At 37.4% G+C, this 72,089-nt stretch overlaps 2 protein-coding genes and 1 pseudogene across 3 annotated transcripts in view; 1 reads left to right on the plus strand and 2 right to left on the minus strand.

The window, feature by feature from the left end:
- Nucleotides 1-2,575, plus strand: part of LOC149812960 (DNA glycosylase superfamily protein) — a 5,812-nt gene extending 3,237 nt beyond the window's left edge. Inside the window, exon 3 of the mRNA XM_089991021.1 lies at nucleotides 2,261-2,575. Within this exon, the coding sequence (XP_089847147.1) occupies nucleotides 2,261-2,575 (315 nt within the window). The remainder of the gene's footprint in view (nucleotides 1-2,260) is intronic.
- A 13,565-nt stretch (nucleotides 2,576-16,140) lies between these two features.
- LOC149812961 (respiratory burst oxidase homolog protein F-like) lies at nucleotides 16,141-33,260 on the minus strand. Its single transcript, XM_089991022.1, has 13 exons — nucleotides 32,615-33,260; nucleotides 32,167-32,326; nucleotides 26,997-27,159; nucleotides 23,837-24,250; nucleotides 21,694-22,080; nucleotides 20,539-20,634; nucleotides 20,341-20,456; nucleotides 19,064-19,166; nucleotides 18,167-18,246; nucleotides 17,654-17,795; nucleotides 17,193-17,483; nucleotides 16,395-16,473; nucleotides 16,141-16,250 (listed from the first exon to the last, which is right to left on the minus strand). Exons 1-13 carry the CDS (start codon nucleotides 33,258-33,260, stop codon nucleotides 16,141-16,143), a joined length of 2,787 nt encoding a protein of 928 aa, XP_089847148.1.
- Nucleotides 33,261-58,392: 25,132 nt separating this feature from the next.
- Nucleotides 58,393-64,371, minus strand: LOC149812962 (phosphatidylinositol 4-kinase gamma 6 pseudogene; annotated as a pseudogene). Its single transcript, XR_016428331.1, has 2 exons — nucleotides 64,056-64,371; nucleotides 58,393-61,083 (listed from the first exon to the last, which is right to left on the minus strand). The product of XR_016428331.1 is annotated as a phosphatidylinositol 4-kinase gamma 6 pseudogene (transcript).
- Nucleotides 64,372-72,089: the final 7,718 nt, after the last annotated feature.

Consider the following 72,089-nt stretch of genomic DNA (forward strand, 5'->3'; position numbering starts at 1 on the left):
TGGCATATATAACTTTTTTTTCCTTTTAATGTGGTAACTAAATTTTTCCTTTTTATTTTTTTTCATTTGTTGGATAATTGGATAAATAAATTAAGACAATCTTTCATATAGTGGTATTCATGTGCTTTAGGTTTTTTTACTGACATGTATTAAATTAAACATATTGCAAGTTATATAAAAACAACATACAATTGCTTAAGTTCTTCTTAGTTGTATGTTTTAGATTAAAACATAATATGATTTGTTTCAAACACATGCACTTTTTCATTTCTTATCCATCTTATTTATCATAAAAATACTAATAAAAAAATAATTTGTTTTGGCCCGTCCATATATATGGACGGGCTGGGCTGTTAATTATGCTAGTAAGAATAACAATAGCAATATATAATAATGGTGAAATAAATTCTAATTGCGAGGTGGCAAGCATCGTCACAATTTGGCGTGGGCATCGGGATGGCCTGGCCCGCTAATGAACCAGGCCGGCCAGTTGGAAAAACCTTGGCCCACGGCCCGCCCGTTAGACCAATGGGCCTAATCGGGCCAGGCCAGGCATATTATATAATATAATATACTATATTATATAAAATATAACATATATTATTTATAATGCATTATATTATATATTATGTTATATATAAAATATATATTATGTTATATATAATGTATATATTATATATAATGTTATATATATAATAACGGGCTGGACCGGGCCGACCCGTGTCTGCCCGCTGCCCAGCCCGTGTCGGCCCGCTTCGGGCCAGGCCAGGCCAGAGGACCCGTTCGGGCTGAGCCAGGGCCAAATATACTGGCCCATGCCCGGCCCAATATACTGGCGCTTCTCGCTTTGGAAGCATGCTTCCCCCTTAAGGAGGCACTTATGTGAGCTGTAGTAAAGAATGGGTTTAGAACTTATCTAATTAAGACATGTAATTTTCAAAGATATGGGTTTTCATGCCAGAACCAAAGTAAAGACAGGTTGAATATGGATGTTCCATTCATGGCTCATATAAATATATTTAAAAAATGATATTTATAAATTTATTTTGAACATGTTCTTCTCACATGCTTATGCATAATGAAAAATATATTTTCCAAGTTCATAATATACACAAGTGAGTCGAAAATAGATTAGTTGCAACAGGTAAACAATTTGACATAGATATACCTAAACATTAATAGATTCATTTCACCTGATAATTGAAGAAAGAGGACGAGCATCAACCTTTGCTCATCCTACTCTCTTCATGCTTCCATATTTATGGATAGTCAACCTATGAAAACCTCCTTGAGAGTGGAGCCTGAATCATATCATTTAAGATAGTGCTTCTTTACTCCCTCTACCTAATTTCTGGAAAGGATTACTAATAGTGATTTAAATCTCAATCTTTTCAACCTTGGTCCATGGAGCAAGTTAGAAAGATTGAGAAATAGAACCATGAGAAGTGATCATCTTAAGATGATACGTGTTTTTCTAATGTATGCATGTATATGGTAGACCCATTCCAGTCATTATGGTTGGGATTATATGTATTTGGTTACATTAATCCTGTCGATTTAACATTAATTCAATCAATAATTTGGTCAAGTTCAAATTGGCCGGGGCCACAATCTTATTGGGTTTTGTCTAGTTGAGCCCAATCTAGTCAGATTTAAGAGAGAGAGAGAGAGAGAGAGAGAGAGAGAGAGAGAGAGAGAGAGAGAGAGAGTACATGCATATACACTCATTTGGTTCAAGTCGGATAAGTTAGGGTCCTTAGGGTACCTAGCTACTGCAAAACGAGATTAGCGAGCCTAGTTATGTTTGCATTTTGAATGATTTGGTGCTCATAGACCATATACTCGGTTTTTTTTTTTTGAAGGAATATAGATCATGTACTTATAATAACCAACCCATTTTACAATGCACCAATTTATGCTCATGCTAGACCAACCCATGGATCTTTCTAGCTCAATTAAGTTGTGGCAATGTGTTAGTTTTCAGTGTGGGGTACGTCGAGCTTAACTAACATGAGTGCACCTCTAGTTGGAACCATTTTATGATTGAAATTAAAATAATGTGTCCTTGATAAACTACACTACTATCATTCTACATAAACAATTGTGTGTTTCCTCACATTTCGTTAATGCAATATGTTTTTTAGGAAAACATAAACAATTAATATGCATTTCCTCACATTTTGTTGATTCAATATTTATTTGGAAAAACATGTGATATTAATCTTATTTTTGTTTCTATATAAATTTGAAATTGATGCAGATTGAGGAGGAGTATCGATCATTTAGTACTTATATGTGGGGCTTTGTCAATTATACGCCCATAATTAATGCTTATAGGCACCCAAAAAATGTACCACTGAGAACCCCAAAAGCTATGGCCATCAGCAAGGACCTAGTGAAAAGAGGTTTCAGATTTGTGGGACCAACAATCATATACTCATTCATGCAAGTTGTTGGGATGACACTTGACCACTTAGTAGATTGTTTTAGATATGAGGAATGTGTAAAACTTGCAGATAGCCCATGGGGTCTACTCAAAATGTACTTTAATTTTGATGGGCATTCATCGGTGTAACATGAAGAATACATGTATATGTAGCAGCACCATGCAGTTGATGTGCCACTTGGAAAACACACGATGCCATACATTTTCAAGACAGCATACATTGCAAAGTTTTTGCTGTTAGAAAGCAGTCAAGAACTGCATCGTGGAGTTGCTTGTTGAGTGATGAGACATGAGCTATATAACCTTTTGGTCCCTTGTTGCATCACTTTGTAATTGTGGGGGTTGTATTGTTCTTAGGTTCCTATACAAAATTATGTTGGTTGTGTTATGTGTGTCTTGAATCCCTGACCAACTTGGCATCCTGTCCTGATCTGACAAATTTGTCTTATCACCAATTTGGCATCCTGTTCATGGGAATTCTCAATAAAGTTTGTAGTGGTTATGGAGGGCTTGGGCTAAACCACAAACCTTTTGGTCCTCTATTGTAATTTTTCCTCGTGTATAGGCTAGGTTTTTTGTTTTTCTTAGAGTTTTTACTCGGAGAAACCGCACCAAGCTCAGAGACCTAGCTGCGACGGCTCAGCTTGCTATACTATGGTCACTGTCCATGTTGGCATAAAACTCCGAGGGCTTATCCCTTGACCCCAAGGAGTCGCCAAGCTTCAGCTTAGGTAGACAGTCTAGGCTCCATCCCACTACACCAAACCCAGGTTTTGTTTCCATTCTTTTAAGAGAGTCACATCCTTTAATGTAGTTCAGTGAGTTTAGGTGTACTGGGCTTTAGAGTTTCTTTGAGAGCTTTCTTTACAGAGTTGTATTCTTCCACTGTTCTAGTGGATTTCTTCATCCTTCACACCTAGACGTAGGCGAAAGGCTGAACCACATAAATCCAGTGTCATCTCTCTCCTCCCTCTATTTCTTGTCATATCTCTGTGGTTTGCTTCGCTTGTTTGGTTATTCTGCAACAGGTTGTAATTGATGAATTTGGGAATGTTTTAGCGATCATGACAACGTGTAGAAGTTCTTGAACTCTGTCACATTTTTATAGGGTGCTCAAACAAATTTTAGATTGCCATACCACCTTATTTTGGGACCAGTAAATAAACCAAGCCACTTGCAACTCAGCTCAATAATGAGCTTGTTCAGTTTCAAAAAGTAAGCTTTGTTTATCCAAGTATGTATCTTATGTTTAATAAGTTGAGCTAGCACAAGAGCTGCTCACTCAAACTCATCACTTGAATCAGCTCATAATTAATGAAAATATATAGGCATTTGATGTAGGATATCTATCATCCGATGGTATACACATAAATTGGTTGCCAAGCATAAGCAAGATACAAGGGGCTCGGATCTCATTTCTAAACTTTATCATTTTTTGAAATAATTTATTTAAGCAAGCTATAAAGTTCAATTCTTAAGTCCCTCCTTAATTTCCCTTTCTTCTCAATGCGCCAACTTGGGACTATGCATGAGCTTGTGATGCTTTTGCTTAGGCTTCAGTTTCAGCTCCTAACAGGGTGAGCTTGGGCTTGAACTCAATTATATACTTAGCCCAAAACAAGCCATACTAGTTAGAAGGGAAGCTTGGCTTGTGGGATTTATTTACCAGCCCCAAATTGATTCAATAAAAGCATGCCCTTTTCTTTTCATGTTTTACATATTTATCCAAAATAACTAGATATTGGACTTCATTTCCTGACATGTCTCAACCTTTTCTCTAGTTGTGCAGAATTAATAGATATTGGATTTCATTTCCTAATATATTATAAAAGAGTCAAAAGCTAAATAATTTCATTATGAATATCTATTATATGAATGCCACCTAAGTTGAAAATTACACATCCAAATTTATAAGACCTTGACAAAATGATACCTGGGAACCTAGTCACTTTTTCCCTTAGGGTGCCTTTGGTTCAATCACATGAGATTCACTTCCTAATACACTTTAGAAAGTGAATCTCATTTGAATAGTACTTCAAAAGCAACTAAACATAAAACTTTTTTTTGCACATAACCTCAAAAGCAAGCTTCATAAAAAGTGATATAGCAAAGAACTAAAAAGTGAGATTTAGAAAGTGAATCTCATTTGAACAGTACCCCAAAAGCAACCAAATATAAAATATTTTTTTGCACGGAACCTCAAAAGCAAACTTCATAAAAAGTGGGTTAGCACATAACTAAAAAGTGAGATTTAGAAGTGAATCTCATTTGTGTGAGATTCACTTTCTCATGAGACTTGAAATCTCATGAGATTTTGAAAGTCAATTTCTTTTGAATAGTATTTTCACTTTTCAAAAATACAACCAAACGTACCCTCTGATCATGTTCAACTTTGAGTCAAGATAATTTTTTAGGGCAAAATGATTTGGGGTTGCCCCAAATTATATTAAAGATAAAAAAATTTACATTTGATCACCTATAGATGATTGCCAATCTAGTGGATTGTCCTTTCAGTAAAGTGAATTACCGCTATGTAATAATAGAAAAATATGTCCCATGGCCACAAAGGGGCCCTCACAAGAAACATTAACAACACTAAATTGTAGACACCTCAATTTTAACCAGGTCATTTTAAAGTTCTTCTAACTTAAACTTTATTTTTGACATCCTCCAAACTTTTGTTCAAAATATCAATTAAAATAGAGGTTTTTAGCTTTCCAACAAGGTAAAAATCTGGTCAATACAATATCGGAATAGAAAGTTATGACCACAATAAGGTAACTTGTTTGATAAAAAAATTATTTTTTAGGTAGGGCCTATTTTGAGCACATTTTTACTACCAAAACAACCAAATTTTATTTTGAAATTAAAAGATGAATTAAAGTTGATGATGTTACCTTTTCAACACACTAAACAATGCTTAAATCTCACAGATGTATATAAAATTATAGCCAAAACAAGTTATTATGTTATAATGAATCTGAAGTATGACTTAATTTAAACATGGAGATATGAAATTCTTGTATCCAATCCATAAAAAAACACTAGAAGCCCCATCCATGTGCATCATTTAGAGAGAAACCATTCAAAAACCTATCCTTGTCTCCTAGAATTAAAAATAGAATAATTCTTAATCCTAATCCCCCATTATTTTGTCTTATCCTACCCAAACTACTATCCCAAGCAGAACTCTTCTTGGATGAGCTCTATCCCCTCTTTGGAATAAGCACAACTCTATTTGAGTTGGATTAAAATCCAGAAAACCCTTGTTTCATATCTATTCATAATTCTTATAAATAGGAGCTGGCCCCTAAAGCCTAAAACATCTAAAAATCTCTTGCCTGAGTGTTGACTTTAGAGATAACACCTACCTTAGCCTTGCCTTCACTCTGACCCTCTCTGGACTCGATCTCTAAATTGCTATACCTACGTAGAGGTATTGCCGAAGCCATTACAACAACCATTGTGACTATGTGGAAATGATGCTAGACCGAAGAGGAGCTTAAAAGATAAACAAACACTAGAATCCGAAAAAGTGATTTTTCTAGATCGATTTGGTAGCTTGTTCTTCTGTTTTAGCATTCTTTACGTTCTTTTTTATTATTCCCTACATAAATGCTTATACATATTTGATTTCAATTGTATATCTCATTTTGCAGAGAATAATAATCTTAAATCCAAGCTTTCTCGCTAGTGAACTTCAAACCACAGAGATCAAAAACATGCTTCTGCTTTACCTTCTCATGGAGAAGGATGACCAAAGATTAAAACAAGCGTCTCACATCTTTTGAAAGATTTAAAACAAGTTTTATGAAATCCAAATAAGTTCATATTCCTTTAGAGTATATTTTTTATCAACATTTTTTGGTGATCACGGTGAGACACCATGTTTTTCATCTTTCATAATTTAGAAATTATTATTTCGAAGATTTGGAGTTTTGTGGGGCCCAAAATTGTAGATAGAATAGCTTCATTTTGGGATTCAAGACTTTTCAGACCAAACAACGAACAAAATTTGTTGTTAGAGACTGAAACAGCAAAAAACTTTGTCATCAGGGGCAGAAACAATAAAACTTTTGCCTCCAGAGATCTAGATGACAAAGTCTCTTTGTCGTCAGGAACTGAAATGGCAATCCCTTTTGCCTAGTCCCTGCGACCTATTTGTTGAACAACTTGTCTTTCAAAAGTTGTATCTCAACATGTATTGAAATATCATGATTTTTTATACATTGGAAAGCTTTAGATTCTCAACTTTATTTTTATATTTTGGGTGTTGCATATTTAAACCCAAACGTACCAAGAAAGTTTCTGTTCTTGTTTTGAAATAGAAATTTTTGGAGAGCTTGCATTCTAGGAAGGGGATCTCTGCGCTTTGGTGTCAAAATCACTCAATTCTTGTTTCTTCTGAAAGATAATTCATTTTTTTACATTTTACAATTTATGAGCTTTTTCAAAAAAAAAAATTTGGGTCTAATTCACACGAAAACTTTCTATTTTTGGTTTGATAGCAGGTAAGGCTGTGGGACAGTTTATGTTCCAAGAGGCATTTTTGTAATATCTAGAAAATTTTGAGAATTTTCGAAATAAATAAAGGCAAAAGTCCTTTAAAATAAATATGATAATATCATGATTTTTGGATGAATTTGGTCCAAATTGATATTGGATCCAAACAAGACCATATGGATCCAACAATTGGATTCAGATCCTAGATGGATCCAAAAACCAATCAGAATTCAATTAGATCTCAATGAATCCAAATATTTTATAATCCAAGTTGTGATCTGAAAGCCAATTAACAGATTTCATAGATGTGTAGAAAAAAAATTGAGAAAATCAAAAAGTGAAATTGAAGCCCGTTAGCTAAAACTCGAATAAGCATTTATTTAAATTAAATTGAACAAAATGTGCAACAAAATGAAGTATAGTGTTGTGGAGAGGTTTGTTAACTCTAAAGAGTTTGACGCAAGTTCAAATCCCACCATACCCATGCATTTTTTGTAATAAAGAAATATGTTATGCTTTTTAACAAAAATGCCTAAAAGCTTACACGTGAATAAATAAAATAATAAAAACTCTATTAGCAATGAAAGAAAACAAAACATAGTGTAGTGGGGAGGTTCGTTGCTTATTTGGAGAAAGACTCAGGTTCAAATCCCCCGAGGCACATAGGTTTTTATCTCTTTTTACAAAAAATGTTGGAAATTTATTAGAAACTACACATTTTTATTTACTCTAGAGATAAGTAGTAACTTAGGAAACTACCATACGTTTTTGTTATGCACTTCAAGATAAGAAAACCAATAAAGAAGGAGAATGAGAGGTTAAAGTTGCTAATTTTTCTCCCATCTTCCACGATTTTAGGGATGGTTACATATATAGCTGAAAAGAACAAAACAATTGATTAAATTCAGCAAAAATCTCTCCCATCCTCCATGAATGTAGGAGAGGCTTCTGTGCATGATGGGTGAATGGACAAAAGTTAAAAAAAAAACCAATTAGGCATGAAGGGAGAAGGGCAAATTGGTACATTTGGATAAAGTTTATCAAGATGATAAACTAAAAATCGTGAGTTGAGGGAGGGATGGTTTCAAGACTTTAAACTTTGACTTTGGTTCAAACTCCTTAGAAGAAGGAAATTGTGATCTTGAAAATGCATCCACGATTTTTGGGAATTATCCCTCTCTCATCCCACGCATATCCCAAGTTCTCCTTTTCTCCCTCTCTCTTCCTTCTCTCTTCCTCTATTCCAGTCTACCTTCTCTTTCTTCTTTACTGTATTACAAACCAAACCGAACTCGCTAGACCAGAGGAAGGGCATGGACACAAAGCCGACCAAACCATACAAAAATATTCAGAGATTCGATTCATCGAAAGAGGTAGGGAGCCTTAGATCTATATGCTTGTGTCCAGGGTCGTGTGTTAATTCTGACCAATTTAAAAGAAAGGTCGATATCTTCTAGAATATAGATCAGAAATAAATAAATAAGTATTCCATCATCATTTATGTTTTTTGATCTTTGATTTGATATATTTGATTCTTTTTTTTGGGTTCGTATTCTTGAAGATATGTGCCTCACAATGGGGGACCAATCTCTATCCAGTCATAGGACTGTGTTGATATTTTCTTTCTGACATGTTTCAAAAAAAGGCCAATATCTTCTAATATATATATATATATATATTAAAATAAATAAATAAGTAGTCCATCATCATCTACGTTTTTTGATCTTTAATCTGATATATTTGATTATTTTTTTGGGTTCGTATTCTGGAAGATATGTCCCTTACAACGGAGGACCAATCTCTGTCTAGTTATAGGACTATGATGATACTTTCTTTCCGTCATGTTTTGGAAAAAGGACGATATCTTATAGAATACTTTTTGTACTTGAGAATGACATATTTATTTAACTTATTTGGATAAGTATTCTCAGAAATATGCCTCTCGTAACTAGGGACCAATATATGTCATGTTGCAGGACAATATTGTTTGCTTTTAACTAGACAAGTTCAGAAAAAGGGTTTGTACCTCTTAGATAACAAACCAAAAAATTAAGAAAAATGATGCTATCTGGAGCTATACATCCAAAACTTAAGTTTTTGTATTTTATTGGATTAAATTGAATATGTTGCATGGAAGATATGCTTATTGCAAACAACAAAAAATTTATGATTCGTGTGACTAGCGCAAGGTATATAATGGTTGTGTTAATTATATTATTTTAATGATTTCATGGTCATGAATTATGTGAAAGAAAAATTGAATTTATGTGGTTTCAAAGAACCCTTATAATGTCACATGAACACTCCTGAAGTGAGGTACTTGAGACGGGCCATGTGACTACATGACCGGTGGGGTATGATGCGTACACCCTTATCAAGAAATTAATGTGTGAAGTAGTTCAAGTACTTGGCTCGAATGCGAGCCAAAATTTTGAGAACTTTATTGGTGTTTATTGAGCACTAGGTTAATAATGTGCATACACTTGATCACCCCAAGTGTGGGTTAGGATTTTGAAAATCTCCAGTGGTGCAGTGAATTGCACAGAGAATTAAAAATAAAAACTTAATATATGCACTTATAATCTAATTACATGACTCTGGGTATACCTAAAAGACAATATATGTTATATTTTTTTCCATGGTTATGGGTACACATGAAAGACGATATATATTACTAAACCCATGTTCTACCTAGGAGAGGGTAGATGGTATAAACTCTGTAGGACAATTACGTTCCTGTGAGAGCGAGACGTCTCACCTGGTCCTCAGTCCTCGAAGTTAGGGGGCCAGGACTACCAATTCATCCTAGGTGGTAGATCCAAGTCTTTTGTAGAAGTTTTTCTAGGTGCATCCAATTTTTTGTTCTGCCATTGGGGAGTACTCCCTCTTTGGATATCCGTATGGCTAGTCACACAGAGTATTAATTGAAAAAGCATAACAGACCCCGTGTGGTCTCGATCTACTACGATGTCAAATGCATGTGCGTACCCACAGAGTAATTATTAACAAAAGAAACATAAAGTCAGTTCACTTTTAGACATGTTTAAGTATACTCAATGCTGAAAGTTGCAATTGTTATAGAATATATGTGAGTCATTCATGTGATGCGTAGCTTCAACAAAGTTTTCTTTATATCTCAATAGTTATAACATAATTGTAAAGCATGTATTAGATGTATAGTCTCATTAATGCTTTCACGATGAGTTGGTTATATTATATGAATTGCTAATATTTCAATATCATTATGTGAGTGTGTTGCACATATATATGCACACATGACATTGAGCACATTCATATGAATATAATGGTTCTTACTCAAATGAGGTGTAGTCTGACCCTATATGAATTATTATTTTTTAGGTAGTGATTAAAGTTATCGAGCAATTGCGGATGTTGCTGCGGACGAAGCCATGCGACTTTATTTTTGTGATCCTGCATTAATTCTATTAAACCTTTTGTTATTTTATCAATGGGATTGTAATAACTTTGGACATAGCATTTATTGTTGTTATTAAATATTATTTGAGTGCTCTATGTGTTACCCTATAACCCACCCAACTATTGGACCAGATAAGCTAACTGATATTCCGTTGTCTTAAAAAAAAAGAGAAAACAATTTATTCCAAAATTTTTCTGTTCAAATTGTTGGGGTGTTACAACTTTGATATTAGAGCAAGAAGAAAATATAAAATCATGGCTCTTCTGGCAACCTGCAATTGCTCTATAAGTATATAAACTCCTAAGTGTAGTGTAAAGTAGAAGAAATAAATCATATGATAGAATTAAGAAAGTAATAATCTAGCCTATTTTGGTTTTCTCTGTTTGTCACAACTAGATGGCTTGGGCAAATAGGTGTAACGATATTATGGACACCTTACACAACCTGGTAGAGGTTGTTGAACAACAAGCGATGGCCATGCAGTAAATGGGCAATAACCTAAAATAAGTGGCCCAGGAAAAGGCAACCAATGGCGATGGTATGTCCTACAAGAAGTTTATGGACATGGACCCACCTGCCTTATTAAGGAAGACAGATTCAGAAGCGCTCGAAAGTTGGTTAAGAGAGATTGAACGTATATTCTAGATGCTTGATGTTCCTGAGGATCGACAAGTTGATTTTGGAACTTATCATCTCAAAGAACATGCAGAAAAATGGTGGAAGACCACCTGTGAGGTTAAGTTCCAGAACGGTCCTGTGACTTGGGCAGAATTCATGGAGGCCTTCAATGCCACGTATTTTCCAAAGCACGAACAAACAAAGACGATGCATGAATTCTTGGACCTACATCAGGGAGATATGTCCTTGGCAGAGTACACCACTAAGTTCTATAGCCTGGAATGGTATTGTCCTAACATGTACACCACGAACGAGGATAGGGAAATGAAATTTGCCCGAGGATTAAAGGCGAGTCTAAGGAACTACCTATACACTCGAGGGCCAAAAGCTCTCGATGAGACCATTTAGGTAATAAAGACCTACATTCTTAAACCTTTTTAGTTAAAATAAAATAGTGTTTAAGGAGTGTGGGAAAAATCTAACCCTCAAATTTGATATCATCTGAACAGGTGGCTACCCTACTGGAGGATGATTGAAAGGAGAGACAAAGGTCCCAAAAAAACTGAACCAAGGTACAAAAACCCGAGTTCAAAAAGAGATTTGGAGGAAAGAAATTCAACTCACTGGCCAAGAAACAAAAACACAACAGGGGAAAAAGTGAAGACAAGTACAAAACCAGAGATGCCCGAGCTATAATCGTTTCTACCCTGAGCAACAATGTTCCTGTGAGACAGGTGCTTGTCTCTATTGCAGGAAGATGGGACACTACATTAGGGAGTGTCAAAAAAAGGAGGCGGATGAAGCAAGGCATGAGACAGGTGGACAACAGCAATGACAACCACCGCAAGCCACACAAAAGAAGGTAGTGGGTCGAGTCTACGCTACCTCAGCAAAATAACTGCAGAAGGGAGACTTGGTGCAAGGTACTATGCTTATATTTGGTCAAGCTGCTCTAGTACTCTTTGATTGTGGAGTTACACATTCATTCATATCTATATATTTTGCTAAACAATTTAGAGTACTAGCTGAATCCTTGAATCAAGAACTAGTAGTGTATAATCTCATAGGACTCAATGAGATATATGTGAATTACATGCTAGAAATAAAAGTCATAATGGGAGAACAAAATTTGCCTGCCAACTTAATCCTACTCGACATGACAGAATACGATATCATATTGGGTATGGATTGGCTCTTTGAACATTATGCTAGGGTCCTATATAGGGAGTAAAATATGATATTATCCCGACCCAATGTATCAGAGGTCGAATTCTGACTTTCGAGACTTGTGATAAAGAAAAGGATAATCTAGGCTCTTAAGGCTCAGAAGTATCTCAAGAGAGGAGATATGACTTTCCTGTTTAGTGTAATAGGAGGGAAAGCTAAACACATATCGATCGAAGATTTGAAAATTTTTCATGATTTTCCCAATGTATTTTCGGAAGAACTCCCTGAATTACCGTCACAACGGGAAGTGAAATATAGAATTAAATTGGTGTATGGTACAAAGCCAATTTCTAAAGCATCCTACAAGATGTCACCAATGAAACTAGAAGAGTTAAAGAAGCAGCTACAAGAATTGATGGAGCATGGCATTGTGCGACCAAGCATATCTCCTTGGGGAGCACCAATCCTATTTATGAAAAAAAAAACAGGTCTATGAGGTTATGCATAGACTATCAAATGTTAAACCAGGCGATGGTGAAGAATAAGTACCTATTGCCACACATAAAAGATTTGTTCGACCAACTAAAAAGGGTAAGGGTCTTTTCCAAAATTGACTTAAGATCTGGTTACCATCAGCTGAGAGTAAAAGATGAAGACATTCCAAAGTCAGCATTTCGAACCAGATATAGACATTATGAATTCGTGGTGATGTCATTCAGACTCATAAACGCCCCAGCTGCCTTCATAGATCTGATAAATTGAGTATTCAAGCCATATTTGGATACCTTCGTCATCATTTTTATTGATGATATATTAGTGTATTTTGAGGATGCAAAGAAACATCATGAACACTTAAAGATCGTTCTGAAAACCCTTCAAGCACATTAGTTGTACGTCAAATTCTTGAAATGCGAATTTTGGCTTAAAAAGGTCATGTTCCTGGGGCATGTGATCTCAAAGGAAGGAGTCTTGGTGGATCCAGCAAAGGTGATTATTTAACCCTATCAAAAGTTTTTTTTTAAATTGCTTATCATATTCTTTTTAGTGAAAATATATAAATTTTCAGTGTTTTTACAAGTTGAGGTAGTAATAAATTGGGCACAACCAAAGAATGTCAGTGAGATTCGAAGTTTTCTTGAACTGCTAGGGTATTATAAGCAATTCATATAAGATTTCTCACGACTCGCCATGCCTATGACAAAACTCATAAGGAAATGAGTAAAGTTTGAATGGAATGACAAATATAAAGAGAGCTTTCAGAACCTCAAGGCTAACCTCACAACAGCACCGGTACTAACCTTGCCATTGGGAAGCGGGGGATTTATGGTTTATACCGATGCTTCTAGTACTGGGTTGGTTGTGTGTTGATGCAACATGGCAAAGTCATTGCCTCTACATCTCAACAGCTGAAGACCCATGAAAGAAACTATCCAACTCATGTTTTGGACCTGCCGGCGGTAGTCTTTGCCTTAAAGGTCTGGAGATATTATCTGTATGGAGAACAATTCAAAATCTTTACAGACCATAAAAGTTTGAAGTATTTGTTCTCACAGAAAGAGCTTAACATGCGACAAAGAAGGAGGATTGAATTCATAAAGGGCTATGAGTTCACTATTTCTTATCATCTTGAAAAAGCAAATGAAGTCGATGATGCCCTCAGTTGCAAGGTTGAGGGTAATTTGGTCAATCTGATAAATATAGGATGAAAAATGGTGACTGATTTTACGGAATGAAAGCCTTTCTCTGACGATCGAAACATGATCAAGATGGCAAGTTTGACAGCACGACCAGAATTGCAAGAAAGAATAATAGTTAAACAAAAGGAAGACCTACAGTATGAGAAGATGGAGGCTCTAACACAGCAGAAGGGTACCACATTCCAACGTAAAGAGGATGGAAGCATATGGATGCGAGAGCGACTTTGGATGCCAAATGATTATGAATTAAGAGAAGAATTGTTAGAAGAGGCACACACAGGTAAATACACCATCCACCCGGGCAGTACCAAGATGTTTAAGGACCTACAACAGGAGTACTGGTGAAATAGAATGAAGCGAGATGTTGCTAGGTAAGCTAAATCTTGAACAAACTCTATAGATTTCAATTAGATTACCTACTGGTCAACTCAAATTAATGATATACAAACTTGGGTGTGCTTCTAGATTTGTCGTAAAATGCCTAACTTGTTAACAAATTAAGATTGAACATCAGAGACTAGGAGGAACAATGTAGTTGATGGAGATTTCTCAATGAAAATGGGAGCATATCATTATGAACTTTGTAATGGGTTTGTCGTGAACCCGTAAAAATCATGATGCTATTTGGGTAGTGGTCGATCGACTTACCAAATAAACACACTTTCTACCAATGAGAAAGGGGCAATCCCTAGAAAGCTTGATGGATATATATGTTAAGGAGATAGTGCGGATACATGGAGTACCTGCCTCAATTATCTTAGACAGGGATCTTCGATTCACTTCTTGATTATGAGGTCAATTACAGATGGCTTTAGGGTTTTCATCCCCAGACCGACGGTCAGTCCGAAAGAACTATATAAACACTAGAGGACATGTTACATGCTTGTATGTTGGGCTGGAAATGAGAATGAGATGCTCATGTGGTATTAGTTTAATTCGCTAACAACAATAGTTACCACGCAAGCATCGGTATGGCTCCTTTTGAGGCATTATACGGGCATCCCTACAGATCACCAGTGCATTGGGACAAAGTCGGTGAAAGAGCAGTGGAGTCATCGATAATACTCCAATATTATACCGAGCAGATCCAAAGGATACGAGATAGACTACGCACTGCTCAGAGTCTGCAAAAAAGTTATGCAGATCAGCGACGTTGGGAGCTCACTTTCAAAGTGAGGGATGCAATATTTGTCAAGGTGTCGCCGACCAAAAGTGTCTTTAGATTCAGAAAAAAGGGAAAGTTAAGTACTAGATATGTAGGACCTTTCGCAATATTGGAGCAGATTGGAGATACTGCGTACCGAATGGAGTTACCCCTTCAGTTTGCTCGGATTCATAATATATTTCATGTGTCGATGTTGAGAAAATACATACAAAATCCTTCACACGTGACTCAGTTCAAAGACATAAGTGTACAAGAGGACTTTACAGTGGATGCGAGACCGATCGAGATTGTGGATCGTAGAGAACGAGTAATGTGGAACAAGATCGTCCCACTGGTTAAAGTACGATGGCAACATCACGACCTAGAAGAATGCACGTGGGAACCCGAAGTGGCAATGAAAGACAAGTACCCTCAATTATTTAATTAACGTGTAGCGAATTTAGAGAACAAAATTCTATTTTTAGGGGAGAAGGATGTAATATCCAAAAATTTTCAAGAATTTTTCAAATAATTAAAAGGCAAAAGTCCTTTAAAATAAATATGATAATATCATGATTTTTTAATGAATTTGGTCTGAATTGATATTGGATCAGAACAAGACCATATGGATCCAGTAATTGAATTCAGATATGATAATTGGATTCAGATCTCAGATGGATTTGAAACCCAATCGAAATTCAATTGGATCTCGATGGATCCAAATATTTTATAATCCAAGTCATCATCCGAAAGCCAATTAACGGTTTCCATAGATGTGAGAGAAAAAAAAATCAAGAAAATAAAAAAGTGAAATTGAAGTCTATTAGTTAAAACTCGAATACGCATTTATTTAAATTAATATGGACAAAACATGAAACAAAATAAAGTGTAGTGTTGTGGAGAGGTTCATTGCCTCTAAGGGGTTTGGCGCAAGTTCAAATCCCACCACACTCATACTCATCTCAGGGCATAAATTTGCTTGTCCATTACCAAAAAATCAAATGCAATTTTGAGGGACCAGAAAATAAGATTATAAGGATAAATAATGCATTGTTTTATGTGGGATATACACGTAGGAATTGAATCTCTCGCTTACAACATTGGGTATCATGCTTTAAAAAGAAAATTAGAAATTCTCTTTGTGAAACTCGAACCTAGTGTTTAGCCTGTGGTTGAAATCCATGGCTAGAGCTCTCAGTTCCTTTGCAAGAATTGAAGGTCCACAGTAGAAAACACCTGAGTTTAATTACGGAAAAGAATAATTAGAATAACAAAAAAAGGGAAAAGTAGACAAAGTATCTCTGTGGCTCAGACGGTGTTATCTTTTTCATGGTGAATAGCGTGCCCTTGTGCCACGGCCTTGATGTGTGAAAAGCTCACCTATTCTTGCATCTTTGTTACTGGAAGCAACTTTAGAGAAGACCCTTTTCCAGTTTGGTCTAGCAAAATGAGTCTTCACCTGCAAGATTGTTCTTCAGTAAATCAGATTTGCTGGGATAGAAGTGATGTCATCATTTTGAAAATTTGATTTAGGGCCCTTTTGTTTCATTCCCATAAGTGGGAAGGCTCTTTCACAAGAAAGGGCATGCGGGTCCACCACACGGTATCAAAGACTAGTCATGCTATGCACACCCCCTGCCCTTAATTAGAGAGACACCTTGTTTTGGCATGAACAAAGGACATAATGCCCTTGCCCATTTTTATATGCAAGGGGTTGACATCCATGAGATTAGAACCCTGACCACCCGCCTAACAGATAAGGCCCCCTCCCACTGTACCAAATGCCTTGGAGCTGGAGAGGGCATGAGTTTCTAAAAGCTCCTGCAAGCTTAGCTTTCCATGGAGGTCATTACATATGGGGGGAGGTATGGAGGGATTTTAACATGAAAAAAAGAGGAACACTGGTGGGAAAAACTGGAGCCCATTTGTGCCATCATGCTACTTTCCTGTATGATGCTTGGATGATACCAACTCAGCAGTTTTCCATGAAAACTACATAACGAATAGGGTCCCAATATTTTTTTCATTCTTTGAGGTGTCACTCTAATTGGTTATTACTCTAGCATGTCCAAGATTCATAAACTCGAGATTTCTAGTAGGAGTAAGTAGTTCAAGAACTTGGTCAGCTTATGGTGATCCCGATCGACCTGCATCGAGGAAAGAAGAGGAAGAAAATACCCTCGTCCCAGAGACAATATCAACTCCATTTCTGGCATGGTTAAGCTCCTGTAGTGTTGTGATCAATGCCGACCTCGCATCGCCTTCCTCGTACACGCTGGTGAGATAATTGTGCATCTCAATAACCTCCTTGTGATCAATCTCTGCGATTTCATTCAACACTCCTTTGAACCAATCAAAAGATCCCTGTTCCCTCGTAATCCAGTAGAAATATGCATGTGTTTGTCCATCGAGCTCTCTCTTTTTCTTCTTCCCATGAACATTTTCTTGGTTATTCTCTAGCTCTTCCACCTATTGCAAGTTAGGATCGTTAGTTAAGCAAGTAATTCCTGATTATCAGCCAACCATTGCTGAATGCACATGGGGCCAGATTGACTAGACAAAGCTTGCACGTATGATATCTAACTAGATAGTAGGTACAGTACACAGTAGGACATATATATCCTAAGGATTAACAGTACCTTCATCTGATTGAGTATGTCTTTGAGTATGCTAATGAATGGTGTGGCTCCTATCCCAAGCCCAATCAGCAAGAGCACATCGTACTTGTGGTGGTTCTGTGCTGGTGCACCATAGGGCCCATCTATCCTTAACCCAGGCATCCTGCATATTTCAAGAAACCAACGGCTTATTATCTTTGTACAATCAGTTAACTTTGAATCAGAGCTTCCAAATTACTGTGTTCTTTAATATGGAAAAGTTTGTCTTGCCATTGATAAGTAGCTTTTTCTTGTGTTATTATTCATCCATGTAAAGCTTTCCTCGCTTTGGCGAGGGTTCCTCGTCATAAAAAAAAAAATTAATTACCTTTCACGTTTACATGGGCATGCATACTGTCGTGGACTAACAGTCTGCTGCATCTAAGCCACACATGTGCACACATGCATACACGCGCACACACACACATTTTTTAAGATTTTTATTTTTTATTTTTGAGAGAGCACACACACTTGATGCAAGCGGGGGATACTGACATTGATTTTGCAGTGTCACTGGAGCAACAGTTATCAACACGTAGTAGCCCACTTTTACCAGCTGGTGGAGGCTGCATTTTCTGACAACCAACAAAATTTACATGTTATTATGGATTATTTTTCACAAAAATATTATAAAGTAAAAGTTACATAGCAGAAAAATAGCAAAAGATTGTATGGAACCGAGCTATGTCGATCACATGGTGAACCACATGAAGATGGAACTGTTGGTCTTTCATGAAGGAAAATTTGGTGAGGAACATGTGGTTCCACTTTATGTGGAAGCTAAGCCAGTTTTCATGTGAAAAGCTAGTCATAAAGAAAGAGTTTTATTCGACTTTGGGGGTGAGAAACACTTGCCATCAAATTTTCTAATGACATAAACAAGAGTTGTGATAGACATTGTGCAGTCACATTGGCATTGAGAAAATTAAAAACCCATCACGTAGACCGTAGCAGTAAATTTGATATGGATGATGATGATGTTAAAAGCAATCTTGAGATTGTCCTTGTTGCTGTTTGATTTCATGGAAAAGTGTTTGAAATGGAGAAAAATTACGCAAAATGCATGGGTCTCACACTTCTTACCCAAACAAAAAAGAGCGCTGGAGACTTTGAGGAAACTTTCCCCAGAGATCCACCAAAAGGCCGCATAGGTCCTCAAGAGACTAACAAAGTTGGCAGTCCATATTTCACTAAGAAAAACTGTTTAAAGGAGGTACCTTCCAAAGGTGAAATCTTGGGTTAGATTCTTCTTCAATGCTTTATCTATTTGATTTTGGATTCAAGCATGGATCCAATATTGTCTATTGATAAGACTAAATTGTGTTGTTTTTATAACTTAAAAAGTATAGTTCTGCAATGACCATCTCATTCCAAAGTGATCATGAGTCTTACCTCTGAGAAAATTCTTCTCATTTCCCTAGTCCAGTCACCATTGGTTCTCATATGGATGCTAATGTGCTCGTCGTCCGGCCCTGATGTGATTGAAAATGGATGCCTGAAATAACGTGTGCTTTATTTAATTTTCTATGATCATCAAAGTTTTTCCATTCAAATGAACAGGAAATCTTTCAAAATGAGGAAGGAACTGCATGATATCTTGGGTATTTGAACTAAGAAGCAAAGAAAGATAACATAAAAGAACTTTTAACAGGAAGCATTCTTTTGGTCTATTTTTTTTCTGTTTGTTCATTTTGTTGTATGAAATTGGGTTCGAAAGAAGAATCATCCCATTAAACTATGTTTATCACTGAATTTTACTCATGGTTCGATGTGAGCACCAACATTTTGCTGCAACAGTGTATGCCATAAGATAAAAGAAAGAAAAATATCACCAATTGCCACTACAAGAAAAACTCTAATTAGCGACAGAAATTTGCGACGGATTAGCTAGAGAAAACGGACGTCAGAATCGAATAAAATGGCATGCCACATCAAATTGACTTTTCCTAGCAACAAACTGGTACCTTCCACCCCAAGCCTTAGTTGTTGATAACAATGACGTCAGAATCGGATCTAGTCTGTTCACTGATTTCCTAGAAAATTGACTGGATTTGGTTATAATTTTATTTTTTTTAGGTTTCATGATAATTAGAATATTTATTGGCTGTTTGATTGTTGAATACATATTTTAGAATTTGATTGGACCCTACAATTCATCATTTGCTTTATCTTTGTATTTTCATAAATTTTTCTATTTTTTTATTTTTAAATTCAAAAGTGTGATTCTGAATGATTGGATCCAATTCTGAATCGGCTGATTCTCTGAATCGTTGCTAAAAATGATTGGGTTCAAAAATCCATTCTGACAACATTGGTTGAGAAGATTTACTTTGGCATGCTGCTAATGTGATGAGAGTTTGGCTGCACTACTCTATGCGTCCATCTTGGCATCACAATGATCATATTACAGCATTTTTTTATTCTAGAATAATCAGCATCTTTTTATAAGGATGATGTAGAGAAATGGCACTCCAGTTCTTTCCCTTCACTGCAAACCATCTAAACATCCAAAATTCCAGATAAACATCTTCTTTTTACCAATACTTTGAGTCTAAATCGGAGAGACCTCACTTCAAACCTTAATTTCGTTGTCTTTTCCATTTTTTTAAATAATTTTAGGATAAATGGAAAGCAAAGAACTAGAAATTGGAACCAAACCTTAAAATTACCATTCGAAAGGAGAAATTTGTGGGCATTGCAGGAAAAGATACATCCCACTCTTGTATTTGAATCCCAAAGGCTTTGTCATGTACAATGCAAGAACGTTCCCTGGATAAATTGCTGCCTGTTTACACAAGGACACATTGGTTTTGGTTATAAAATGCAAGAACCATAAGCATTTTTTGTTATATTCAAAATCCATGTACCTTGACTATTTTGACAGTGTATCTCCCAGCTCTAAGTGCTCTAAGAATACGCTCACCACAGTATAGTGTGGCAGGGAAGGCAATGTACATCCATGTCTGAGAAGTGAAGACAGGGCAGGACATCAGAGTTTGCTACTTTTTTTCTTTTTTCCTTTTAATGAAATGTATCATTGTCAAACTTTTTATGATGAGCCCAGTCAAGCCAAATATTGGGTCAGTATACCACAGTAATAGAAGTTTCAAACGGCAAAATAACACCAACCAAATTCTCGATCGTTTTTGTTTTTATAAAACATAAAATAATCTATCTTTTCAAGATATACAATAAATTTGTGATATTTTTGTCAAAATGATGACAACATGAAAATATCGGATGTTTTGCCATTTAAAATGGCAACCAAAATATCATTTTTTAACAATATTTATGATCATGTTTGCGACTATGGTCAGTAGAACTGGTTGACCGGTGTTAACATTAAATTAAGAGGACAACAGCACGCCTTTTAGGGTGCATGTTATGGGCGACATGATTCGAATATGATTCTAATATTTTAAATATTTATAACAATATTTTAATAAAAAATTTATATTAAAATATAAAAACCATTTTTTGTTGATTAGAAAATTATAAAAATCCATACTCATGTCCAATTTTGCAAGAAACAATCAAACAAACTTGTGTTAAGAAAAATTGGAAAGATCACTCCAAGATTGGTCCCCATTGAGGTTAATTGTTAAAATGTACACAAAATTTACAGTGAAATGATACTGGTAGGGATCTGCCTAACCCAGCTTGCCTTTCAAAAAAAAAAACTTGTGGGGCTGTACTCGTGTCTTTGTGACAGTCAATGAGATGCCATACTTTTTTATTTTTGGATAATCCAAGGGAAATCCCAGCCTTTCAGTTGGTAAAACCCTTGAGGTCTCCCTGCTCACCGGGAAGTACACCCAGCTTCGACCTTGTGGCAAAAGAGGCCATCCGTGGGTTTCAGACTTGTGACCTCTCGTCTAACTTGGTAGCATTCACAAGTCGCTCCTATCAGATGAGCAGAGCCCTTCTGGGCAATGTCATACCATGTTTATCGACATAACTAATGGCAAAAATATGCCTAATAAACAGTGACGTATCATTGTGCTGCAGAAAATGACACTTACAGACTTCTGCTTCCAATCAGTGTTGATGAAGAGGAACCATGAATGGACGATCAGGAGGGAGTACACGACAAAGAAGGAATGGTGGGAATACCAGAAGGCATTAAACCCTGTGATTCTGTGGAAGGGCCATGGGAGCCTCACCAAGTTCCTTCTGAACCATGATGCTGCAAGGAAGAAGGCAACTGCCATCAACACCACCATTGCAATGCCTGTCATGCCTACGATGGTCTGAAGGAGGTAAGGATAAGTTGGTCTCTTGGGTCCAAAGTACCCTTGCAGGTATTCCTTGTAGTCCCTTTCACTAGCATACACTAGCCTAGGGAGGTCACATGTCAAGTGATTGCCCACATGAAGGAATGTTCCCACGGCGACTGCACCAGCAACTGTCTGCAATTAATCACGATGGTGATGATCATACATGGTACTATTTATTGGTCACTCACCAGAAATGAGAAGTAAATTGCATATTATTTTTAGATATGGGAAGGAAATTTTTGTCAATTCAAGGCTTAAGCCAAGTCTGTCTGTGTGTGTGTCAGTTACAATTCTCATTCTCGAGAAAACATTGGCAAGGAAAAATCTGGTAATATTTTGAAAAGCCCAGTTTTTTCTCATAAAAATATTAGCGAACACACACACACACACACACACATATATATATATATATATATATATATGAAAAGTGGTAGCTGTCTACCACTTTTTTGGCCTACTGCCATCCTACCATGAGCAAACGGGTGTCTGTGGATTGTTTTTGGCAATCTGACCCTAAAAATGTGTTTGGCATAGTCCATTTGATAGAAAATGATGTTTGGATAAAAACATGAAATTTTAAGCCTTGAATATTTATGAAAACCTTAAACTATCGACTTATAAACTTTATAAAAACCTACCTGTGTTGGAATCCTATAGTTCAAGAGTCAATTCTTATAAAATCAAACATGTAAAATGTTTATGTCTGTCATATTTAAGAAAAATATGAAAAAAACTATTCAAAAGCCCGATAGACCAAAAATGTGGCAGGCAGCTACCACCTACTATAGGCACTAGAATATGTTAACTAGAAATATATGAACTAGAGTATGAACCGAGATTTTTATAGGTTTTTTAATTTTTTTCTTAAATTTCAACGTACATATGTGATCTAGATGCATGATTTTATAGAAACCGACTCTTAGAACATCCAATTATGATGCATAAGATAAATCTTTTAAGGCTTGAAAATCAATGGCTTAGAATTTTTGTAAATATTCAAGCATACAAAAATAGTAATTTTCATACCAATCAATTCCCAGTAAATGGACCATGTTGAATACATATAAAGGGTTGGATTTGCAAAAAAAGTGCTAGAAATGCCTAGTTCACACTCCAGTTCGCATATATTCTAAGATCATTGCAAAGTTTCCCCATGTAATAAAATGGAAAAAATTAAAAAGAACTGCACAAAAAGTGTTTTGCTCCAATATTTACTGTACATAATTAAAACACCTTATTAGTATGCAATATTTTCAAAATATTATGCTTTCAGTATAATGTTGTAAAAACCACCCCTGATTTTCTTTACATGATACTAGGATAATGGTTAAACCAAGGTTGCTTGGATAGGAAGTGGAAGCTAGAAACAATACGGAAGGTAAAGGCGAGAAGTGAAGCATTTTAAAATTTGTAGGAAGCGAGAAGCAAGGAATAAAAAAGAAAGCAATATGACAATTGAATGGGAATCAAAATGAAACATCAATAAAAACTAAAATAAAAATGACTATCCCTAAATTTCATGATTTTTTAGAATAAGAATTAAATGTTTTGCCAAAATCTAAATGTGATGACTACCAATTTAGAGAAAATACATGGGAAGTAAGTGAGAAGCTTGAGAAAACACATAAAAAACATGAAAAGAATGACAAGAATACATATAAGAAATATGGATGAAAAGTGTGGAAAACATAGGAGAAGCCCGGGTGAATCAAGATTCATATCAAGTTTGCGAGAAGTATCGTGCTTTCGAAGTGAGTTTCTGGAAAGCATACTTCCCACTTATCTAAAAAGCTTTCGATCACTCTCTGGGTTAAACTTCTGCCAAACCTTAATTCACAAACAAATCATGTCTAAAACAGATCATCTTATGGAAAACGAATCACTTTACCTTATGAAAATTGATGCTATCATCAAATGGAATAAGGGACGCAAGCCATGTTGATCGAAGCCAAGTGATAGTATTTCTACACACAGGAAGCAGGATAATGGCCATGTTGAGCTTGAGAGTCTCTGCACTTCCTTTTGCAATGCACAGACAGTACCCCATCACCATGAAAGCCTTCCTCTGCTTATACTGAAAGAATTTCCAAGAGAAAAGGCCGGCCATCACTGTGGCCCACACCACTATCACCCAAGCCCTCTTCCAATGCTCGTCTAAAAAGTACTTGGCCTCCTGACATAGTCTTCGGACTGGGTTCATCTTCCTTGAGGCTATGCCAAGACTCTGACTGATACTCAGGCTATAGTTTGTGTACCCCTCCTTATTAGCAGGTGCCAACAGCAAATACTTGAGGTCCACCAACTGCAGGTTTATTGTGTCAATCAGCAGGCATGATAGTCAGGTGATCGGAGTGTGTTGAGGGGGAGGCGTGGGCCTTCTCTTTTTTCTTTTTTTTTGAAAGGCAAGTTGAGGTTAGGCAGACCCCACCAGTCACTATTTATCATACCACTGGGTTTTGAACCTGCAAAGTCCCATCACAGAGACATACTCTGACAGCACCTACCAAACACGCAGAGCCCCCTCTTTCTAACAGGCAGTATCTGAATTGAATAACGATGCATGAAGATATGCACACTTGAGCTCGATGTAGAGCTTATGTAGCACTGACGCGACCGCCAGTGGTCCTCGTTCACTGAATCTGTTTGCCTCAATCAGGGGCCCTTTGATACGGGGGACAAAAGCTACTCAGAGGTGAAACGGTCCCAGCTGGAGGGTTGTACTGCGTTTGCAAAACAAAATGTGAAGGAACAAAACTGCCCCTGGTGGGGCTGTTTTGTCCCAAAATCTTAGGAGACAAGTCAAGATGCGAGCGTGCCGACGGCCTGTGTCCCACCACTCAAACACTTCGTTATTGTCTCCAAGGAGTAGTTTAACTTTAGCCTTCTACCATGAGACCAAGACATACCAGGCAAGGGCCAGCGTGTGTGCGTTTGAGTGTCAGGTAGGGATGTAAACGGTTCTGACATAGGCACTATCAAGTCTGACTTAATTGGGTTTGGCATAGTTTATAGTTGAATTCGAATTGGGATTCAGACGTGAATGAAAATTGATAAAACCAAACCCGGGTCCAACTAGCTTAAAACCCAATATTTATACATAATGGGTTCAGATTTGAATGCAAAACTTAATACCAAACCCAAATCCGATTATTAATTGGATCCAGATTTGGCTACTAAACCAGCTTGATGAACTCGGATTTGAGTTAGGTATCGAGTTGCACCCAAACGTTTACAGGACTGGGGAGGCATGAAACCTCTTTCTGATGCGGGGGAGGTTATATGTCCCCCCCCCCCCCCTGTAGCTACAGTGCATGTTCGGGGTCCCAACTGAGAGCCGTGTGGCGCTCAGTCGGGTGTACGGGACCCCTCCTACACCCGCAGGTGAGTGTACCATGGTGTACGGGTCCCGTACTCCCAACTGAGTGTCACATGTCACTCAGTCGGGACTCCGAACACGCACTGTAGCTACAGTGCATGTTCAGGGGAGAAGACGCAACACCCTCTCTTTCTGAAGGGGGGCAAGCGTTAGACCAATTACTTTTTCAAAGTACTTGGTAGATCACTGAATCTGCTCTCGATGAAGTTCGTTATATACATAGAGTGTGCAGATCAAATAGAACATGCTGAACAAGATTTTTTCAGAAAAAAATGTAAGGATTTTATGAGACCATGTGCCATGGCTAGAATCCATAATCTTTCGATAAGAGCAGTTGACAGTGAAATCCAATTTTTTTCATTATTTTTGTATCCGTCATTGAGAGGAGATCTAGGCTCTATTTTATCATGGAATGTATCTACCAAATGCATAAACTCTCATCCCTGCTGCCTGCTGCCAGTTTCCAAACACAGCCCTATTTATCAGAGTGCATCTGGAAAGGTACTCCCAGGCGCTGTCCAATTGCTGGATGCCACACATCCAGTCATTGGGATGAGGGAGGGAGAGATTGGATATGTTGTATCCAGCCATTGGGTCGAGTACCGCACAATGTCTGGATCTGCTCTCGTTACAATTATGTAAATATATATGCTGCTACTATTAAATTTACCAGTTTCCAACTCTTGTGAATCATGGAATGGTTCAGTGCCACAATGCACATGCAGATCCAGGTTTGGACCCAGCTGAGATTAACAATGTGTTGGATATGAATCCTGGTCCTATTTAACCATACATTGGCTGCATGCATGTGTGAATCAGGATAATGATCCAACTTGTAATGCTTTTTCATGTAAATACTGACCCTTTTCTGCGCTTGATATGGATTCAGTTGTACCATACGTGACATGAGCAGGGTCCATGTCAGTGGGTTGGCCACCAGCAACCTTCCATGTCTAAAATGAATGGCATGAGCACAATTGGATGATGTGATTATATCCAACCCATTTTAATTGATCTTCTACATTACATATTACACAAATTACTTGTCAACTAAATATCCAAAAACTTCATTGTGCTTTCAGGCAAGGGGTCTCAGTTCCACTCATATGGGGGATTTATTCTTTACCTTAGCCGACAAGGATTCCCCTCAGTTGGTGGGAGTGACTTGTGAACATTACCAGGATGTCACAAGTTCAAAACCCACAGACGATGTCTCTTGCTGCTAGGCCCAAGTTGATGATATACTCGCCAGTGGGTGTGGGAAACTCAAGAGTTTTACCAACCAAGGACCTGTCTAATATATATGGTCGGTGAAAGGGGTTTTTTCTCGAGTCGAGATCAAAGGATCGGCTAAGTGCCATGGCTATGTGACACTAGTCAATCACACCTGTCTAATATATATGGTCGATGAAAGGGTTTTTTTCTTGAGTCGAGATCAAAGGATCGGCTAAGTGCCATGGCTATGTGACACTAGTCAATCATACGACAGCGCTGCATGTGGCCCACATCTACATAATGCAGGCCCCACATGAAATGCTGTCATGTGATTGGCTGTGTCAAATAGCCATGGCACTTAGCCACTCTCCTGATCCCTGTTCTTTTTTCTTGGCCTAACAAAATAAGAAAAAACGTGTCTATCTAAAAAGGACAAAAAAAACTTGTCCCTAAATACCTCAATGTAGCCCAGGTCATCAGGGTCTAACTGGTCCATGATTAGCGCTGCATAGTCCTGAGCTCTCTCCTCCATTTTGGACAGGCCATTGACCGATGCAGTCAACATAATGATCTCCTTGACCTCTTCCTCAGTTATCCTCCCATCCGAATTCTTGTCACACCTACATTCCACCCACCAAAATCATAGAATATCATCATTTATCTTGATATTTTACAGTGGCCATTTAATAGGTTATATAAACTGCATTTGGATTAGGAGAAGAACACATCTTACTCCATAATTCCACTCTTTGGAAAGGTCACTGGACTGCCCCTGTGGGCTTTCTTATTATATTAAGTGTAAATGATGAGAACTTGCCCCCCAAAGGGGTTTGGAAGCAGATCAGGTCATGCTGAACATGAGCGTTTTTGCTCATGCCCACATCGTGGCCATCTGTTTTATGCTAAAAAGCCAACAAAACAGTTGGATGTTACGTGGCATTCATCTAAAATGCAAACAGACGGCCACGATGTCGGCATAAGCAAAAACGCTCGTGTTCAGCATGACCTGATCTGGGGTTTGGCGTAGTGAGATAGGGGCCTATGCAGCTAGGCAGGTGGTCTAGGTTCAAATATTATAGGCATCACCTCTTATTGAAGCGTGGCCACTCCCTGTAAGGCAAGGGGCAAGCAAAAAGAAAAAACATAATATAAAAAAATAATGAGAACTTAGGAAGTCAAATCCATACTATTATAATCCAGAAGCACTTCCTTATCAAATAAAGACGATATATAAACTAGATATTTTCCTTTATATATATATATATATATATATAGATTAATAGAGAGAGAGAGAGTTGAATACTCTGATATATGCCTACGGGCTTTTGAAGTTTTTTTTTTTATGTTTTTTCTCAAAGCTGACCATACAGACGTGTTCTATATACTTGATTTTATAAGAATGGACTCTTGGGTCATCCTCTTCCGAGACGCGGGTAGGTACTTATAAGGTTTGAAAATCAACAGTCTACAATTTTAATAAATATTCAAGCAAAAAAAATGTGTTTATCAAAAAACATGATCCAAATATTGTTTTCTAGCAAATAGACTATTTCAAACACATCTGCAGGGTCAGATTTGTGAAAAACACCTCAAAAACTATTATTCGCTCATGTTACATTCATAAAATTGTTTAGCACCTCTCTCTCTCTCTCTCTCTCTCTCTCTCTATATATATATATATATATATATATATATATATATATATATACACGCTCTGTGGTTCTTCATGAAACTTACCCTAAAGATGTGATGTACATGTTTATGTTAATAAGATCATTTCTTAAACCAGTCGATTACAACTCGTAAACATGTTTTTATAAAGCTTCAAAATCAATAGCATACAATATGCGACACTTTCTCAAGCCATAAAATCATATTTTTCATCGAAAAATATAACTAAAAAACTGATCTCTATTCTTTTGAACATGTTGAATCCTTATATAAAGTCTGATTGGATCAAAATAACATAAGTCATGGTAATCCAGAGGTGTTTGTACATACAAACATTTGCAGCAAACATTTTCTTTTATTCACTAGAATATGAGAACTGGAAATATGAGAAATTTCAACACTTTTTTTGCAAATCCAACCGTGTGGTTATGCTTGGCATAGTGAATTTGCTAGGAATCAACCATTGGATCATGTATTTTCGATAAAAAATATGATTTTTGAATGCTTGATTATTTATGAAGATTATGAGTCATTGATTTTAAAGCCTTAAAAAAATCTCGTGTACAATTAGATTTGAGAGAAAATAACAAAAAATCTATGAAAATAGTGGTTCACACATTAGTTCTCATATTTCCAGTGATTATATATATATAGGAAAAGTAGTAGCTGCCTACCACTTTTTTGGCCTATTGCTAGAGCACTGTTGTTTTCAGGTTGTTTTTCACAATTCTGGCCTTGCAAATGTGTTCGACATAGTCGATTTGTTAGGAAACAATACTTAGATCATGTTTGTTTGATAAAAAAGATAATTTTTTAAGCCTTGAATATTTATAAAAATTGTATACTACTGATTTTTAAACCTTGTAAATCCTACCTGCATGTCAAAATCAGATGATCCAAGAGTCAATTCCTGTAAAACCAAGCATGTAAAATACATTCATACGGTCAAATTTAAGAAAAATATGAAAAATCCCTTCAAAAGCCTGGTAAGTTGGAGGTAGGCTAGAAAAGTGGTAGGCCGCTACCACACACACACACACACATATATATATATATACATATATATATATGCCATAGGGCCTTTATTTGATATAGTTGTTGTTACCTACAAACACCTCTTTTTCATTTTAAATTTGTTTTTTTGTTGTTTTTCATGAAACCAACCTTACAGATGTGATCTTTGTGTTTTGTTTAGTGAGAATCAACTTAACTTTTGAATTAAAGGTCAGTTTTTGCATTTGGTGATTGATCCCCGTAGATCAAGTTTCTATTCCCGTAAGTTACAGTTATATGCATATTGTATATACTTAGATTTATGTGGCTACCATAATATTAAGAATAATGCATTTATTAGCATGTGCATACTTCGATTTTTTTTCGTATTTTCATGTGTCAATTTTTCTACCCTCATAAAATGTATTTTTACATTAAAAAATATGATATAAGAGTTGATTTCTACTATTTTGACCCTGTTGAATACATTTATGGGTTAGATTTGATCAAAACAACATCTTATTGTGAGTTTTAAATTAGGAGGTTCCTTACACACGACAACACTGACTACTTTATATATATATATATATATATATATATATATATATATATATATATATATATATATATATATATAGTTAAGCTTACCATGGTTATCATAAACTGAAAATACTTTAATAAAAAAGCTTTGATCATATGAGATTCCCATATATTTAGATACTGTTTTTTGCAGTTTTATTATTTGTCACCACCAGAATGTATCCAAGAACAATTTGGAACTGTTGAAAATCTCTTAGAATATAATTCTATAAATAAATAATGAGTGATGAGTGCAGTAACCAAGGCTCTGTTGGAGAACCAAAGTGCCCATGAAAATTGAACCCCCGACTGCCTGTATGACAGCCGGGGCCCGCTCCCACTACGCTATCCAGTTTAGGGTTATGTAATACCATTAGTAAGAAACAAAGGTTCTAGAAATTGAAATATAGTTTGAGGGAAAGCTGTTGATTTGGAAAGGTAATCTTGCAGAATTTGCAGGTCATCACCTTAATTAAAGTGCAATTTTAACAGTTTATATATATATATATGAGTAATGTGCTTGTTCTGCCCCATTAAGCCCCTTCAAAAATTATAGTTTTCGGTATTTTTTCTCACATCTAACACCATAGATGTGATCTATAGGTTTTGTTTAGTGAGAACTTGCAGAATCTAACCTGTATACAGGTTTTTCTGATGATCCAAAATTGGCTACGAGAGCATCAATTTTTTCCGGCTCATAAAAATGCATTTTTTCATTGAAAAAACATGAATAAAGAGTTGATTCTCACTAAATCGAGCATGTTAAACACATCTAACGGTTCAGATCTATAATAAAATACTTCAAACTATAGGGCTTAATGGGGCAGAATGAGAAAAGAGGGCCTAATATGTTCAGTTCTCTCTCTCTATATCTATCTATCTATCTATCTCTCTCTATATATATATTTATATATATATGAGTTAATATTTGGTGTTATTGAAGGTACGAAACTATCGAGTATAAATCACCTTCTTTTCATATATTGATGTTTTTTGTAAACCTGACCTCCTGAATGTGATCATACAAGGTTTTTTTAGGAGAAAATAAGTTTTAAATCATGTAATTGTGGCATATAAGCAAGTTTTTAATAGCACAAAAAGTCAATGGCCCATTATGGGCTAAAATTTCACAACTCAACAACTCATATATTCAAATTAAAATTCCATGATTCATGGTTTGATCCTTACCCAACAAACCATGCTGAACACATCTATATAGTCAGATTGAGTCAATAAAGGTTGAACATATATATAATTTGCAGTTCAACAGTTCTATGTCTTCAATAGCACCAAATGTATATATATATATATATATATATATATATATATGTGTGTGTGTGTGTGTGTGTTTTGAACGACATTCAAATGTGCAACCGCACATCATGCATCATTTTTTAAGTCTTTAGCGGTCGTTGGCCACTGCTAAAGCTTGTTTGCTCGAAAAAAAAATTACGCCGCTGATCACACATAAGATCAACTCAAATTGGTCATCTAAGGTGTTCGTCAATACACCCTACTCGTATATTTACAATGTCAGTATAATTCAATAATCGATCTTCAATATACAATAAGATTTTGCTTTTAAAATAACGAAAAATCTATTACTGAATTTATGCAGATGAGATGGCTTCTTTGAGCATCATATTAAAGTCAACTTCAAGACATGCAAATAGAAAATAAAACATGCCAAAAATGATCCAAGGGTTAGTGTTTATTTTTTAAAAAATAGATAATGTAAATCAAGATTTATATATATATATATATATATATATATATATATATATATATATATATAAAACATGCTCAAGTATGTGTTATTCAAAAAATGATCCATCTTAGTTTCCATCTATTCTTTTACATTTTTAAATTTTTTATTAAAATAACATGAATACAATAAAACAAATGAAAAATATTATGAATATACAATGACTTGCGCAACCAGCTCGACTTGGTCCCAATTAGGCCCATGGGCCTAATGTCAGGCTGTGGGTTTGTATTATACCCGGGCTCACCCGAACTGAGCCTAAGCCCAACCCGGTTGGTCAACAGGTCGGGCTTGACCAGGCCTACCTGGGATTGTTACACCATTCATCTCGAGTGAGGTGGTCAAATACAAATGCGTGTTTGTGTGTGTGTGTAGAGAGAGAGAGAGAGAGAGAGAGAGAGAGAGAGAGAGAGAGAGAGGAATCGGTCCCAGGATTTCCCATGAAAACATGCTCGAGAGAGATCGAGAGAGAGGGGAATCGGTCCCAGGATTTCCCATGAAAACATGCTGGAGAGAGAGAGAGAGAGAGAGAGAGGGGGGGGAATCGGTCCCAGGATTTCCCATGAAAGCATACTGGAGAGAGAGAGAGAGAGAGAGAGAGAGAGAGAGAGAGAGTTACATGTCGAAGAAAATCCTAAGGCGAGAATCGAAGCTTTGATCGGAGATCTGAAGGCAAAACTCTCGAAGTTGATCCCTGTCCATGGCATTTGGGTAAGCGCTTTTCCTCCTCACCAACGCATCGAATATCTCCACTGCAAACTCATTCGATTCCTTCATACCTGACCCCCAACCACAATCATCATTCAAACGCTCGATTCCATGGAATTGAAAGAACTGGTATTTCCCAAATTGATACAAACAGCAGAAAACTCTTATGAAAAAATTTCCTAGCAATATGAACTACGCTGAAATTGTTATGAAAAATTGAACTCGACCATGTTTCAAACATTTTACAAAAACTTCAACCAACACCCACATAACATTTACGTATTTCATAATTTTGCATCTTTCTAGAAATTAAAGAAAGAAAGAAAGCAATGCCATTGTGCCTATGAGCAGATCTTTACCTATGCACTGTGCAAAATCAGAGCGCGAAACCAAGCCGTCCTCCGACTTGAGCCGATCGAATCGAGCTTCAACCAGCTTCCACAACTCCGAGAAGTCAGATGCCTCAGCGGTCCTGTTTACGAACCGAAGCCGGTCCAGCGCAACTTCCGAGCCAGACTTCTGATGCAGGAGCCTTCGCAGGCTGACGACCTTTGAGCCAACTGAGCTTGCAGTCTGCCGGAGCCGCTTGATCCCGGCTTGCAGCTCCTGGGAGTAATTACCCAGCTCCTGAGATATCTGGTTCCTGATCGGCCTGGCTGTACCCAGACAGCCTTCTATGGGCTGTGACTCAGGGGCTTCGGCTTGGAGCTCAGCCACACCACATTGTATGTCAACATTCAGCTCAATGCATCGCGAGGAGCAGTCTTGCTCACAAGCCAGGAGGTCCCGCAGCCGTGTCGGCTTCGCTGCACTATCTTCTGCATCAGCATAGCTGCCGGCTCGGTGAAGCTGTTGTTGTGACCAGCTCCGCTTGAATCCATAGTCTCCATCAGCTTGTTCACCAGCCCTTCGAAGTATGTCATGTAGCCGTACCGGCCTCAAGTCGCAGTTCTGGTTCCTGCCGATGTCCAAAGCCAGCGGCTTCAGTTCCTGCTCTTTAGCCATTGGAGCCAAAGCCACCGGCTCGAGCCAATCTGGCCCTGACCTAAAGAAAGGATTGCCTCTAAGCAGAGGAGGCCTCTGCCTTATATTGGATAACCGGCAAGTATAAGTTGGTGGAGAGAGAGAGAGAGAGAGAGAGAGAGATGTTGGGGAATATGTGGTATATGTCCACCAAAGATAGAGGTATGTTTCACCAACTTTTATATTAAATCTTATGTGTCTAACGTTATGAAATCATGAAATAACAGTGAACCTCAGATATTCAAGGTAGTTCAACAAATTTACGAGAAACCTTTTTTTTTGTGGGGTTAATCATTTTAAGACTAAGATAATGTCGTTTCACTAAAATCAAAACCTAGGTCACACTGACATGCCACTTAGAGTGCATGTCATAGGTGATATATACGAGTCGGATATGTTATGATTCACTGATACAACTTTGACATGTAAGGAAATTATTTTAATATTTTTAATAATTTCTAATATTTTTACTAATTTTTCAATAAAAATATACTTACATGTGAAAATATCAAAAAATTTGTTTTTTATTGATTAAAGATTAAAATAATTCTGTGCACTAGTGTCCTTTTTCCAAAAGTAGTTTCAAATTTGTGCGTAAATCATGCACATTTGTCTCAGCCATAGGGATTATACCTCTCTCTTTTCATATATATATATATATATATATATATATATATATATATATATATATAGAGAGAGAGAGAGAGAGAGAGAGAGAGAGAGAGAGAGAGAGAGATGAGTAGCTTGTAATCAGTTTATATCATAAATCATAAATCAGGGCTTTCAAAAATTATAGTTGCACATATTTTTTCCTTAGTCCTAACATATATTTTCAGTATTGCTCTATTCACTAAAAAGTATGCTCTCACTCTCTCTATGTATATAGACAGAGTAGGGATGGCAGTGGACCGGGAAAAAACCGGGCTCCGCCCCGTCTCGCCCCATTTGGACCCGGGGTGAAGACAAGGATGAAGGTTGAAATCAAAACCCATGTGGGGATGGAGGCAGGGATGGACTTACGCTTTTCCCGCACCGTTCCATCCCCGTTAATAAAATGACTAAAATACCTTTAGGGATGGCAGTGGAGCGAGGAGAAACGGAGCTCCATCCCTCCTCGCCCCATTTAGATCGAGGATGGAGGACATGAAACAAGGATGAAAGTGGTAATGGAAGTAAAAATCAAAACCCAGGGATGAAGGCGGGGATGGAGGGCAAAATTTTGAGATGGGGCGGGATTGGAGACCTTATCCCCCACCTTCCCCCGGGTCCACTGCCATCCCTAAGAGAGAGAGTACCCTTGGTCTATTGTGGTGCATGTGTTCACGAGCTTGACTTTGGGATCTTTAGTTTTAGCTATATGAGTTAGAATATGTATATTTGTTGGAATTGGGCAATGAAATCGGGGCAATTATAATAGGGAAGTGCAGAGGGTGGAAAATTATAAGAGTAAAATGGCGGAAGAAGAGGATGAAATGGAGGTATGCCATGTGATTTGGTGGGAGAGAGGATCATGAGTAGGTCAAGTGGGGTTCACCCCCACATGCATGTGCATGCGTGTGCGTGCATTCATGCGTGGAATGTGACTTTTTTAATTTTTGTACGTGTGCGTTAGATGTAAACTTTTAAAGATATATAAAAGTCGCATACTTTATATATATCCACTATCAAATTGGGATTTTAAAGGGGTTTTTTTTCTTGTTTTCCTTAGATCTGACCATACAAATGTCTTCTACATGCTTCATTTTATGGAGATCGATTCTTGTCGATTTCCGATTTTTATGCCGTTTAAAATTTTGATGTTGTAAGATTTTTATAAATATTCAAAACTTAAAAATTCATATTTTTTTAATAAAAAATGATCCAAGTGTTGTTTCCTAATAAATTGTTGATGTTGAATGCATCTGTATGATCAGATTTAAAAAAAAAAAACCAAAGTTAGCTTATGAAAAAATATCGGCTACACTCAACAGCACCATATAGCTGCGAGCTTTATTTGATAAATCTAACTCCATAGATAAATTCAACATGGTTCATTTATTAAGAAATATTTCATTCGATCAAATGGTTTTAACATAAAAACATAATTTTGTTAAGAAATATTTCATTCGATCATGTGGTATACTCTTGAATTTTTCAGTCTTCAGAATTCAGCTTACAAAAAGTGACCAGATGACCTAAAATATGTTTTTGACTAAATAAACCATATGGATAATATCCATAGGGCCTAATAAATAAATAAATAAATGAAGGGACGTACTCTTTCTACTCGAGTGTATGGTACACTAGAGGGTAACTAATATATATATATACATACACGGAAAATTATTTGCTACTAATGAAGGTAAGGAACTAATGAGCTGAAAATCAAAAGTGCATGTCTGATGTTTTACCCATCCACTATTATGGGTTTATATATATATATATATATATATATATATATATATATATATATATATATATATATATATATATATATATATATATATATATATAGAGAGAGAGAGAGAGAGAGAGAGAGAGAGATGGTCCTACCCCTTTTTTCATTAGGTCTGGTTAGGTCCTTCTAAAACTTATACTTTTAAGTATTTTTTGCTCGATCTCAACCATTAGATATGTTTATCGTTGCTTTTTTTTTACTAAGAAACAAGTTTTCTTTCAAATTGATTTGATATAAAAATATAAATATTTTATCATCAAATTCTAGTATAATATCAACCATTGATTTTTTTTAAAATATACATGTGAGCATAAATTTTTTAATCAATTACATGTTCTCTAGTGAGAAACAATGATAAACATATCTAACGTTTCAGATCAAGCAAAAAATACTTGAAAATATGACTTTTGGAGTATTCTAATGGGTCATAAGGAAAAAATGGTACGACCATCCCGCTTCTCTCTCTCTCTCTCTCTCTCTCTCTCTCTCTCTCTCTCTCTCTCTCTATATATATATATATATATATATATATATATATATATATATATATATATATATATATATATATATATATATATATATATATATATATATATATATATATATATATATATATATATATATATATATATATATATATATATATATATATATAGGTTCCTCTATTGTCCGTCTAGTGGGGACAATGCTGTTTTTCAATGTTTTAATTCAATGTTTTGCAAATCAGACCTCATAGTTGTATTCAACATGTTTTATTTGTTAGGAATTAACTATTGGGTCAATTTTTTTTAGAAAAATAATTTCATAAGTTTTGAAATTTAAGAAAAATTAAGGTCATTGATTTCTGAAACCTTATAACTACTAAGATCACAAAAAAACAACCAACAAAAGAAATAATTGAGAAATCAAAACCACGAGGAACCAATCACTCTGTAAAAATGACTTAGCAAACTTCAATTTTTTTATTGTTTTTGTGGAACTAACCCATGGATTTGATTACATCATTTTTTAATAGGAACTGACTTTTGAATCACTGGAATTTGATCTGTATATAAAAATTTCTAGCAATAAAAAATTCGAAAGGTATAAGGGCATCAATTTTTTCCTACTCATAAAAACATGTTTTTTTTATCTAAGAAGAAAACATGACCCAAGATCCGATTGCCACTAAATCGACTTGAACATACCTACAAGATTAGATTGAGTCAAAATTACCTGTATCTTAAGATACCAACTACATTGTACCTAAAATCAATTATATATAATACAATGATTGTACCTACAATCTAGCTGGAATCTCATACCTACAAGGTTAGATTGAGTCAAAATTACCTGTATCTTAAGATTCCATTTAGATTTTACCTAAAATCAATTATATATAATACATTCGATTGTACCTACAAATAAAATAAAAGTTTCTAAGTCATTTGTCCATACAAACGAACTATTGTAGCAATTATTAACCTTATATATATATATATATATATATATATATATATATATATATATATATATATATATATATATATATATGTGTGTGTGTGTGTGTGTGTGTGTGTGTGTGAAGACCGTACAACCAAAGGAAAGTCCACAATCTACAATCAATGACGATCAAACAACATTTTTTCTCTAACCATTGAATTTTTCATTTATCAGAATCTACATAGATTTTTTATCATTTATTTACTAAGCAACATATTTTAAATTGTGATTTTTCGATATTGAGACATAATTTGTAAAGTGCTAAAATTCAACAAAGCACAATACTTTACATTGTGAGACATTGATTTTTCACGTTTTCTAAAACATGTTTAGATCTAAAATCTTCACGTATAGCATATTTCTTATTAAATAAATTGTAGAATACAAATGAGATTCAATTAATTTTTTTAAGGAAATGAGATTCAATTAATGAAACACTATGCTAAATGGCTTCAAGGACAAAGTTTACAATCTCACATATGTATTCTCTATAACTTAATTATATATTTAGTAGAAAATATGTATTATTATTATCGAAAAATGTATTAATTAGATATTTTCATGTTTAAATGCATATGTAGATCAATAAAAAAGCAACGACTCATATTGCACCAAAACTTGGTGAAATAAAAATCGAGCTTTCTCTTGGAATTGATTTGATCCATAACATGTGGTTTTTAGTCAATAAGCGATAATGAATGCATCTACAGGTTACAATTAAGCAAAAAAAGTGAAAAAATAGGACTCATATTACACTGTTTTTTGGAAATGTTTATGATAATTTAGGACATAAACTATTTAGGACCATGCAACGTCCACGCTGCCAATTTTCTGTGAAACATAGGGTGTGTTTGACTTCCTGTTCAGTTTAGGACAGAAACATGTTTCCCAGTACAGATTTGAATTTATAACTCAAGAAATCGCACCCGGCACGAACGTGCTGATTCAGCCTGCCATACCTACAGTCATCATGCCGGCAGCGTAAACGCCGAAGCTACGACCCCTGCCCCCAGGCCTATATGCGCTACGGATTGGCTTGTGCAGAGGGGCGACGCCCATGAGAACCGAACCTTGACTGCCAGTCTAGCAGCCAAGGGCCCACCCCACTACGCCAACCCCTTGGGGCAAATTATGGCTTGCTTGTTTAAGGTTTTCTTGAAAGTTTAGGGTTGATTGAACTGCCATAATAATATATCAAAGCTTTAAATGATACTTATGATCAGTAGTCAAAGTATCCCATCTTCCTAAGTACGCTTGCAAGTTCCTTGATTTAACAATGACATCAAAGGTTTAAATGATAATTATGATCAATGGTAAAAACATCTTGTCTCTCTATAATTTTCAAGGTTTCAAGTTCCTTGTTATAGAAACCTGAGAATTCCATTTAGGTCCCCACCTTTTGCCCTTAGTTTCAAAAATGGACCTCTCTGATATGGTTCTCTGCTAAACAAAGGCCCAGCCTTAACATTATCTATCAACTCAAGTTAAATATCAGTTAAATTCAATCAATTGATAAGAGTATCATTTCTTTCCTATGAGGGTAAATAAGCACCTTTGTAAACTCCAAAGGACAGTATGAAATAGGGATGGCAGTGGACCCGCCCCGCCTCGCCCCATTTGGACTGGGGATGAAGGGCATGAAACAGGGACGGAGGCGTGGATGAAGGTTAAAATCTATCCCCATGCAAGGATGGAGGCAGGGATGGACTCATGCTTTCCCCCGCCCCGCCCCATCTCTGTCTCAATCCACGCCTTGCCCCGCCCCACCCCATCCCCAATCCTTCAAGGGATGACTATAGATCAAGAGGAAACGGGGCCCCGCCCCGCCTCGCTCCCATTTGGACCAGGGATAGAGGATATGAAACGGGGATGGAGGTTAAAATTCATACTGGTGCAGGGATGGATGTTCGGATTTTGAAACGGGGTGGGGGTGGAGACCTTATCCCTCGTGCCCGCCCCCACCCCCGCCCCCGCCCCCGGTCCACTAAGAATCAAGTTTCTCAAGATTATGGTCTTTATTTGGGAGTTTTGAGGAGACCTGCAGCCTATATAAGGAAATTCAGGAACATAAGGCTCATATTCTAAAATAGAGGCAAAAGGTTAGCCTTTAAATTGAATTTTTTTATTTTGTTTGCTTGTGGACAAGTTGGCTTCCTTGGGCCTCCCATCATTTTCTAACACTCGCAATTAAATAGGTTGGAGGGGGCTCAAAGGGCTCGAATCCCACTTCTCATTGGTCAAATCGAGGGTTGAAGCCCACTAACAGAGTTAACAAACACCAAGGATCGTGATATATGTCATGTTTTTGCTAAGGGGTCCCGTTAGACCTAGAGAAGACTATAGAGGTTTAGACCTGCATAGCACATCTGACTCTGAATTTCATAAGCAGACTTAAACAAGCCAAAGCATCACTGTCATCCCTCCAATATTTCATAAGCAGGAACATGAGGTTTTAAAGTGCATCGAGGACACCTTGGCTTTGATGACCAGGCAGGGGTGGAGTTAGGAATTTAAGTTAGGGTGGCTATAAATGCATACTAAAAAAATAATTTCTACGACAATAAACTATATAACTAAATGCAAAAAAAAAAATTAAGAAACTACAGAGTGTCATATTCATAATTAAGAACCTTGCTTGAAACCATGGTTGCAAAACCGAGTGACTCAGGGATCGGCTCCCACTAGTGACTCATGATTCAAGTGAGTTATCTTAGTGACTCATCCAGGTTTTGTTAACTTTTCATTTTATATAAAAATAATGTATTATTAGTCAACTAAATATAAAAAAAATAAAAAATAACATAGTTTTTTTTTAAATCACTAAATAAAATGAATAACATCACATCAAGTTACAACAAGTTATATCTAGTCATTTACTAATAAGAAATCGAAGTACCGAATAATTAAACTAGTGTCTATAAATATAGATTATATAACATAGTTCATGTAATTGGTTTAACAAGATCCATAAAATAAATTCTAACTTGGGGTCTTGCTTTCAACATTCATAAAGTGATAGTCTCAGAACATGTCCTTGGATAGATTATGAGAACCAGGATTGTTCATGAAGCGTGGAATATCTTAGAGAAATCATATGGATCGCAATCACCGTTAAGACTCATGCTTTTAAAAAAAGATCTATCGTTCATTAAGAAAGATAGCATAGATATGCTAGCTTATTTGGACAGAATTAAATTTTTGTCAGACTCCCTTGTTGCCACCAATCACCTTGTTGAAGATGTTGATCTCATTCAAATAGCTCTCAATGGTCTTCTCATTGAATATGAGAGCTTTGTTATGTCCATAACCACAGGGTTCTCGTATCACTCCTTCGCAAATCTCTATGATCACCTCGTCAATAAGGAGAAACGAGTTCTCATGTTGCATTCCAAGCAACTTGAAACTCAAGAGTCCACTCAAATTGCCTTTATTGCCTCAAGAGGCAGAGGCCATGGTCGTCGACCCTACATTAGTCGATGGAATCAAGCCAGGAACCAATGTAGAATATTCTCAAGCAATCAACATCTGTCGAACAAAAATCAAGGATTCCAAGCTCCTCAAAATCAACGAGGCCCTGCCACAAGTCAATATTGTGGAAAATGAGGCCACATAGCCAAAAATTGTTGGGACATTCTCAAGGCTTTCTTTATCATGTCTCTGCAATAGAGCACTAATGATTATTGGTACCTGGACACTGGTGTTACCAATCATCTCACCATGGATGATCAACAGTTCTCCCACAAATCAATATATCAAGAAAATGAGTCCATCATGATCGGCAATGGTAAGACTCTACTTATTTCTCAAACTAGTGACTTGGTTTTATCATTTAATGGTTCTAAATTTGATTTAAAGAATGTTCTTGCTATTGCTAAAAATCGATTATCTGTGGGCCAAATTATGAAAAACAATGATTGTATTTTTTAATTCACTCCCTCTGAATTTCGAGTTAAGGATCGATAGACAGGCAAGATTCGTCTCAAGGGTCTGAAAACCAGCGTGGGTCTCTACCCAATTAAAGCTAATGATTCTTAATTAATGACAACCTATGCATGACGAAAAGAGACCTTTGACTTATGGCACTAGCAGCTTGGTCATGCAAATAAGAAAATTGTTTTTTTCTTTAATCTAGAAATGCAATTTCTTTTAGTAGAGAAAAACAAATAAAAGTTTATGAAAATTGTCGAGTTGAAAAAGCCCATAAACTTCATTTTGGGCATTTTTTATCATGCAGTTCACATCCTTTAGAGTTACTACATGCTGATGTATGGGGTCCGGCCCCTATGATCTCTTGAGAAGGTTTTTCGTTTTATTTATTAATAGTAGACGATTTTACTCGATTTTCATGGCTATTCCCTATAAAAATCAAGTCTTGTGTGTTTGATTGCTTCAAAATTTTCAAGAATGTGGTTGAAAATTAAGTTGGCTTTGTTATAAAAAAATTCAATCAAATAATGGTGGTGAATTCACAAGTCTCGATTTTGAAAACTATCTTTGGCACCATGAAATTTTTCATCGTCTATCTTGTCCTCACATGCCCGAGCAAAACAGGTTTGTTGAGTGCAGGCATAGGCATATTGTGGATAGAGACCTCTTTATCATACGATTTTTTGGTTGATGCATTTCGTGCAGCTACCTATGTGATTAATCGGTTGCCACCTTGATGCTTGATTGTAAATCTCCCTACAAGCTAATCTTCACACACCTACTCAACTATCAACATATGTGTGTGTTTGGTTTCCTATTTTATCTGCTTGTCCCACCATATAACTTCTTCAAGTTTCAACCTCAAACCAAAACATGCCTATTCCTTGGGTATGCGTCTCGACATAAGGGTTACATTTGTTTTGACCCTTGCACTAATCGTACCTACATCACCCATCATGTTTATTTTGACGAATCCTTCTCCCCAAAACCATGTTCCCTCGTAACACCCTCTTTGCCTATGCTATCTCAGTGGGGGATCTCATCACCAGTTGTGTTGATTTCACCCTCACCTTCTCCTGATGGTGATGGTACTAGTTGTCCGAAGCAGGTTATATGTTCCCCCCCTCGAACAGGGGAGTTAGCTGCATCTCATGTTCGGGGGTCCCAAAGAGCACCACGTATGTAAGCATGTGTGTCTCGTATCCCCATGTTTGTCAGCATTAATTAGCGTTGGAGTTTGATGCAATTGCAAAGACTTAAGTACCCTCTCCTCCATTGGTGAAAAAAAAAATGACGATTCTTGAAAAGGAGTGGTTGTAAAGACTTAAGTGCCCCGAAGATGATTATTTAAGACCCAGTCTCTGCACTGCAGGATTATCCGAGAAAGAAATCTTCCCTTGAGGAGGCCATGAACATCAATCTTCTCACTCTCTATCTCCCGTCTCTTTCTGCTTCTGTGCACATCCAGCAGAAGATCCTACATTGCTCCATCAAGCACTGACTGACCTGCACATTGACTATTGTGGAGCCTGATTCAGAGTTTTTACCCATACAGGAGGAGGGTTTGGGAGCTCCTCCCAGCGTGGGTAGCATCATTCAACTAAATGAGTTGTAGATCCTGATTAAGAGTTTTTACCCTTACAGGAGAGGGGTCTAGGGGCTCCTCTTAGCGTGGGTAGCATCATTCAACTTGAAGAGTTGTAGAGTCTGATTCAGAGTTTTTACCCTTACAGAAAGGGAGGTCTGAGGGATCCTCCCAGCGTGGGTAGCATCATTCAACTTGAAGAGTTGTGGAGTCTGATTCAGAGTTTTTACCTTTACAGAAGGGGGGTCTGAGGACTCCTCTCAGCGTGGGTAGCATCATTCAACTTGATGAGTTGTGGAGCTTGATTTAGAGTTTTTGCCCTTATAGGAGGAGGGTTTGGGAGCTCCTCCCACTGTGGATAGCATCGTTCAACTTGATTCGTTGTGGAGCCTGATTCAGAGTTTTTGCCCTTACAAGAGGGAGGTTTGGGGATCCTCCCAGCGTGGGTAGCATCGTTCAACTTGATTCGTTGTGGAGCCTCATTTAGAGTTTTTGCCTTTACAGGAGGGGGGTCTGGGGGCTCCCCCCGGCACGGGTCCGGGGGTGTCGTGGTCAAAAAATGCACACTGTGTCATGGTGAGAAAGACATATGTTTGTTGCAAGCAAGGTTGGAAGAAATCAATGGAAAATCCAACAAGGAGCATGCTAGAATCAAGATGTGGATGTCAAGCGAGAATGGTGTTGTGCAACTCAAATAATGCAGAATAATAGGGGTCTGGTTTTTAGTTAAAATGGGGAATGAAATGATAATAGAAATCACTAAAAATTTACAAGAATAAACTAGACTCAGTAACGAAGACACCACTTTTTACGGATTTGGAATATGACCTCCGGTTAAGGAGATATGACCCTAACAAGTTGGTCTTAATTCTGGTAACGATTTACAACGATTTGCTTACTAAATAACACTACAAATCACTATAGTGATTTGCGGAAGACACTACAAATCGCTATAGTGAGATCCAACAATACTATAAATCGTTGTGAGGCTCGTTGGATACCAAAAAACACTATAAATCGTTATAGTGATTTGCGGAAGACACTACAAATCGTTGTTGAAAAGCTGGATAACACTATAAATCGCTGTAGGGGTCGTTGGAGACCCAAAAACACTATAAATCGCTATAGTGATTTGCGAAAGACACTACAAATCGCTGTTGAAAAGCTGGATAATACTATAAATCGCTGTGGTACTCGTTGAAGACCCAAAAATACTATAAATCACTATAGTGATTTGCGAAAGACACTATAAATCGTTGTTGAAAAGTCGGATAACACTATAAATCGTTGTGGGGCTTGCTGGAGACCCAAAAATACTATAAATCGCTATAGTGATTTGCAAAAGACACTACAAATTGTTGTTGAAAAGCCGGATAACACTATAAATCGTTGTGGGGCTCGTTGGAGACCCGAAAATACTATAAATCACTGTAGGAAAGCCCGATAATTCTATAAATTGTTGTAGGAATCCGTGTCGGAGGGGAGCCCCCGAACCCCCCTTCTGTAAGGGCAAAAACTCTAAATCAGGCTCCACAACTCATCAAGTTGAATGATGTTACCCACGCTGGGAGGAACCCCCAAACCCCCTTCTGTAAGGGCAAAAACTATGAATCAAGCTCCACAACTCATCAAGTTGAACGATGCTACAGTCAGTGTGCAGGTCAGTCGGTGTTTGATGGAGCAATGTAGGATCGTCTGTTGGATGTGCACAGAAGTAGAGAGAGAAGGGAGAGAGAGTGAGAGGGTTGATGTTCATGGCCTTCTCCAGGGAGAACTCTTTGCCTCCAATGATTTCTTCTCTAGAGAGAGAGAGGATTTTACAGTGTTTTACGGAGAAACAAGAAGACTTTGAAGAGTCAACATCATCCTCGACTTTCTGGATGGAGGACATGTTTGTCCTTTTTAATTTTGAACTGTTTGTTTTTTCTTTTTTGAATGAAGGGCATTTTTGTCATTTTCTCAAACCATCGTTTTATGAGAAGAATAGCAAGAAAGGGTACTGAAGTCTTTGCAACCACACCAGACTCCAATGCTAAGTGATGTCAACATACATAGGAATACGGGCTTTATGTGCTTGTATACGTGGTGCTCATTCAGACCCCCGAACACAGACATGGGATTCAGTGAATCATCGAGGGAGAACATACACCACCCTCTCGAGTCATGTTACTCTTTTTTTCCCTAACCACCCACCTACACCCAACCTTAATGTTGTTGGGTCCACCATCCCTAGTGAACCCGCGTCCAACTCTCATGTCCACCAGACCCCCATTGCTAGTGACCTGACCACCCCCCCCCCCCCCTTCTCTTACATACCCCACCCCTTTCTCTCGCCCTATTGATCATGTCCATCACATGGTCACCAGATCCACGATGGGGTCTCTCAAACCCAAACCCTACAATGCTATCTTGTATCACATTCCCCTAACACGTTTCAACACTACCCTTCTTGAATCAAAACCCACCTCATTTAAACAAGCCTCCCAAAGTCCCAAATGGAGATTAGCCATGGAAGATAAATACAAGGCTCTCATGCACAATCACATGTAGCACCTGATCCCACCTCAGTCTCATTTCAACATTGTTGGATCCAAGTGGGTTTATCGGATCAAATGTCATGCAGACAACTTCATTGCTCGCAACAAAGCCGAGCTTGTAACCATGGGTTTTCACCAGGAGGAGGGTATCGATTTCTTTGAAACATTCAGTCCGATTGTCAAACCTACATCGATTCAGGTAATCCTCTCGCTGTTGTCTTTTTAGATGAATATCTTGAGGAAGATGTATATATGCGCCAACCTCAAGGGTTCGAGGATGTTAACTATCCTAATCATATATACAAGCTGGATCGTGCAATTTATGGACTAAAGCAGGCACCCCGTGCCTTGTACTAGCGTTTGAGCAACTACTTGGTTTTCATATGCTTTGTCAGATCTCAGTCTAATGCCTCGTTATTTATTTTTCAAAATCATGGATTAATTGCTTATCTATTAGTTTATGTTGATGACATCATTGTCACCGGCGATTCTTCTTCGACTATTCATTAGCTTATCGCTCGTCTGGGCTCTGCATTCTCTATCAAAGATCTTAAGCATCTCAGTTATTTCATTGGCATTGAGGTTCACTAGTACATCTCTCTCAGCGTCTGTATAATCTCACCCTCCTTCAAAAAGCGTTCATGGCAGACGCCAAGCCGGTCTCCACACCCATGAGTTCTAATACTAAGCTCACCAAGAACGGCACTCATTGCTTCCCTGATGCTACGGTTTATTGCAGCATATCATTGGTGGGTTACAGTATCTCACCCTCACTCGCCCTGATGTTGTGTTTGTTGTCAATAAGGTCTGTCAATATATACATCAACCGATCTTAGCTCACTGGTCCACTCTTAATCGCATCCAGATTGTATCAAGGCTGTATTATCCATTGTTTTTTGAGTATATACAATGACCTCACTCACATGGTAAACAGGTGTGAGAGTCGTGAGGTTTTCTCTCTGTGTCTTCTCTTTTCACAACGTAGCTCCGCCCCTGACGGATGAGCCATGATACCTGAGAAAGTTCAAAGTTGTGATTGCTGGTCACATGGCTTAGTCTTGTGACCAACTTTCTCAAGTTTCAAGAGAAGACTTTCTAGTGAACAGATTTTTTCTTTAAATATTCAATTTTTGCAGTGCATTGAAAATGTCCCCAATGGGTGGCCACAGTCAAGATTGGGCGCAACTTTTAAGTAGGGGTGAACAACAAGCCAAGCAGCTTGGACTCGACCTGGTTAAAGCTTGGCTGCCATTGTTTGAGGCTTGTTTAAGTTAACCCAGCCGTGCTTGAGCTGTAAGAACTCTCTCTCTCTCTCTCTCTCTCTATATATATATATATATATATATATATATATATATATATATATATCATATGTTGTGCGAGCCCAACGTGTGGGTTGTTTTCGCCCATTGTATGAAGGATTTTACAAGAACTTCCGATGTAAGGTTTGAAATCTGGATTAAGTTTGTTGAGTATTATAGCTATTTTTTTGGATCCAACAATTCCCTTCTACCGAAGCAGTAGTGGTGCTTTCCCAGGTTCTAAGAAATCCTCTCTCTCTCTGAAGGTCGTGGTTGTTTACCACTTGGTGGTTCGTTTGGATGGCGTGCAACGATGCCATTTTTCAAGAATCTCCGGTTCACATTAATCTTTTTGCGCACAAAATCCTAGTGGACGTTTACGAGATTCTGCGTATTCATCTTCCCGATCTTACTTTTCCTGCTGGTGTTGCTCTGCTCCCCCGGACAATTTTGGTTTTGCGGCTCCTGAGTGAGCCGCTTGTTTCTGTTTGTTTTGTTATGCTTTTGTTCTCTTTGGGTTCAACTCTGTTGACCCTTTTTGTGGCTACGTTGAAATCTTGTTTCTCTCTCTCGTACCCATGAAAACAGACACACACACACAGACGCAATCTAGTATGAATTTTCAGACTCAGTAATTGCTACAATCAATTATACCTATAATATAATTGAGATTTTAGTCCAACCCCGTAGCTGTATTCAGCATGGTTAATCTAGTAGAGATTGACCCTTAGATCAAGTCGTCCTGATAAAAAGGATTTTGTGTGTTTACTGCCACTGATTTTTACATTGTCAGATTTGGCAATTCAAAAGCCTATTCCTGCTAAATGTATCATGCAGATCACATCTTTGATGATAGATTTCACCCAAAAAAAAATGAAAAAATGGGTTTTGCTAAGTCGATTAACGATACATTGATTGTATATATACATTATAAAATTTGTTGGAGTCTTGAACCACGATACCAAAACCAACAAATACAAACTACAAGTGTTGTTTTTTTTTAGAGAGAGAGTACAAGTGTTTATTAAAAATGGGTTTTGGATCGTGCGATTACAATGTTTGTTTGTTGATGGCACAAAAATCACTAATAATTTTACAAAAAGGCACCTAACGTCTGCAATATTACGTTGAACTGCCTGGGTTAACAAAATATCTCTCAAGACAGCTTCACTTACTGAACTCATTAATGTTTCAGTAAATTACTATTTTACTCCTATGCTGAAATCTGGCCCATAGTGTTTGCCAACCACTGGACTTGGCTGTTTTCCGGCAATCTCTCTCTCTATATACATATATAGAGAGAGAGAAATGGGTAGGTGCTAAATTGATATGTGCTAGATGATAAGTGTTAAATGGGTTTTTCAGCCATTCCGGTATTTTTTTTGCAGTTCTGACCCTATAAATGTGTTGGGCATGGTCGATTTACGAGGAATCCACATCTTGATCATGTGTTTTGCGATGAAATAAATGATATTTGGAGTCTTGAAATTTTACAATGATTTTGGACCTTTTATGTTTTGGACCTTATAAAAACTCAACCATGCTTCATAATCGAACACTTCAAGAGTTGATCCCTATAAAATCAAGTACATATATCACACGTGTATGGTCAGAGTTTAAAAATAAAACAAAAAACCCTAAAAAACTTATTTAGCACCTCTCAATTTTCTGGCCTTTCGGTGTTTTTTTTCACAGTTCTGACCCGATAAATGTGTGGCATGGTCGATTTACAAGGAATCCACACCTTGATCATGTGTTTTCATTGAAAAAAATGATATTTGGAGATTAAAAAATTTACAAAGATTTTGGACGGTTAATTTTTCAAACCTAATAAAAACCCAATCAGGTATTGGAATGGAACGCTTCAAGAGTTGAATATCCCTATAAAATCAAGTACGTATATAGATCACAGTTGTATGGTGAGAATTAAAAAATAAAATGAAAATACCCTAAAAAGCTCATTTAGCATTTGGCACATAACCATTACTTTTATATATATATATATATATATATATATATATATATATATATATATATATATATATATATATATGAGAGAGAGAGAAAGAAATGGAAAGGCGCTAAATTGATACATGTTTAATGGTATGTGCTAAATGGGTTTTTCTGTCCTTTAGTTGTTTTTTTCGCGCGTGCGACCCCATAAATGTGTTGGGTATGGTCTATTTACAAGAAATCCACACTTGGATCATGTTTTTTTATGAAAAAAAATATTTGGAACCTCAAAATTTTACAAAGATTTTGGACGATTGATTTTTCAAACCTTATAAAAACTCACCCATGTGTAAGAATCTAACACTTCAAGAGTTGATTCCTATAAAAGCAAGTACATAGATCACATATCTACAGTCAGAGTTTCAAAATAAAATGAAAACTCTAAAAAACTCATTTAGCACCTCCTCATTACTAAAGATATATATATATATATATAGAAAAATGGACATGTGTGAAATTGATACATAGTTTTTCTGCCCTTCAGGTGTTTTTTTTTTCAGTTTTGACCCCATAAATACGATGGGCATGGTCGATTTACTAGGAATCCATACCTGGATCACCCCAATCACCATTTGTCATTTCAAAACTTTGAGTAGACATCCAATCAAGTTCTTTCCAGACCTCAAGTGCAATGCTGTTCGGTACCGGTCCTAAATGGTTTGGCCAACCATTGAGGTGAATAGGCGGATACCGATTATCAAGTGAATCGTTTTAAATCAGCTAAAAAGTAATTAAAAAAATATTTTGTGTCAATCCACAATGTTAAAACTATTAAAATAATATAAGTTTTTTTTATTTTAAGTATTTTTATATTTATTAATAAATAGCCGGATTCAGGTTAGTTTCGTATCGATTTTCTGCCGATGGCACATACAGAACGATGTGCACGGATACCATAGCATTGATGGTAGGGGTGGCAATCGGGTAGGGTTGGCGGGTCAGCATACTTCAACCCGAACCCAACCCGTTTATTAAACGGGTCAGCTGTGGCAAACACGAACCCGGCCCGTTTAATAAATGGGTAACCCGACACGACCCGCCAACCCATTTAATAAATGGGTTGGGTCGGGTAAACGGGTTCTCAAGTTCGCGGGTCAGGTTGGCGGGTTGACCCACCTGCCTAACCCGTTTATTAAACGGGTCAGGCGGGTTGGCATACCCCTAACACGAACCTGACCCGTTTAATAAACGGGTTAGACGGGTCGACCCGTTTATTAAACGGGTTCATTTTTTCCAAACCCGAACCCGCCTAAGAGGCGGGTCGGAGGGTAGTGTCAGGTTTTGCCACCCCTAATTGATGGATATTGTATCGATTGTTCTTTCCTTTCATTCCCCTTTACTTGAGACTGAGCACCCTTTTCAAGAAAAAAAGCCACATTGAAACCTTTCAAACTGATGCCCAAATGCCCTCTCCCCTTCCATCGTCATTCTCCCAAAATGACAAGGAAATTCCAATCCCTCCCTTCACACTCTTCTTAATCCTCACTGAGTCAATGCTCCTAAGCATCTATGGTGAAGAGCACCCCCACCAACTAGGCTTTCCTTGCTTTTTACCCTTAGTTCATCGTTAAAAGGTCGTTCTACTTGTCTGGTAGGAGCAGCTGGTGTGTACGTCACCTTGTGTTGGAACGTTGCTGGCTCAAAACCCAATGGTATAGTTGTATAACTGGTAGGGGTCTGCCCTAACCCCAGCTTGCCTTTTTAAAATAAAAAAGGTCATTTTTTTTCATGCTCCAATAAGTTTTCTGAGTATGAGATGTTGTTGGTCATTTGGGGTGTGATCCAGCAACACAAGGAGAATATCGTTTTCACCAACAGTGGCTCGGCTTGTCTAGCAGGAGCAATTAGTAAACGTCACCTTGTGTTGGGACGTTGCAAATTTAAAGCCTAAATTGTATGGTTGTATAATTGGTAGGAGTCCACCTTGTTGGACTATGGATCGGATCCAACCTGATGTAAACAATATTGACACAGTGACATCAAAGATTTTCAATTTTGGATATTTCAGTTAGTTATGAGAATGTGAAGAAATCTCTCATAATTGTTCATGCATAAAAACCTCCCACCATTGAATACTCTCACTATATAAATCAGCAAGGTAGTGTGACTTACATGATTTTAGTTTTTTTCAAACTCTGAGTTCAAGGGTCCTGCTCACCTCTCAACTTGACGACCTAGGCTCATCGTAGGCGGCTAAGGAGAACACCGGCAACCCACCTCCACCAAAGCATTGTTCAGTAAGTGACATTTTCCGGGTCTTTTTATTTTAACATTAGGTTATGGGCCTACACCACGTTGTTTCCCAATATAAGGGTTCTGGGTGAACCAAGTCTAAGCCTGACCCCATGGTACCTGGTATAAGACCCAATAACATGGTTCTGGGTGAAGCAGGCCTGAGCTCTCCACGCTCGGGCCCATCAAGGACCCAAACCTGAGACCTGGTTTCTGGTTGGATTGAGACTTGGTCTGATCCAGGTTCTTGGTTCTAGGTGGACCAAGTTTGGATCTTTCGATCCGAGCTGGGTCTGGGTTCCAGGTTGGCGAACTTGACCTGGATCCTTGGAGCATGGGTCGGGGTCCGTTTTGGTAGACTAAGGAGTCAAATCAGGTCCAGAACTGGACCCGGTTAACCCTTTAAAAATGAATAATTCAGCTCAGTGTCTTCCAGGATCGGTTCAGGGTCTTTCAGAACATGTTCGGGACTGTTTTCAAGTCAATTCTAGTTATTACATGTAATAATATGCTTTTGTCATTTCTCTCATATTTATATATGGTATTTTTATTATGGATGCATGATTTTAGCATAGGGATGACAGTGGACCGGGGTGGGGGTGGGGGACAAGGTCTCCACCCCCCCTCTATCTCAAAATCTGAACCTCCTTCCCTGCCTCCATCCTCGTTTCATGTCCTCCATCCCCGGTCCAAACGGGGGCGAGGCAGGGCAGGGCCCTATTTTCCCTCGGTCTATTGTCATCGCTTAGAAGGATTGGGGATGGGGCAAGGCAAGGCAGGGATCGGGATGAGGATGAGGCAGGACAGAGGAAAGTGTAAGTCCATCCCCGCACAGAGATGAATTTTAACCTTCATCTCCGACTCCATCCTCGTTTCATGCCCTTCATCCTCGATCCAAACAAGGCGAGGCAGGGCTCCATTTTTGCCCCGTCCACTGCCATCCCTACTTTAGCATAATATTATGTGCACTTTATGATTGTCTTGAGTTGTCCATGATATTTAAGCATGAGATTATGACTAAATTGATAATGTGTGTTATAACATGCTTTACAATATGAATATACTTGCAATAGAAACACTCGATTAACTCACTTTTACAATCATCAAAGTAATCTAAGTTATGTTGAGAGTTATTTAGACTGTGTTGAGATTGAAATTAGGTATTGTGATTGTATGTGATTCTACCCAAAAGTTGATTATTGTGTTACAAATTCATAAAGAGTATAATAGCAGGTATGCACACTAACCCATAAAGCATGTTTTTACTCAAAGGTACTGTGTCAAATTGCCCTTGGTTATATGATCTACTAATGTTACCAATTAAGTGACAATTCCTTGATAATTGAGAAGGTGAAGTATCTTGAGTACTGTTGTTTTTACTAAATCATAATGACCATATTATACTTGCATTAGAAAATGTGAATAATAAATGGTCTCATGTTTACCTTTTCGATATGAATCTTGTATGTGCTTCACTTCATATAGACACGTGGTGTTAAAATACTTTATTGTTAAAAAAAAAATCGAGAATCATTTAGTGTGTATTGATACAATCAGCATAAAGAAAATAACTGTGGATTCTCTTATTAAAGAGCTAGCACCAAGATTGTATTTCCAACATATAATGAGCATGGTTTATGCGTTTTCTTTTGATGTATGATAATCCATTATAGTTTTATGTGATCACATTTTTTAAACTAAATTGATTCTTTATGTTTTATGCATTATTAAATTCTATGCAAAGTGTCTTACATTTTTTAAGAGAATAATAAAATAACAATATTAAAAAGATCAAAAAGAATAAAATTAAGGATCAACCTGTTTATAAATGTCCTCTTAACATGTTAAATACTTAAAACGAATGACATTATAGTACATAATATTATGACATCTCATATAGAGATGTTCATCTTCATGGCTCGTATAATTCATTCTTGTGATTCAATATAGCATATGAACCTACATGAAACTTTAATTAAGATGACAATAAAAAACATCGATAATAAGTTTTTTTGTGTCAATAGATCAAGTGGAAGAATGTTGGACTATAGATTGGATCCAACCTTATGTAACCTGTATTGACACTCAAAGGTTTTCAGTTTACATGACAATTATGAGAAGTGAAGAGATTTCACAACCATTCATGCATGAAAACCTCCCACTATTGAATACTCTTACTGTATAAATCACCACGGTAGTGTGATGAGGGCTACCTTATTTTGGTTTTTCTCAAACACTCAATTCAAGAATCTTGTTCATCGTTCGATTTGACGGCTTGAGACAATGGCCGCTCTCAATAAGTGGCGTCCCCCCATTTTTTTTTATTCTAAATGCCTAACCCCAGCTTTCTCTGTCAAAAAAAAAAAAACAAGGAGAATAGCATTTTCGGAATCATAATCTGTGAACATCAACAGTATAGGCATCATCCCCAGCGACCTCGATCTTACATTCGTCAATGAAGTCACTATGGAGTGAATCGATTTCCTAACGGGGCTGGACCTTTTAGATTGTTGCTGAGAATTTTCGAATCTATCCCCGCTATAGATTGGTGTCCTGTAAGCTTTAAGAGAGAGAGAGAGAGATTAGGGGTAAAAACGACTTTTTCACTCTCAAACTCACGTTAAACTAAGGTTGGACTAATGGTGGTAACTTGATCGGCAATTTGAGATATACTTACAAAAGTTGAACATTTAAATGTAATATTGCAAATGAACACGCCAATTAGTTAGGTGCCTTTTTTTTGTAAATTATTCAAAAATCGACCTCACTCTATTTGAAAATTTCAGAGTTTTCAAACTTATAATTTTATATTAGAAAAACGATTAAAGGGGGGTGATTCATGACTAGGCTCAGTTTGGCTCATCATGAACTCGTTCGTGATCAGTTCCATGGCTGGCAAGAGCCATGAGCAGCTCATTTAGCTTAAATGAGTAGAGCCTGAAAACAGGGTGTTTGGCTAGACTCAGCTTGGGAGAACTCATATATATATATATATATATATATAAAAGAATGTATAAAAATTATATACATAAAATATGAACTAACATGGAATGTTTTTACACAAGCCAGCTCGATTTTGGCTTGTCTCAATCAAGGATGAGCCAAGCTTGCGGTCAGCTAAGCTAAACACGAACATGAGCCAAGCTCAATCCACAGGTAAATGAGTCAAGCCCGAACATGCCCGGTTCAATTCCTTCGGCTCATTTACCATCCCTAGTGAATTCAATCAATAGATAACGTTGAATGCATCCATCAGGTCAAGTTGAGTCAATACAATAGAAAATTTTTATTGAAACTATTTCTATATTTTCAAGTCACTATATTTTTTTTTTTACAAGGGCTTTATTCATGTGGTAGGGGTGACTTGTGAATGTACTTTGATTTTTTATATATTGGTGTACTTTGCTATGAATTTTGGAGCAATAAATATCCGGACATAACCAATTTCATCAAGTTGATTAGCCTCATCGGTTGGTTTTGTTCTGTCTTGAATAAACCTGTTCTCTATAGTATACCGTACTTAACTACAGTGCAGGATTATATGTGTAGCGAAAGAGCGGATATATGGCTTTATGATAGGGTGCACAAGAAGAGACGTCGGGTTACTCTCCGGGTGCCTACGACAGCTAGGGATAGGCGCAAGACAAAAGTGTCTACCTGCGCCAACTTTATTCATCAGAAAGACGCCTTTATAGCTATGAAAGTGGTGGGCGAACTTCTTTTGAAGAAAGGAGTGCCAGTGTACACAGTACACGATAATTTCATAACCACTGTTATTTACGCAAGAATGGTTCCCGAGATTTATACGGGGGTCTTTGTGAATATGGGTGCTCCACTTCGATTAATAAATCACTTTCTTAATATGAATCTGATCCTGCCATACTTCCCGTATTACATGGATTTATCAGACTCACCATCATTAAAGGATTCTGCTGGCTTTATAGGAGAGTGGTTGTTGAAGGACCCTAGCCCTCATTACTATCACTGGGTTAATGATCCTATTCCTGGTGAGCATCTTAGATATATTTTTGAATCTCTTTCTCCTGAGGATTTTTCTAAAAAAGAGAAGTCCACATGGTATAGAGAGATATCAGCTATAGTGAGTAGTTACGAGTTATATGTAAATACAGTGTGCGGTGAAGAAGCTCCTTTTATGGCGCCTTCGGTGGGTGGGAAACTTCATGCTGAGAAGTGGAATGAATTTCAGGCACTTCTCGAGAGCTGGAGGAATCCCGGGGTTAACTACAGCGTGCGCTACTAAAGAGACAAGATAGCCATGAAAGATACACAATACACTTTATTGCTTGGTAAGAAAGAGTTTCTTAGTAAGAAAGAAAAGACAACTGCTTATCATAGTTTTGTTGAATATTCTAAATCTATCTTTTATGGTTATTGGAACCGTTTACAGTATTTCATCTATTTGGAAACATTCAAGGAGCCTTTTTTAGGCTTGAGAATAGCGGAAGTAGGATTTAGAGAGCCTTACCTACTCGGTGCGGAGATAGATCTTATTGCATTGGCTGTAATGCGACTGTTAATGAAATACGTCTACAATACAAGGTTTGACTATGGTAAGTTTACTATAGCTTATATCATGAAAATACCAACAGGAGTTTTTTCCTATACAATAGGTCATGCAATACCTTTGGTGGATTCAGTTGAAAATCTAGTGCCTAAGAAGGATATATATGCTATTATTATGAAAGTAGTAATGGGTAAAGCTGAGGATTACGGGGAAGATGCTATATCTGGCATATACATTCGAGTGTATCTGACTGGTGGGCTGGAATTCCAAGAAACAGAGCTAGAGTTGCCTCTTAGCTCCGATGAAATTGCTAGCCAAATTTGGCAATTTATGGAAGCCGGGATAGGTGATGGTGAATCACGAGAAGTTAAAGCTATGGGTGGAAAGCGTCGTTATCCCGATCATGTACCAGCAATCAAACCGAGGAGTAAGGAAAGGCGGGCTTTCATTGTAGCCGATACGGAGACAGTTCTAATCAATAATGTTCATACCCCTTACGCAGCGGGTTTCTTAGTAGTTAAGCCGGGTGAAGATGTGGGAACAGGCTTTTGGATCGTCGGAATCTGACCTGTATACAGGTTTCTCCGGTGATCCAAAATCAATGGCTACGAAGATACCAGTTTTTCCAGGCTAAAAAAAATATGTTTTTTGGTGAAAAAAACATGATCGAAGAGTTGATTCTCAGTAAATCGAGCATGCTAAACGCAATCTAACAATTCAGATTTATCATAAAACACTACCTATGGGGCAGAACGAGAAATGGAGCCTAATATATGTTCACCTCTCTCTCTCTCATATGTTGCCATTACCTACAAACGTGCAAATTTATTTTTTTAATTTTTTAAATTTTTAAATTTTTTTATGAAAATAACCTTACAGATAAAATTGTTCTGTAACTTGGGGCATGTTTGTTAACCTCCCATGAGATTCAAAATCTAATCTGCACAACCAACCAAACATCATAAAATGAAAATGAGAAATTGAATGTGATTTAAAATCATATTTGGAATTGTCCAATTATAACATGTAGGCAGGATTTTAAAATGTTTCAAAATTCGTTAGCCTACAATGTGTGACAGTTTCTCGGGTCATAAAATAGCGTTTCTTTTTATAAAAACAAATAATCCAAATGCCCGTTCTCACTATTTTGAACATGGTGAATCAATTCATACGTTCGGATTGGATAAAAACAAACTGTACATGGGAGATCTAGATGAGTTTGAAGTAATGGCGCCATTCTCCAATGTTATATATATATATATATATATATATATATATATATATATATATATATATATATATATATATATATATATATATGAGAATGGGGATTGTGCTATCCTTTTTGGTTAGAGCCCTCCAAAAATCATAGTTTTAGGTGTTTTATGCTAGATCTGCACTGTTAGATGTGTTCACCCTTGCCAAGTAAGCTTTGTTTTGAATTGATTTGGTGTAAAAATAAGAATATTTTGTCATCAAAGTTTAGCACAATATCAACCATTGATTTTTTTACCTCTCTAAAATACACTTATAAAAATAAAGATGCTTAATCAAAAACATGTTTTTTGTTGAATAAATAATGATAAACACATCTAATGGTTCAGATCTAGCATAAAACACGTAAAACTATGATTTTTGGATGGTTCTAATTGTGGCCACTGTGCTGGTTTGGGCGAACACCTTAAACTCCGCTCCATGCTAAGTTGCATCCGTACCACACTCTCCCCAACTGCATATCTAGCGGATCTGGGTGCACCCCATTTGCTGGCCCTTCCGTGCACCCGGCCCAAACCCACTTGTGGGGGTGACAGCAACCATCACGGTTCAACACTAAATCTGCCTGGGAGTTCACAAAGGACAAAGGTGAACCCTTATTCCTAGAAAAACTCATATGGGAGAGAGAAGGTGGTAGCTGCTAACCACTTTTTTAGCTAACCAGGCTTTGGAAGTTTTTTTACATCTTATTCTTTATATCTGACCGTACAAATGCGTTTTGTATGCTTGATTTTATAGGAATAAACTTTTTAATCATCCGATTCCAATACACGGGTAAGTTTTTATAAGGTTTAAAAAATTGACGGTTTAAGATTCTCCTAAATATTCAATGCTTAAAAAATCATGTTTTACATAAAAAAAAAACACAAATCATGCGTCATTTTCTAGTAAATGGACTGGTGGACGGCACTATTATATTAGGTTGGGAAGAGAGATTTCCATAAAAAAAAGGCTAAACCGTACAAGGATTAGGTTAGGAGGAGAGATTCCCAAAACAAGAAGGTAGGTTATTGGATACGGCCAGGAGTATCTCCACCCCTGCCCCGCCTCCATCCCCGGCGGGGATGGATTTTATCTTTCAACCCTGCCTTCATCCCCGGTTCAAACAGGGATGAGGGGAGGCGGGGCGGGGATATTGCGGGGAAAAGTGGTCGGGGGGGGGGGAAGTGCACATCCATCCCCGCCTCCACCCCCGGACGGGGATGGATTTTAACCTTCGTCCCCGCCTCCATCCCCGTTTCATACCCTTCATCCCCGGTCCAAACGGGGCAGGGCCCCGCTTTCCCCCGTTCCACTGCCATTCCTAGCCAGGAGGGATCAATATTTAGTACTTTGAACATACTGTCAGATTTAAGTAATATAAGAAGAAAACCCCTTTGAAAGCCAACACGGCAGGTTAGCTAGAAAAGTGGTAAGTTACGACCACCTCCAAATAAGAATGCTGCATTCACCTTTTCATTCTATGCAAAACTGCCACTGGCATTTGAAGACAGGTAACCTGGGTCAGATCTAGTAAACGGTCAGATCCAATGAAACCCGGCCCAGTCAAGGTCCTACCCAGCTGTTTGAACTAGCATGATAACAATTGGACTAACCAGATGATGTCTTTGGCTAATTTTATGCATGTGAATGGCTCAGATCTTAGTTAGATCTTGGTTAAGTTGGCATGTGACCAAGAAGGCAACAGCTAAGCCAAAGGTTTCCAAGAATAAAGTACACAAACTAGAGCATATAAATGATCAACAGTCGACAACATTAGTTAAACCGTAAATCTCAAGAACATGTTTTGGCTCATGATAAACAAACAGCAAATATTTCAAGTCATAAATCTATAAAAATTTCTCAAGTCCAAATCACAAAGCTAGTTATTCTACACATTTTCTACCTCTGTACATTCCTTTTTCTGGTTTTATTCATACTACTTTTCTGGTGGTGGTGGGCAGCCAAAGACAGAAATAAACAAAAAAGAAAAAGAAAGAGAAAAGGAAGCACTACGCATCTACTTAGCTGACGCTACTAATGCACCTTCTTCCACGAAGTCTAGAAGAAAGAAAATATTTACAGCATGGACACCAGCAGCAGCACCCACATCTCTCGCTCCTACGACCACCTAACTGCTCTTCATTCTGCAAATAAAAACAAAAGAGCTTGTCTAGAACTACAAACTGGCCAACCTTCAACAGTTATATTTTTACAGATGAACTACAACCCATCAAACTTCTTTCACCCTCTCTCAAAATTGACAAGACGTACCCAGCCTACTCTGGATTATGCCCCTACCCTTCCTATTCACAAAAGCATCGTGCAATAGCTCCTTGAACTTGTACAGGAATGACCCCCATTCTTGAGAACTCATGTCCGAGAGTTTCACAAAGCTTGCCCCAGCTTGGACCTGTTCCTCGGCACTACATCGTTTCGCACCAGAAACAGAGCCATCTCCTCTAATGCCCCCATGGGGATGATACTTACCAGTGATGCCCATGCTTTTGAAAGATTTTGAGAGCTTATTGACGGAAGAATTTTGTGCAGTAACCACTGCTGGTTCCTCTTCATCAGCCTCCATTTCTTCTTCTATTGTCTCATCCAATTTGTACAGAGGGTTTCTGCCATTTCCACCCTTCGGAGAAAGAAAATTTGAAGCAGGGAAATGTTTGAATCCAATGTTCAAGTTAGGAATAGAACAAGAACCATTATATGCTTTGTTCTGATAGTCAACTTTTGATAGTTTTGGCTGACTGAATTCTTCTTCACAGTCAATATGGAACTGAAACTGCTCTGAACCATTCTCTTCTTCAACTTCGCCTTCTTCAAGGTCATCAGATAATGATTCTTGATCCACAAGCTGCCTTGCTTCAATACAAACAACCTCAAGCTCACTAGGCTCCTCTTGCAACCCATGAAACTCACGGCTCATCATTCCCCCTATCTCTGAAAGGCAAAGCCCAAAAGCTGCCGCCTCCTTCAGAAATATGGTGCACAGAATCAGAACACGTAGGCATGCCTCCCGAAACATTGGCAGTTCCGCTTTGAGCATCTCTACATCCTTCTGTGGATCAATACTTGCTATGTACTCAAGTTCATCGTCTGAGAATGGAATTGATGCTTGAGGCCAGTGCAGCCATTCAAAGTATGGATCCTCCAAGTCTTCAGGAAGGCACATCCCATGGTCAATTGGGATCAACTCTACCTGCCCAAACCTTCCAACCCTATCAAGCTTCCTAACCAATAGATTTCCTGCATGTCTATCTGTATTTAAAATTCGGATGTCCAGTATCCCAATCCTATGCACAGCAGAAACTGGGAAACTAGATGTCCCGTAATCACCTGCATCAAAATCATGGGGTACAAACTGCTGGAAAGAAGCAATCTTGCTAACTTGGCTTCTGTTTTTTATCCGGTCGCTGTTGACACCTTCATTGATGCAAAAAACCGAGTGAGTGACCTTCACAAGAACAGTAGGTGGCACACTTGCAAAATTACCATAATCGAGAAGATATGCTGCAACTTCTCTCATCCCAGTCTCACCCACTCTCACAGACCTCTTCAGACCTGGCTGACCAAGAGCTTTACCCACAAAACCTTTTGGGTTATTAGGAGCGAAGGGTTCTTCATCAGTTGGTTTCACAATAGCAACACTTTCCCCTTTAGTGTTTCTGAAATAGTAAGCGCCACCAAGACCGCCGTGGACAGGAATTGGATCTATCCCGCTTTTGATTGCCATGACAACATCCTTAACCAGTTGCTTTGTTTTGGTGCATTTGTCAGAGCAGCACAATATCTCGATTGGACCACTACGGTCTCTGTGCTGAAGATCCTTGGCCGTAGGTGATAGACAGGGCGTAGAAGAGCTCCTATGCATGACATTCTTTGTGAGGCGCAGGGCAGCATCATTTCTCACAGCACTAAGATCATTCTTCAACACAATATCACCAAACGTTAGAGAACTCTCTTCTGTTGGCACATGGAGAGCTAACTGCATCTTCCTCTTCACAGTGTGGGCATTGTCACCTCTATCCAACTCAATTCCCAAAACACACCCAGTGTCTGTTTGAACAAATACACGCCTTCGCCGAGCAGGCATCCCTTCACTTCCCTGCTTACCATGGTATTCACTGCTGAGAGCACCACTGAAGACTGCAATAGCCATTTGGGTCTGAACAGGACTATCCAAATTAGGAGACATAGAAAGAACACAGAATATTGTCACAATCAGAAAAGCAGCCGACAAAAGGTTTTGCTCCCAAGTGGATGCCGAACTCCAATGTTGACCCTGCTTCAATGAGGGAAAGATGGATGGTTGCAGTAACAATCATGAAGTAGTTCTCGAAAACTGTCACTTGCTATCCTCAGGCCCTAACCAGTAAGATATAAAAATAGCAATGTGAAATGAACAGAAAGATTGCTACATTGCAGAAGCCATTTCATTCGTTACGAAACTTGAAAATTCCTTTTCCATCCTCATTTATACATCAGATGGAGTAGCTGTAAATCCTGTAAGATGTTTTGTGAACATCAGAAAATGAAAAGTGCTGAACATAAAAAGAACATCCAGTTCTTCTAAATAGATAGAAACATGAGGGAATATAATCAATGAACCCTACAGGACAAACAATATATAACTTACAAAAATAGTGAATGCAAGTTAACAAAATAAATAGCCTAAAAAGCAATAGAATTTTGAGATCAGTTATAGTGGAATCAAAACAAATCCGGCATTAGATTCCAAGCAGAATAGATAAAAAAATGCATTCCTCAGTGATGATGATTGGAATTTGACAACATCACAAACACACCATATTCCCAACACTGTCAACCACATCAAATTTGTTCTGTTTAATCATAAACCTGATTTATGGACAAACCAAACAAATCTGTTCTTTTAGACATCGTTTAACTACTAATGTTCTCCCATCCTAAAGTATTTCTTTAATGGGTATTTCTGCATCCAATAATACTCAGTGTCTGAAAAGATTCCACAGACAATCACTCCTAAACAAATCTCTCTCTCTCTCTCTCTCTCTCTCTCTCTCTCTCTCTCTCTCTCTCTCTCTCTCTCTCTCTCTCTCTCTCATGGGTATTTCTGCATCCAATAGTACTCGGTGTCTTAAAAGTGCGAGACAGGCTTTGAGCAGGATCTATTTTCATTTTGGCTAAATAAAATAGATCCAACATTTGGTTTGCATTTAGAGTTGCATAAGAAAGCATCCATACTATATGAAAATGAATCAATTCTTATTTTCCAAACGTGCCCTTCATTAAAGCTAGAAAACAACTAGTAAATTGATAAAAAATCATGCAATTAGAGGAAAGAGAAATTTTTGTCATAAAAGGAAAATATCCAATACATCATACATCAACAAACTTGCGTCAGATTAAATCAGATTCAAGCGTTCAACAACTTAAATCAGAAAAAGGAATGAAAGCTTTCCTAGAAGCTACTAAGAAAGGTTCCACAAAATCTGCAAGCATGCAAAAAGGATTTCTATATCAATTCAGAAGTGAAGCCTGAGGGAATGAAATTCTAAGTCACATCATGCATGTATATTGGTCTAGGCATGCAAAAGTACATATGTATATGAGTAATATCAGACGTGTCCACAAACACGCTGTCTGACCACATACAAGGGAGTACCCAGCAGCACCTGACGCATTGGGTTTTGGACCACCATCTATTAAATAGAAAAAAAACATAAAAAATAAAAACAGTTATCGTCTTTAAACTCTCCCACGTCTTAGCAATTCTTACTCTCCACAAAAATATATGTATTAAGGATCCCACAACACCCACAGACAGAAACAGTTTAACAATGAAACAGAGCAAAACCTAATGCATCCATGAACCGTATAGTTTTAATCCCAAACTGGCTCCAAGACCTTACACTAAGGTTTAAAGCACAACCGTTGAAAACCAGCTTTACAAATTTGGTTCAACCACTTCCAGACCGGCCATCCCACTGGCTCTGTCAAAAGTGGCTCTTAAAATATTGACCAAGACCTCAAAATTATGAACTTCTGAAAGGAATACATTCCTCAAAATTATGAACTTCTGAAAGGAATACACTCAGACATTTCACTTTTAATGCACAGCACAGAGACATAGAGGATCCTGCCCTTCTACAGCAACCCATGTAGTTTTTGGCAATTTACAATAACTTTAGATAATAACTTCATAACAGAAACCTAAATCAACAAAATCTGCATTGAAAACCACAAAATGAAATACCATATTGGTAGAAGACAGAGGTATCCATCGTTCCTTAATGATTTCTCAAATCCTTTAATTCGACAACACTGAGAGCACATTCCCCAAAAAAATTACATTTTCAGCTAAACAGAGTACACTGAGATCTATGTCCAGCCCTCGGATTCAACAACTATCAGAATCAAACAAAAGCACATGTTCGGTACCAAAAACTCACTCAAATCCTTATCTGACGTTCATGTCGAGAATGCATTCAACACCTATCTGAAACTAATACACTCCATTGAAGCAAAGCTAAACCCTACCAATACACTGCTATATCAGAAAAAGACCGTGTTACTGGTTCTCAACCTGGAACATTGTGCATTCACTCCATCATTAAGAAGAACTTAAAGAGAATAATGCTATTTCAGATCACTCAAAGAAATTCAATGATACATCAAAATCCTAACAACTGACTGTTACAAACACAGAGAATATAAACACATCCGATACACTTTGTCATCAGGTATGCGATAAATCAAAACTCTCAAAGGAACAATTCGGTTGTTCAGACTCTAACAAAAGGAATCCATCTGAAGAATGAAAAAAACAACATGCGACACAGAAATAATAGGCAGACAAAGATATCTGGCTTCGCCTTCGAATTCTACCGCAGTTTCACCATTTACTTACACAATTCAGACTCAAAACTCACAGAAACTAATCACAATATACCAAAAAAGAAGAAAGAAAAAACGGAAGAACTCCAGAAATTTCGCATGCATTTTATGCCAGTATAACTCGATCCAATAAAATCAAACAGATCTATCCAATACCCTAACTCTCCGGAATCACGAATAGAACGATTAATCTAATCCTCAAAACCTTACTCAATCTCGGTAATTAATCGAAATAAAATCGCTAGAAGAAACTTGCTAATGAAACTCGCTTGGTTGCACTATAAACCCAAACTCACACATTTTCCATCTTTTCCAACCAATACAACAAGAAACCCAGAAATTTCCACCCAAATCCACAAATACTGGACCGTCCGATCCAGCTACATGCATTACATAATCCAGAATCAGAATATACACACATCTGTAGAGATCTTCATTTCGTAAGAGTGAACTTCACAAAACTACAAGCATCGGCCATCGCGAAACCATCGGAATACAAAAACTAGCAATTCCGTCCATAAATTTGCAGAAAAAAACACAGATCTACAAAATCTCAAACCAAAACAACGAAAACAAACAAGAAGATAGATCAATCTTACGAACTCCTGGAAGAAACCCGCAAGAATAGTAGGATAGGAGCGATAAGCAAATCGCTATGAACTAACTCGCCGTCTCTTCTGCCGTCGATCTCGCCAGAGATTGGAGATCGATGGCAGCGTTTCAGAGATACCAACGGTTAAGATCTCTCAATCTCTCTCTCAAATGGAGGAAATAAGTACCAAGAGAGAGAAGGAGAATCTCTTCCGCCAGGAACGATCCCCAAAGGGTGGAAGGAGGAGAAGAAGAGAAAACCTTCGCCTTCGTTCTCTTTCTCTCTTTCCTCGGAATCTTAACTCGATGGAAAGCAAGGGGCGCAGGGGGGACCTGCACCAGTGGTTAATAATTAACCGTGGTTAACTGATCAGGTTCCCCTCCCCCCCTCCTTCTTTCCCGTCGAAGCCTGTAGAAACCTGTGCATCACTCCGTCGGATCCGCCTTCCACGTCCTTCCCACCGTCCGATCGCAAGCGGCACCCCCATCGTACGGCCCCGGGGGGCGGGCAATACCTGAGGCGGTAACGTGGCGGACGTCGATTGGCAGATGGGACGTGACGTCAACGTAGAATGGCTCGTGGGGCCCGGACGAGGAGCTCCTTGCCGGTCAAAGGTTCACAAGAGGACGGTTAAGAGCCTGAGGAGCAAATAGTCAAAACTACCCCTCCTCGTTGTAAACATGCAACAGGATCGGGTTTGTTTCGATCCGGGTTCGGTATCCTTCTTCTAGATCCAATTTATTTGAAAGGTCCTACCCGAATTGGATTTCCATGTATGACTCCAGGAAAAATGGGATACAATTAACAGCGTAAGACCTTTACCCACGATTTGATAACCTGTAGGGAATATGTCAATGGATCAGGTTGTTTTAAATATCCAACCACGATTACCTTTTAGTTGGATTCCAGATCCCAACAGAATACCGGCTAAATACCAAATCTGAATTCCAACTCAAATCCTGAATACATGTAAAAGTATATGCACCAAGGTCACGGTTTAGTATCTGGATCCGACTCGTAGGTGGAAAGAGGCCACATCATATTAGGTAGGGATGCCAATGAATCATATTTTATCCGACATTAGACCAAATTCGATTAGGTTTAGTTGCATTTGGTAAGCCAAACCACATCCCATTATATTCAAATTTGACAGATATGGTTATTATTTTTTGCTACTGAATCCCATAAATATTCGAATTTGATCGATATTCAAATCCATTTACATGTAAAAAAAAAACGGACCTGCTATGAGTTTTTCACCATCCGAATCCGAATCCAAATCCAAATTTGAATCCATTTAATCAACAACCGATTAGCCGAATATGGTATTGGTTACATCGTATCCGTATCCAAACCACTTACATTCCTCTAACTAGTTCAGTCTGAACGCAAATCCAAACCCAGGTAGGCGAATTCTTTAGGACAGATGACGCTCATATCCGAACCAATTTGTTTATTCCAGGGCAATAAGGTAATTTTCTCAGTGCCAGAAGATCAAATCATCAAACCTAGGTTGATTCAAGGCGTTTAGACATTGACTGTTTGTGGGGGTAAGGCTTGACCTTTGACTTTCTAATTACGTTTCAGAGGCGTCCGAGTCATGACGAGGAGGTCGTGGGCCAGCTAGGTTGCGATCCGATCCATTTCCATGATCCAATTAATCAATATACGGGTTCAGAAATACCATAGCCAGAGGTCTATCCATATTAGTATCTCATGGACCGGGTCAGTCGGGTCCGAAGTAGACTGATCAATTTCGGTGCATGTTATCTTAAACCGGACTTAGACATCGACCCATATCCCACAAGTAAAACCCAAGCCCCACCTGATCATGTATATCCCTTTTCGGGTCAAATCGAAGTTATAAACTTATAATCCCAAAAGATTCGGATCTTTTCGGGTGGTTCCGATCCACATCGTGACATCAAAAAAAGGATCCATTCCTATCCGGGTCTGGTGCAGCATCCATTTTTCCATTAGCAGTAGGTCATATCCGTCCAGAACCGTCTCCATACGTGCTTTCCTCGCACGCTCGTCGGGACATCGAGTGTATCCGAAATCCACGGGCCTCACCAACTGCCACGTGGATTCGATTCCCTTGGCGATTTTGGTGCCGAGTCAGCTTCAGATGTTATCGCCACGTGTTTTTTCATGCGTCTCACTTGGCGGCTGAATCAGAATCAGGGAGCGACAATGCTATTGTTTCCTATGCCTTCTTCCGTTGTTTTGGTGATAAAAGGTCAATAATACCCTTGACAATGATAATAATATTTTCCATTCTTTCAACAACTCTATTGATCTTAAGGTTCAATCAATATTATCAATATCGGATACCCAAGTGAATCGTTCTGAATCAGCTAAAAAATAATTAAAAATATATATATTATGTAGGATGTTAAAGCTATTAAAATAATATTAAAAAACATTTTAAGTATTTTTTATATTTATTAAAATAACTGATTTAAGAGTGAAGCGTATCGATTTTCTGCCGATACGATACAACACTGGGAACAGAATTGGATGAGTACCAAGTGCTGCAAAGCTTAGCAATAATACAAGGCACATTGATATAAACAAACCTTACTAATCTACCTCTAATGGCCGAATAAATTGGATTAACAAGATGAAAATTGGTTGTCAGAACAATCGTCGCCATTAATTAAATTTTTTTTTTTTAAAGGCAAGCTGGAGTTAGGCAGACCCCCACAGGTTATTATTTGACGTATCACTGAGGTTTTGAACATGCAATGTCCCACCATAGGGAGACATGCATTGACAGCTAGGGATGCACACCAAACCGAGTTAGCTCAGGCTCAGCTCGAGCTTGTCTGCTTCGTAAATGAGCTGAGCTTGAACTGATGTATGAAGCTCGAACGAGCTATCGAGCTGAGCTTGAACGAGCGATCGAGACTGATAAAACTTGACAAGCTCGATAAGCTCGATTCATTGTAAACCCCATAAATATAAGATATTTGCAAAACTTTAAGAACTGCATTGTTATTGTAATGGGTAGAGTGTTAGTCTTTATTAATAACGTGTTGGGTTCGAATCTTGCCTTTCTCGCTGAGAATTTTTAGTATGTATAGAATTTTTTTTTTTTTAATAATAATCAAAAGACATGTTTTGGCTTAATGATAAGTCCCTAACACCATTTATATATAATATATTTGCAAAACATTCTTAATTGCATTGTTATTGTAATGGGTAGAGTGTTAGTCTTTATTAATAATATGTTGGGTTTGAATCTTGACTTTTTCGCTAAGAATTTTTAATATGTATAGAATTTTTTCAATAATAATAATTAAAAAACATGTTTTGGCTTAATGATAGGTCCCTTGGTTAAGGTTAAGGAGGTTCGCAAAAAACTTTTTTAATAATTCTTGTTTAAGCTCAGCTCGGCTTGATCTTGAAACCAAGTCAAGTTCGGACAACACCTTACAAGCTCAAGCCGAGTCGGGACAACACGTGATTTTGAACTGAGCCGAGTTCGAAGAGTCCAAGCGCGTTTCATGTGCATCCCTACTAACATCTCCTACCAACCACCCGGAGCAGCCATCAATTTCTTGTGTGGACAATGGCGGTAGACCTACAATAGAAATCTTCTTTGAGAAGTTTTTTGAACTTAGCCAGCACCATAAACCACGATTAAGCATTGATTAAGAGATTCAATGTTACGGTGAGTCTCTGGGACATGTCCGACATTTGAGAAATTGATAGGGAAATATTAGACTTTTCAACTTTCCATTCTTCTACTGCAATTCCGTATTTACTCCATCGTGACAGAAAGTGGTGGGACCCCCACGTTTTGGTTTTACATTTCGTTTTCTCTTGTTGCTATGAATGTTTTGAATACCATGGCTTTACTCGTCGTGACTCGTTTCGGGTCGGACTTTCGGTGGGCGCTACACTGTGGACAAACCCACACAGGAGACCCATAGTTTTGCGACGAGTCTGTCAGCGTCAGTGGGTCGTGGTGTCAGTTTAGGTTGGGTCATGGGCGTGGGTGGGACGTATTGTGATCCAATAGGATCTGGGCCTGGGTCCATGTCAAGTGACACTAGGTTCAGGCATGAACTTGTGTTGTGCAGTACCAAATGGGGTCCAAATCTTATAGGATCTAGCAATGTTGTTAAAATCGGTTCACTATGTGAATCGTTTTTTATTTAAGAAAAAGGTAAAATCGAATCGAATGATTCATAAGTGGCCTTTATTTTTACCATCAGATGGCACATCATTAAAAAATTAAAAAATATTAAAAAATTCTTTAATCTATTTAAAAAATACTAAAACTGAATTGAATTGACCTTGAACTTCATTATACAGGTAAGGATCCACGTCAGCTTTACTTAAGGCACGTTTGGAAAAGAGAAAAACTAGGAAAAGAATGTTTTGTGTTTTTCTCTTGTTTGTATAGGAGGAGAGTGGTGGTTCCGTGGTGGTAGGGGTGGCAATCGGGTAGGGTTGGCGGGTCGGGTTGGCGTGTCAGCATACCTCAACCCGATAAACGGGTCGGCTGTGGCAAACACGAACCCGACCCGTTTAATAAATGGGTTGGGTCGGGTAAACGGGTTTTCAGGTTCGCGGGTTGACGGATCGGGTTGGCAGGTTGGCGGGTTGGCAGACGAGTCGGCGGGTCAACCCACCCGCCTAACCTGTTTATTAAACGGGTCAGGCGGGTTGGCATACCCCTAACACGAACCCGACCCGTTTAATAAACGGGTTAGGCGGGTCGACCCGTTTATTAAACGGGTTCATTTTTTCCAAACCCGAACCCGCCTAAGAGGCGGGTTGGCGGGTCGTGTCAGGTTTTGCCACCCCTACGTGGTGGTGAGATGGATGGTGGTGGTGATGAGATGTAAGATGGATGGTGGAGAGTGTAAAAATAAATTTTCTCTTGATAGAAAATATTTTTCCATCCCTCTCCGAGAAAGAAAAGTGTATTTTTTAGAAAAACTCTCTCAACTAAAAAGTCTCCCTAGTTTTGAAGGGTCAAAAAATTAGTACAGATTTTTTCATTTTGCTTTACTTTTCCTACATCTTTATCGATTTTAAACATGCCTTGGAGCATATTGACGATGATCATTATTATCACAAATAGATTGTAATTATTCATGATGATAATTATCATCATAAATATGCTGATTATTCAATATATTGAGGATGATAATTGTCATCATCAATATATTACAAATAATTAGCATATTAATGATGATAAATATCGTCATCAATAAAATCTCTTGTACACTCTCACCTCTGCCATTACAGGTGGTCACATCTCCAACTTGATCTAGATGAGTTTAGTGAAGACTTTTTACGTTTGAGTATGACGAAAGTGTCTTTCTTATCCATTATATTTGATACCCACATTGTTGGCCACAGAGAAGGCATCTTCACTATTTAGATGACAAGCTTATTATATATTTCGACATAGAAACTATGACCCACTATGTAATGATCATCAAGTACTTTAGGTTGTGTTTAAAGTACTTTTACTCATCTTTAAAAAGCCTATTATAGGCTATGAGTTTTTCCTCTTCTCAGACAATAACATAAATGAGCAATTGTCAACTGAAAATGCATGACAAACAATATTGAAATGTGAACATAATTTCATTCCTGAAGTCTCTACCTGACAAAAAATATTAGAATGAACAAAATGCAATTAAATGTATCAAATCCAATTACAATATTACATAGGACAATATTTGACCTATGATACATTACAGAACATATCACGTACCAAAATGGTTAGTGACTAAATACTTTTTTTCAATAACTTGCACTCATATTTTGTACAAACAACTATCACAAAATTTTATTTAGAATGGTTTGCATATATATATTTTTTAAAGTCACATTCATATACATGATAACAAACATATTTATAACATACAAAAAAATATGTTGACAACATGCATGGACATATAATAATAAGCATGCATTGTTCTTTTTTTGGAAAGGTGGATACATGCTGAAGCAATGTTTTGCAATTTTCTTTTAAAATATGAATTTTAATATTCTAACCAAATCAAATCACTTAATATTCATTGATTTGTTCTTAATGGTAATTAAAAAATACACAAAAAAAAACCTTAGAATCATAAACTAATCATTTATGCCATTCTAAAAACACCACATCAAAACCCTAAATTCGAAAAAATGACCTTACCAAAAATACACTATATCAAAACCTTAGAATCATTTATGCAAATATTGGCACCCTACCAAAAAATGACCTTACTGAAAAAACTCGAAGGATTCCATCAATTGGGGACCACAAGATGAAGTGTAGACGGTTGTTGATGAAATGTAGCTAGAAGTAGTCATCGCGAAAAATAGTTGCCAAATTTTTTGTCGGGGAGGAAGAGGTTAGGGGACCACCGATTGGGGATCACAAGAAGCTCTAGGTTATGCGGAAATAGGCTTTGGGGACCACCGATTTGCACAAAAAATATTTTAAGAAAAAAAATGACGCACTTAATGCTTGCTGAATTCTCACGAAGAAAAGGAATTTTGCATTCACTCATGCTATATTTAGTAATTTCCACAAAAAATAAGTCTTTCGCATATATTTCAGGAATTTCTCAAGGATTATCATAATTTTTATATTATAGATTCGAAAATCGTGAGTACCATGTGAAAGTGTAGAGAGTTTTACATTGGATATCATGCAAAATTTGTGAATTACGCTAAAAATCATGCAAATTTTGTTTTTAGTGATATTTGGCAGGATCAAAAGAACGTCGCAACGTAACGCCTGAAATTCTGAAAATGTGTTCATTTGAAGAGTAAAAAAGCCCTAAAAATAAGATAATGTGCGATAATTATCATCAGTAATAAGTTGATTATTTATAATCTATTGACAGTGATAATTATCAGCATCAATATGTCGATTATCTATAATCTCTTAACGATGATAATTATCATCATCACTATACTGGTTATTTTTGAGCCATTGATTTTAAAGCTTTAAAAGATCCTTTTTATACATCATAATCGGATGATGCAAGAGTTTGTTTCTAAAAAACCATGCATCTAGATCGCATCTGTATGGTTAAATTAAAAAAAAAAACTATGAAAATCTTGGTGCATGTCAGTTTACATATTTGACTCATTTACATATTTTAGTTACCTTAGATCAAAGGAAACTGAAATATGTAAATAGGTATGAACCGAGATTTTCATAGTTTTCTTTGTAAAAATCTAACCATGTAGATGCATTCGACGTAGTCCATTTGCTTGGAATCGACTATTGGATTACCGTAATTGGATCAAAAAATATAATTTTTTATGCTTGCATATTTACAAAAATTTTAAGCAATTGATTTTCATGCCTTAAAAGATCCTTCTTATACATTGTAATCGGATGATCAGAGAATTTTTTCTATAAAATCATGCATCTAGATCGCATTCGTACGATAAAATTTTAGAAAAAAAAACCTATAAAAATCCTAGTGCATGCCAGTTTACATATTTTAACTACCCTGGATCAAGGAAAACTAAAATATATAAACTAACAAAATATGCAAACTGTTAAGAACTAAGATTTTCATAGGTTTTTTTGCAAATCTAACCATGTAAATGCATTCGACGTAGTCCATTTGCTTGGAATTAACTATTGGATCATCGTAATCGGGTCAAGAATAAAATATCTTTCTTATACATCATAACCAGATGATTCAAGAGTCTATTTCTATAAAACCATGCATCTAGATCGCATCTGTACGGTGAAATTTAAAAAAAAATAAAAAATACCTATGAAAATCTTGATACATGCTAGTTTACATATTTTATTTACCTTGGATCGAAGAAAACTAAAATATGTAAACTAACAAAAAATGTAAATTGGTAGGAATCGAGATTTTCGTAGTTTTTTTGCAAATCTAACCATGTAAATGCATTAAGCTTGGTCCACTTGCTTGGAATTAACTATTGGATCATCGCAATCGGATAAAAAAATATGATTTTTTATGCTTGCATATTTATAAAAACTTTGAGCCATTGATTTTCAATTTTTAAAAGATCCTTCTTATACATAGTA

The sequence above is a fragment of the Nuphar pumila genome, chromosome 16 (assembly GCF_984573655.1).
Source record: "Nuphar pumila chromosome 16, dmNupPumi1.hap1.1, whole genome shotgun sequence".
Classification (NCBI taxonomy): Eukaryota; Viridiplantae; Streptophyta; class Magnoliopsida; order Nymphaeales; family Nymphaeaceae; genus Nuphar; species Nuphar pumila.

Coding starts and splice junctions, on each gene's coding strand:
- LOC149812961 (XM_089991022.1), bottom strand. CDS start 33,260: ATGGCTAAAGAGCAGGAACTGAAGCCGCTGGCTTTGGACATCGGCAGG. Junction 17,484..17,653: donor ACATACTCAATCAGATGAAG/GTACTGTTAATC, acceptor AACTTGCAATAG/GTGGAAGAGCTAGAGAATAA. Junction 16,251..16,394: donor TAACAAAGATGCAAGAATAG/GTGAGCTTTTCA, acceptor AATTAAACTCAG/GTGTTTTCTACTGTGGACCT.